General features: G+C 40.3%; 1 protein-coding gene across 2 annotated transcripts; it reads left to right on the forward strand.

Annotated features, from left to right (window-relative positions):
* The first annotated feature begins 21154 nt into the window (after window positions 1–21154).
* Window positions 21155–23939, forward strand: LOC148034276 (putative hemerythrin-like protein C869.06c). 2 transcript variants are annotated; one of them, XM_087680483.1, is made up of 3 exons: window positions 21155–22070; window positions 22597–23007; window positions 23377–23509. In XM_087680483.1, exons 1-2 carry the CDS (start codon window positions 21774–21776, stop codon window positions 22984–22986), a joined length of 687 nt encoding a protein of 228 aa, XP_087536609.1. In that variant the 5' UTR covers window positions 21155–21773; the 3' UTR covers window positions 22987–23007; window positions 23377–23509. The 2 variants fall into 2 exon arrangements, with proteins under 2 accessions (XP_087536609.1, XP_087536608.1); XM_087680482.1 differs by having other exon boundaries at window positions 21161–22070; window positions 22597–22982; window positions 23377–23939.
* Window positions 23940–72089: the final 48150 nt, after the last annotated feature.

Below are 72089 nucleotides of genomic sequence, written 5' to 3' on the forward strand. Positions count from 1 at the left end.
TTTTTAGTTTTTTTAAATTTATATTTATTTCAATTCTTTATATATTTTAGTCTAATATATTGTGACTCATAATTGTTTGTATATCTCTAAATGTTTTACAGACTACCATCGTTGGTAGGACACCTACTCTTAGAGAGGTAGGTTACCATCGAGGCCATAATCGCGCAGCGACATGGCTTCACTTTTATGAGGAGGGTCTCATCACTGAGGATCAATACAACCAAGCCATGAGGATTTGACATCCAGAGGAGGTATGTTTTTCTTACTTTCCTATCAAAAGTATAGCTAATTCTAACTTTTTCTCCACCTTGTCTATGTAAGCAACCTTGATCTTTTGTGTGTGTAGGCGAACCCGGATGTGGAGCATAGCGAGGAGGGGGATAGCGACGCTAGTAGCCATGGTGGTACTAACAAAATGTTTCCTCTTCAGATTCGTAGAGGAGCACCATACCTCCTCATGAGGCCTTCTTTTCTTGTATATGTATGATATCTCTTTGAGCCTACTGCTTGCGGCCACACTTTAGGTCACAAGCACTTAAACTTCCCTTGTAAATGATTTTGATATATAATGAATACATGGAATTTTATTTTCAATTCTCGTGCCCGTAAGATACATTTTCTTTTTCCCAAATACACAATCTGATGTATGGGAGGAGGAAAAAGAAAAACCAGAGAGCATGTGGTTGCTTTCTGGTTTTTTTTTTCCAGTTCTATTTTGCCGTCTATCAGCGCGTCTAAATTGCAAATAATTCACGTTTATACGCGCATCTATAATGCAGACTACATGCGCTTATACACGCGCTTCATAATTCAAATTTAAAAAAGAAATTAAATATATTTTTTAAAAAAATGACATTTTATGTTTTTCATTCACGTCTATCAGTGCTTGTAAAAGCACGTCTACCAGCGTGTCTATATGCGCGTGTATATGTCACTACAACAAAAAGACATCATACACGCACAGTTAGACGCGATTTTTGAATATAGAGAAAAACTTATGGGCGCGTCTATTCGCCCCTCTATCATTCCGCGTCTATAATCGCATGTATCGACGAATTTACACGCACAAATAGACGTGCAATAGACGCACATATACACGCGCATATAGACACGCTGGTAGACGCGCTTTTACAAGCACTGATAGACGCGAACGGAAAACAAAAAATATCCTTTTTTTAAAAAGGATATTTAATTTTCTTTTTTAATTTGAATAATGCAGTGCGTGTAATCTGCATTATAGACGCGCGAATAAACGTGAATTATATGCAATTTAGATGCGCTGATAGACGCGCAAAATAGAACTGGAAAAAAAAACCAGAAAGCAACCACATGCTCTCTGGGTTTTTTTTCCCCCCTCCCATATATCAGATTGTGTATTTGGGAAAAAGACAATGTATCTTACAGGCATGAGAATTGAAAGTAAAAGTCCATGTATTCATTATATAACAAAGCATTTACAAGGGAAGTATTGAGTGCTTGTGACTTAAAGTGTGGCCGCAAGCAGTAGGCTCAAAGAGATATCATACATATACAAAAAAAGAAGGCCTAATGAGGATGTATGATGCTCCTCTACGAATCTGAAGAGGAAACATCCTCGCTAGTACCACCATGGCTACTAGCGTCGCTATCCATCTCCTCGCTGTGCTCCACATCCGGGTTCGCCTACACACACAAAAGATCAGGGTTGCTTAAGGTGGAGAAAAAGTTATAATTAGTTATACTTTTAATAGGAAAGTAAGAAAAACATACCTCCTCTGGCTGTCGAATCCTCATGGCCCGGTTGTATTGGCCCTCAGTGATGAGACCCTCCTCATAAAAGTGAAGCCATGTCGCTGCGCGGTTATGGCCTCGATGGTAACCTACCTCTCTAGGGGTAGGTGTTCTACCAACGATGGTAGTCTGCAAAACATTTAGAGATATACAAAGAATTAGATGTCACAATATATTAGACTAAAATATATAAAGAATTTCAAAAAATATAAATTTAAAAAAACTAGAAATCAAAATATACTTACAAACTCTACCTCCCACGACTCTCTGCCGCCCGATCCGTAATGCGACGATCCCATGGTTTCCATTTGGATCCGTCGCGCCTCTGCGTGCTGGCGACTCTTCACTTTCTCAACTGCTTTCTTCTTGGCTTTCTTCCACTCTAGGTGGTGGCACATAGGTGGTTGGCTGTAGGCTCCACGCCCCTCCTCCAGCCTCCGCAGTGAGTCCCTGGCCTATGTCATGAGGTGGGATCTTTTGTTGTGAAGCATATCCCTCATTTTGTACGTCCCCAATCATCCGAGAATCGCTGACCCTCAGGATTTGGGTACCTCCTATGGACTGCCCTCAAGACCTCCTGCCACAAGCCGCTTTTCTGATTTTTGAAGGCAATGAAACAATCTTTATATGCCGCATGCACAATGCTCCTCATGTACGCCATTACATCCCTTCCCTCATCATCATGAAAGATGCCACCGGCATCTGTAACTCTATAGTAATGGCGTACAACCTCCTCTACATGATCTACTGGTGAGGGTGATCGCTTGGCACCTCCTAGGCAACCCCCACACAACCCTCGTCCTCCCCCTCGAATCTCCCTCCTCCCTCTTTGTCGACTGCCCTCTGCCTCACTGGACGCACGAGCTTCTGCAGATGCACGTGCTTCTGCAGATGCTTGTGCTTCAACCGATGCACGTGGAGCACGTGGAGTACCTGCAAATGGATTACCTGCATATGGAGTACCTGTATGTGGAGTACCTGCATGTGGAGTCTGGGAAGTAGTGCTAGGAAAAGATGCCAGAGGCGTCCCAGACATGACACTGAACACCTCGTCCGCTGTGGGAGAGCGGCCAAGGTGTCTGGTCATCTGTCCCATGAAGTCTTCCCTACTAGAAAAACCTCCAAAAAATGCATTGACCCCCCTGCCAAAGGAGGCCAATGTATCATTCATGCGATCCACATCTGGGTCATTGCTAGATGAACCAGGATACGACATCTGCAAAAAAAACACAGGAAAAAGACAAATTTATTTGCATACAAAAAACATATATTACCTACATTTTCAAAGAGATTTCTTTAGACATTGAGCAGAACGCTTAAGTGCTAATGCTTCTCTTAAACAAGAAAACTGATAAATACTTAAGTGAATATCCATAGAATAGAGGGCACATTGAGGCCTATATGCCTAGGTGAGGGCTCTAATTCACGAGATCCATATGTAGAACACACAAGCTTCAATCTCACTTTATGTAAAGAATGTAATGTTTGTATAAATGTGTATAAAAGTATATCATTTTCTAATTTGTCACTTTTAGATCTAACTAGACTTCTATTTAGGAGTTAATCAATACCACGCAACAAGATTCTGCTCTAGGTGATGTCATACAATAGGACCTTGCTCAAAAGTATTTATTATTGATTGTAGCCTTATAAACTTCAATATAGGAAAATTTATAAAAGACTATGACTAGGGTGTCCTAAATTGTAGCATAGCTTTCCTATTGCATACAAAAACACTACATTGCAATTTTTAAGCCTTTGATATAACATTGCAGTTCATCTTCTGTCCAGGCGTCTATTTGCGCATCTATGTCCAGCGCGTCTATTTTTGCGTCTATGTCCATGTCTACATCTCAGTGTAGACGCAGACATAGACGTGCTAGACAGAAGATGAACCACGACTATGGAAAGATGATAAAGACTTGAGGATGACCTCTATAGTACCTCAAGGAAAAGGAACGAGTAAAGTGCTAACAAAAGAAGAACTTCGTAAGTTAAATAGTTTTTGTGTGCTCAATAGTGATGTTATGAGTAAATGGGTGACACTATATAATGAAGCAAGGGCAAGAAGAAAAAGCGAAAGACAAGCATTTCGCACTAGATATGGACGTAATGTCTCATTTCTAGATCATCTAAATACGCTCCCACATCATATTGACATAGATTGGTTACATGAGAAAATGGAGAGAATGGAAAAAGAGGAGAAAATTAATATATCTCAAGAAGAGTGGGAATATGCACGAGGTTGCTTATCAAAGGTGAGACATACTATCAATTAATTTGTTTCTATAAGTTTTATTTTATATAAATAATTGACATGTTTGATCTTTTATCTTTTACTACTAGTGCACATTATTCAATGCACTTTGGTGTGAGGGTAAACATCTTCGAACTCAACGTATAGATAAAAAGATAAATACCCAAGATTGTGGTGTCCTTGCTCACTTCGAGACTGCCAATGGTATCATGGAAGGTTATTGTGGCTTGATCCAAGATATTCTGAAGCTTGACTTCAGACGATTCTTTATATATGTACTGGATGTGAAGTGGTTTAAAGAAGTGGTAACAAATGGTGAGCATTGCACAATCAGACGTCATCCAAGTGGTTTTGTAATCATTGACTCTACAAAATTTCACCAAAACAAGAATGACACATTAGTACTACCTCAACAATGCGAGCAGGTATATATACAAAGGCTAAATTTTTTATATATATACATGTGATACATATACACAATATAATAAGTACTTAAGTCAATGCGCTTTTGTTTTTCAAATACAAGTTGTGTATCATCCAATGGTAAACAATAACCGATGGTGGTATGTCATCCCTATATCTAATCATTCAAAACCAATATATGGTAATATTACCGACATGGAGATAGCAGATGACAGTCCAACAAATAATGATGATGTGCATGATGATACCATAATGGATGATATGCGTGATATAGTACAAGATGAACCTTGCGATGATGTTCAAGGAAATGCATAAGAAGACAATAATGTGATTGTCGATGATATTGATGAAGTTATTGAGCAATATAGCAACACATCTGATAGTGGGATAGACTTATTAGTTTTGTTACCTCTTGGTAACATAGACCTAGAAGTAGATAGTTTAGCAAGGGCTGATCTCATTGAAGATGAGATGGATCATTCACTGTAACATACTTAATTTTCTTATTGATTCAATATATGTGTATTCCTAATTCTATGCTTTTTATCATGCGCACACGTGCATACTCAAGAATCAATAGTCAATTTTAAAGTAAGCATTGAATTTTCGATAATAAAAAGGAAGTATCTTTTATCATCTTCAAGTATATAGAGAAATTACGAGATACATATTGGAATGCTTGCTACTAATTGTAAGGTTTCTGTCGCTTGCCGCTAATTACTTATATCAGGCTTGGCAACTGGAGGAAGTGCCATTCATTAGAGAGCAATGAAAAAGTAATTATTAACTCTATTTTTTTAATTCAATGATTCAATGTGTATTCTTAATTCTATGGTTTTTATCATGCGCACATGTGCATGCTCAAGAATCAATTTCATGTGGTTAAATAATTATTAACTTTGGTTTTTCAATTATGTGAATTGCTAATTTTAGGTGGTTAAATAATTGTGTGTCTGCTGGCGCGTCTATATTAGCGTCTATTTGCACGGATATATAGACGCAAAATTCGTGTATATTTACACGCAGGTTTACACGCATTTATAGACGCGCCCGACTTTGCGCGTCTAACGTGCACGTCTATGCCTTGTTTCTGTTGTAGTGTGTGCGTCTATTGCACGTCTATTTCTGCGTGTAAATTCGTTGATACATGTGATTATAGATGCGAAATGGTAGACATGCAAATAGACGGGCGGATAGACGCGCCCGTAAGAATTTCTCTATATTCAAAAATCGTGTCTAAATATGCATCTGAGGCCTTTTTGTTGTAGTGTAAAAGGTCGTAATAAACTGATATGGAAGGTGTTGTGGATTTTCCAATGTTGTGGTAATTCTAGTTTAAATGAATCGTCGTTGATTTTGTGTATGATCTTGAATGGTCCATAAAATCTAGGTGCTAATTTGACAATGGGGTGTTTATCTACACTTTGTAATATTCGTTTTTCAATTCGTAACCAAACATAATCATCAACTTTAAAATTCATAGCATGTCTTTTTTTGTTTGCTTGTTTTGTGTATGATTGCTGGGCTTTGGCAATCATATCTTTAACTTTATCAAAATTAGTAGCATGCATGTTAGCAATATCATCAGCAGTTTGAATTTTATTTGATAATGATGTAACAGGTGTAGACAATCGATATCCATAAATAATTTCAAATGGTTCTTTCTTTGTAGCTGTATGTGGTGTGTTATTATATGCAAACTAAAGTAAATGTAGATATGTATCCCATGTATGTGGTTTTGAAATGGTGTAAGCACGCAAAAGATCTAAAATAGGACTGTTAGTAGTTTCTGTTTGACCATTTATTTCAGGATGAAATGCAGATGAAAAATCAATCTTTGTTCCTAAGTTAGCAAACAAAGTAATCCAAAAATTATTGCAGAATCTAAAATCACGATTAGAAAAAATGACATTTGGTAAACCATGGTTAGTGAAAACAGTTTTCAAAAACAATTGAGCAGCTTGAGATGCAGTTAAGGTTTTCTTGCATGGAATAAAATATGCTTGTTTGCTGAACCTGTCTACAACAGTCCAAATCATATCATGATTAGCTTTAGTGTTAGGTAGACCAGTGATAAAATCCATTGAAATCTATTCCCATGGTCGTGATGGAATGGAATATAATGGCATTAATAAACCATATTGTTTACAATGGTGTCTTTTTACTCGTTGACAAATTAGGCATTCAGATATAAGATTAGATACATCAGTGTCAATGTGTAGCAAAAAAAAATCCTCAATCAATGTACGCAAAGTAGATATAACTCCTCTATGACCTTGATATGGGGGAAAATGAATTTCATGCAAAACAAAAGATCGAAATGGAACAGTTACACATAATCTTTTTTCTTTCAGTATAAATCCATTAGTGTAAGACAATGAATCAATAGGAATCCAATTATTTGCAACTAGTTTATTCCAATCAGCTTGAAAAGTAGGATCTTGGTGATAAGTATCTTTCATAGAAATAAGGGAATCAAATGATATCACAGAAATATTTTGAATTATCGGTCTTCTACTCAAAGCATCAGCAACAACATTCTCTTTTCCAAGTTGATATTGTATAAGGGGATAAAAACTTTGAATAAAAGAAGCCCATTTAATGTGTCGGTCAGATATTTGTGGTTGACTAAGAAGATGTCTAATGCTTTGTTGGTCAGTTTTGATCATGAATTCAGATCCCATTAAATAACGTTTCCATTGACGTAAGACTTATACTATGGCTAGCAATTCCTTGTCATAGGTAGAATATTTAAGTTCAGATGGTTTGAGTTTGCAGCTAGAGTAAGCTATGGGATGAGAATCTTGCATAAGGACTGCTCCTATTCCAGATCCACTAGCGTCAGTAACTACTAAGAAGAATGGTCTATTGAAGTCAGGTAATTGCATGAGTTAAAGCATGTTTCAACAAATCAAAGGAATTTTGTTGATTGTCAGACCAATTATACACAATACCCTTCTTTAAGAGTTTTGTCAAAGGTAATGCAAGTAATGAGAAATTCCTCACAAATGTTCTGTAAAAGCTAGCAAGACCTAGAAAAGAACGTAATTCATGCACATTTTTTGGTATCGGCAAATTAAAAATTGCTTCTATCTTTTTAGGGTCGACTTTAATACCTTCTGATGAAATAATATGTCCTAGATATTCAATTTCTATTTGGAAAAATTCACTCTTTTCTGGATTAAATATAATTGATTGTCTTTTAGTAACTTAAAAACTAAAGACAAATGTTCATAATGCTCATTCTCATTTTTACTGAAAACTAATATGTCATCAAAGAAAACAATGACACAATGCTGATGTTTCAAAAATATGCAATTCATCATACGAATGAATGTAGCTGGTGCATTAGTTAAACCAAAAGGCATAACCAGAAATTCATAGTGTCCAAATTGTGTTCTAAATGCAGTTTTGAATATATCAGATTTGTCCAATCTTACTTGATGATATCCAGATTTAAGATCTATCTTGCTGAATATGGCAGATCCTTGTAGCTTGTCCATAAGATCATCTACCCTAGGAATCGGGTATCTATTCTTAACAGTAATTTTATTTAGGACACGATAATCAATGCACATGCGATCGGTATTATTTTTCTTTTTCACTAATAAGACAGGTGCACCAAATGGAGAACTACTAGGTCTAATTAATCCTCTGTTAAGCAATTCATCTATTTGGTTCTTTGAATTTCTTTCTGTTCAATTTGGTTATGTCTATATGGTGCTTTACATGGTGGTTGTGTTCCAGGAATTAAATCTATATTATGATCTTCAGGACGTGAAGGTGGTAATCCAGGTGGTAAATAATCAACAAAAAAATCTTGGAATTGGAAAAGAAATTGCGCATGCCTAGGATGCATCTGGTTTTCTTTAGCTTGAATTTCATTCACCCATATTAAATAGGATTTGCTACTTTTACGTAATGAACGTTTAGCTTGAGTATGAGTAAGCAATGGAAAATTATTGGAAGTGTACATACCATGCAGTGTGATTTGTTTTTCTTAAAAATAAATTTTAATTGAATGCATAGAATAATCTATATCATGATTGTATTGATGACGCCAAGGCATTCCTAAGATTATGTCACTAAACTGCAAAGGTACAACTAAGAAATTTCTTCATTCAATATAATCACCAATTTTAATTTCTAAATTATGCACCTCTTGTGTTCCATTATATCTCGTACCTAGGAATGCAGCCTTAATGCAATAATGTGTAGAAACAGTATGTAAATTCAACTGTTTGACCAATTTTACAGAAATAAAGTCATGTGTGCTCCCATCATCATGTAAATTAGTCTTTTCTTTACCATGCACAAAACATTTCATTGTTAATAAGGAATGGGTAGTTGGCATACCTGGCAAAGTATCAGAAGTAGTACAATGTCGTCATCTTCTTCTGTAAAGTCTGACATCTCTTTACGTTCTTCATCTTCTATTGCTCCCAGATAATTGATATGAACAGATGGCTTTTTGGATTGACAATTGGCTGCTAGATGTCCAGGTTGATGACATTTATAACAAACTATGGGTTTTGCTTTGGATACATTATTGTAATGGCAGGAAGTTTAGGAATGTTGGGATTTGACTGTAGAGATGGCTCAGGGTTCGGATTTGTGTTTGACGGCAAGGCAGGTGGTCGTGTCCAAGATTTACGGAATGAAGATGGAAGAAAACGACTTTGATTGAATCTTCGAATATTTGAATTGAATTGTTTGAAACCAAAGTTACCATTAGTTGGGAATTGTTGTGGTTTCTTGTCTCGTCCGCGAATTTTGTCTTCAGTGTCATGGGCCAAGGAAATTGTATCTTCAAGGGTTGTTGGCTTGAGCATATTAAAGGCCAGACATAAACTTGTGTTTATGAGTTGCTTTAGGTACATCTTCGAGCATTCGTAGTTGCAATAGGACATTCCAGAAACATTCAGTATATTGTGAAATAGGTTCGCGATCCCTTTGTTGTAGAAGATCCCATTGTTTGATTGCTTTTTCGTGGAATTGGGGAGGAAGGAAATTCTGCAAAAATTTCTTTTGGAAAGTCTCCCAAGTAGTAGTCCACCATAAGGATGCTCGGTCAACTAAATGGTTAGTGACACATTTAATTTTGTCTTTCTCAGCATATGTTTCTTCATGGAAATAATCATCAAATTTATTGATAAAAGCAAGGACAGAGTCTTTCCATCGCGTGATCCATTGAAAGTACGAAATTTGAAGTTTCTTTTACTTATCTTTGTTTCTTTCTGAATAGATTGGGCTTCAAGTGTTGCATCGATGGTACGTCGTATAAGATCTTCAGATTGTGATCCATCTTGGTCAGTGGTAGGTCGTTGCAGATTGGCCAATTGAGCTTGCAAAGCTTGTCGTGCTCTTTATTCCTCTTGAAGCTGCATCATAATCAAATCCAACTTTTGCTCCATTGTTAGTTCGGGTAGATCTCCTTCAGCCATAAAATCTTCCATGGTTTGATCAGTCATCCTGCAAAATTTCAAAAGACCTCACACACTCAAAACCTTGTTAGCGGGATGAGCGTAGCTCAAAGGCGGGTTTACAAGGCTTGTATATATATTTTTTAGTTTGGCTTTTGTAGTATTTCTCCTTTACGATTGCAAAATTTGATGTCACAACCGTCTTCCAAGAAAATAGTTTTGCGTATAGTCTGTGTATAGACTGCGTGTTGATGATTGTTTGCTGTAATATGCTTCTGTCAGTTCACAGGTGTGAACAGGGGCTTCCAGAGGGTAGTAAATTGAGTCGTGTGTTGCTGAGTATGAACTGCCTTTATGATAGTTGTTGAAGATGACTTGTAGGACCTTAATGACCAGTGACTTTAGTCTTTTGGTGACTAAGCATGAATTTGGAGGACTTTAGGACGTTTTCATCAGATTCGGCGACGACGGGTAGTATATGTTGCTGCTGTTGACGGTTTAATTTCAGGATTGAAGCTTAGTAATAAGCTTCTTTTAAAGCTAATAAGCCTATTGTGAAAACTTGAGAGCTATGAATGAAATTTCTTATATGTTCTCCACGACTCCATGAAGGATCTTCCCGTGTGGTCCTCCACATGCAGAGGCCGGTCCTTCGCAATCTGAGTGTATAACAGGGGGTTCTTGACTGCTAGGAACACGCTGGTATCGACTGTTTGCCACGAGACTGACTGTAGAGCTCGATTGTTCCAGGAGCTCGGCCTTCACGCGAGATGGTAAGTGATTGGAAACTCTTGATCTCAACTTTGCTCTGATACCATTGGTGCACACATCGGACGCCGTATGCGCACGTAGTGAGCATCAGAAGGTCCCCAAGAACAAAAGAACTCTACTTTTTGCACAAAAAACAATGAAGAAAGCTTGCACGACATGAAGCAAGAGACAAATTGAGTGCAATCTCCCCCCATGCCTTGTGTGAGCGCTCCACAAAGCATGTATTTTATAGATTATTCATCTCAAGCTCAAATAATAGCCCAATTTACAATTAGCACGCTTTAGCTTTTGTGTTTGCTTTTGTGCTACTAAAGAATTAAAGCTATTGGGCGCCCAAGGAGTCAGGCAGTACCCAAATACAATGTCCAATACAAATATTTAAATCGTGCGCTCATGCGCATACAAAAATAATGAATAAATATCAAGTGCTTTAATAAATAAGCACATCAAAATATGGATGACATGCCTAAGATACACGCCCATAAAAAATTGATGATAATTTGAATACACGCTATCCTCCAATGCTTCCCAATGCCACTGTTGCTTGCTCTACACATCAACTGAAGCATTCACAATTGTTAGAAAAATAATACAATTAAACCAACAAAAGTGAATACCTAGCAGTCTTTAGCTACAAAAATAATTTGGTTAGAACTCAATCCTAACCTTAATTTATTGTGAGTGCGCACTCTAAACTCATAAAACGTTTATTAATTTAAATATGTATTTTGCGGAATCACTCGCTATGAAATCACCCACTTACACATTAAATTAACAAAATGCCCAAAAAGGATAGGCATCCCTATCGACTTTTCGCACAAAGAATCCACCTTGTGTATGAGCCCTAGTAATAAAATTTTACGGAATCCACCGCAAAACCTCACGAAATCCACTGTGGAATATGCCTCTTGGCATCATTAGGATGGTTTTGAAGCGTCTATTGATTAAGTACCGAGTCTTATGCATGAACTCCTTTATTAATTATCTATTATTGTGGAGAGTTAATAGTTCAATCATGTGCACAAAATAGTAGCTCCTCAATGTAGGGAATCTATTACTACATCTTCAAAAATATGGGTTGTGTTTGGATTGGAAAAAGTGGTTGATTTTCCATTGTTAAAGGTCTCAATATGTTAAAATTTACATAGTTTCATAGGAATATGCTCTTGATTGTTGTAGCAGATCTTTTCCATGCGAGAACAGCCTCTTGGAATTTAAAATGGAGTCATTATTGAGTTGCCTCTAATATAAATTTGAATCGGCTGCCTGATAGCCTAGTAACATAGAAGGTCTTGAACATTCTTAGTTAATGGTTTTATCTAGGGATCACACTAATTCAAACAACAATCTACTAGTCTATGGATGGTGAGTTCGTTGAATCCTTGTGATGCAGAAATAGACAAAATCCATAATATAAAATAAAAATCATCCTCTTTTCATAATAAATTCTAGTAAAATGTCATAAATACCATAAATCCATAACAACTAGAAGGGAGAGTACCTCCATTTAAGGTGCTACACTTACTTCACATTTGCTCCCACGACATTGAGTTACATTTACCAATATTGTTTAAGTCAAGCCAAGCACTAGCACAAGTAAAATTCACTTGCACGTGCCAAGTTGAGTGAAGTTCACTGGTGTGTGCGAGCTGCCAAACACAACTCGGTGTTTTTGGTGGAGGGATGCATTGATGAGATGCACATTGACCAGCGTGGCCACGAGTCATTATGTGAGGAAAGGATTATCGATGCTACTTTCATCAATCCACAGAGACCAACTCCAGGGTTGATTATCTTATGTACTGATCCAGGTTTTTTACAACCCGGATTATTACCACAAAATTTGGCCAAAGCCCCTATCAAGAGCCTACCATATCACTCTGGGTTTACTCTTCAAGCACTAGGTATGCTACATTGCTTCTCGATTACGATAACTCTAGAAAATGGGGGGAACAAGTTCTTAGGAGGCATGTCAATGTAAAGGGTAAAAGGGATGGTTATCTTAGTGAAGATGAAAATGGATTACACCTAGGAGTTGAGTGAATGCATAGATTTTTCAAAGGACTAGCCTCCAACTACACATGGGCTCCGTCTGCATCACTAAGATTTGGAATCTATCACCATCATTAGAGGACACCTCACCCTAGCACACAAGTCAATATCCACATCATGGTGTCATTTGGATCTTGCACAAAAGCTTACAAGCATGGACCCCTTTTGTCACATGCTTATATGTATTTATATACATATGGGATACTAAAGTGAAAGCAGCTTTTGGAAGCCCTTTTTTATAATCTCAATAACTCCCAAGAAAAAGCGAATTTCAAGAAAATTCTCGCGAAGGCCGATCGGTTTCGACCTGGTCTACAAAGTTGCAGAAGAAACTTTTCTCAAATTCCTCACGGATTTGAAGTTACGAAGGCACAGACTACTGGCTACATGCAATTTTATTCTCTCTTTCACCACACCAACTTTCCACTCTATCCTTCTTGTAAATATATTATAATAATGTGCTTTGGGCACCCACCTCTTGTAATCTAGCTCCATTTCTCTATGTTGTCTACCACCACCCTTGGCTTCTTGCATGATGACCAAGGTGGGGACTTGTCCCATTCACTATGCTCCATATTTTCAAAGATGCCATACATCATCTAGGATTATGTTAATCAAGAAGATTAGCTTAATCTAATCCCTCATGGAGGCTATATAAAGAGCCCATGGAGAAAGAAGAAAGAAGGAGGGGAAGAAGGACAATGACAAGTCCATGAGAGCACTCTACAATATCCTCATCTCTTTGAGGTAAGCTATGAGTAAGTTCTTTTATTATGTAGTATAATGGCAAGCTTCCTCTACCTCTTCTCCTATTATCTCCCTCTCTTCTCATCTTCTCATTCCATGTAGCATAATGGGAAGCTTCCTCTACCTCTTCTCCTCTTGTCTCCCTCTCCTCTCATCTCTCTCTCTTATATTCCAAGGTGGTGTCTAGTACATATATTCTCTCTTGTAAATTTGTGCCTTGGCTCTATTGATTCTCTTTGAGAATAGGGATGTCCTAGCCATCCTCCCTTTGGCTAGGTGGTGCCCCTCTTTAGTTCTCTTAATGAGGATTGGAGGTTGGATGGGTGAGAGGCAACCCGTTCATCATTTCAGCCCTCATTTTTGGTGCCCCCACTGAGGAGTTCTCAAGCTATGCTCTACAACTTCCATGAAGAAAGAAACATCTAAGGAGTTGTCCTCTTCTTCAACGAGTGTTTGTCAAGAAATCACTAAGGAGGAATCTTCATCAAACCCTATTCAAGGGATTCGCCGCTCAAGAGTACTGCAATGGTCTCCAAAAGAAGCTCAAGAGAAGAAGGATCTTTATCGACAAACGGCACGTATGTGGGTAAAGCAAGTTAATTACATACATCCTTCTTTGCTTCATGAGAAATCTTGCTCTCATCAAGTCTCTACGTCAAGACATTGTGTTGAGTGCTTGGTGTCTAGTGTAAAGACACTCCCTACAAAGCTTCGTCTTCAAGTGGTGAAGGCGCTTTCAAATTCGGGGATTAACAAGTTTTTGGAGGGTGAGTTACACATCAATGGTGTGCGGTATTGGCGAGAGGCTACATATGGTGATGCGCTTCAACTACTACTAGCAAGAAGACTCAAAGTAATTGAGAAGGTAGCTATCGAAGCCTATGAACTTTACAAAAGTGATGATGGTCACACAAAAGCTACGCTAATCAGTGGTGAGCAAATCCTTCGCATCTCTCGAATGGTGGGATCTAAGAGGCCATAGCTTCAACGACACGCTTCATGAAAGTTTGTAGTGTAAATTTGTAGTTAATGCATAAATGACTACTCCTACTTTCTACAACTTTCAATCGGTTCAAAACATTCGGGTGGATGTGTACATTAGTAGAAAGATACATTTTCAGCAAAGGTTGGTCTTCTATTTTGGAGCTGAGAGGTTGAGAGAGATCTTGTTGTCTCCTGATCCCATAATACTCCCTATTTTGGATTATAACATATCCTTTAATGTACACATATTCGTTCTACTCTAAGTGTATCCCATGAACCATAGGGACTTGTATGGACCTATCCGTCCACTTGCTAGACAAACCGTGCATATAATTGTTAGCACAAAGCTCAGGTTTCAAAATGCTATAAGGGTCTTATTGGGCCCTCGTCGTCTTGCTGAGATTAATGCATCTATAAATCCATTTATTCTACCCTTAATAAGATATGACTTGGGCCTAGACGTGTTCATCTTTATTTTGTATTGAGCTAGATCAACATCTTCCTATCATGGCTTTTCCAAGTTTTTTTGGACACAAAGGGGAGAAATCTTTGGACTTTTTGGATGACTTAGAAATGGCCTTTCTAGTCACAGGCCGGGATGATGAAGCAACCAAAGTACGGGCCTTTCCTTTAGTTCTAAAGGGTGATGCTCGAGTGTGGTATCAAGCTCTCTCAGAGGCTACAAAGGGTAATTGGGAGGATCTCAAGACCGCATTCATGCACAAGTACCAAGATATAGAGCCACCTGAAGATATTTGGAGACAACTCTTAGATCTTCGTCAAACTATAGCAGGGGAGTACCAAGCATATGAATGCATGTTTATAAAATTGTGGGATAAATTGACAGCATCTTTAGCCGAGGGAGAAAGAGTACCTGATTGCCTTAAGAAAGATTGTTTTCTAACCGGACTCCATCCTCTACTAAGGGAGAAGGTCAAAGGAAAGTTTCCCACATCCTATGAAGAATCAGTCACTTATGCGAGAGAGAAAGATAGAAAATTAAAGTATCAAGCCCAATTGAAGGGGGGAGTTGAGCCCATGCAGGTTTTACCAACCATGCCAAGGCCTAGAGAAATAGCAGAGGCCCCACCTGAACTAGAGATACCACAGCAAGAGCTCCTACAACGCATTACTAATCAACTCGAAAGCCTTTCATTAAATTTGGTGCAAGGAGTGCGGTCCCCTCCCCTCATAAATGAAGGCAATCGAGGTCCAAGAAGACAAGAAAGAGAGTATGTTTGCTATAATTGTGGGGAGACTGGCCATGGTATGTACTTTTGCCCTCATCCCAGGCGTTTTCCAGGAAATGGGTTCCAACCAAGGAGGGGACAACAAGTGACACCACCTAGGAAAAGGTTTGTTCCACCGAATCCAAGGCCTCCACCACCGGTTCAAGTTCTCCAGTATCCTCGACCACTTGCAGAGGTGCCGCCCTTGCCTGTTCAACCGCCAGAGAATCATGATGTTAGGATAATTAGTTTAGATGAGAGTGATGTCAAAGGGAAGGACAAAGTAGTAGAGGTTGAAGCAATGCCGGTGAAGAAAGCCCGCAGAATTGAGAAGATGGAGCCTACACCACCAAAGGAGGTTGAAAATATGGAAGAGGAGGCAGAGTCATCAGTGGCTGCAAAGACACGCAACAGTAAAAAGAGGAGGGCTCGCTCACGCCGACACATTGAGCCAGATGATTTTCCCTTGGGTAAAGGTACTAGAGCTTATGATTTGCTTGCTGATGTGAGGAATCAAGGGCCAAAAATTTCATGGCCACAATTACTACATCTATCTCCAATAGTGCGGCGACAATGGTCAAAGATGGTAAGCATTAGACCCATGAAGAATAGACATGTGAATGCAATCCAGGCTAGAAAGATGAAAGATATTGTACCTCTAGTGGAAGCCGAAATCAATGGGCAGAGAGTGTCAAAGACATATGTGGATGGAGGTGCAGAGATTTGTGTCATGACGGAAAAGTTGATGCATCGTTTGGGATTAGAGGTAAATGAAACTACTAAATTTGGGGCCAAAATGGCTAACAATGTGGTAGTAAATTGTTTGGGAGTTATAAAGAAAGTCAAGGTAAAGGTGTGTGGAGTGCAATTGGAGCTTGACATGTATGTGATGCCAGTGAAGGGGGACGACTATCCGCTCATTCTTGGGCGACCATGGCTAATGGAAATGAAAGCTAGACAAGATTGGGAGACAGGGGCTTTAGAGCTAAGGCCACAAAAGGGGCTGCATAAAAAATGGAAGAGCACTATCTACAACATGAAGGAGGGCCAACAGGAGGATCTTGTGTTAGAGACCACCGCTGATGAATGGAGTTCCAGCGAGGGTTGGTCATCTATGACAGAGGGAGAGTCTTCCAATGAGGAGGAAGAAAGCTCTCTAGAAGTGATGGGGATTACATTAAAAGGGCCATCTAGTAGTGAAATTCCGCAGCAGCTTCCAAAGGTCGAGAAGGAGGGGTTAGAAAAAATGTTGGCTAAGGATCTATCAGTTGAGGAGAAGGCAGCCTACATGGAAGTGGTGATAAAACACTCTGCACTTTTTATTTCTGATTATCAACACATCACAGGTGTGACAGCAGTACAACATCACATTAATCTAAAAGAGGGAGCACGGCCAGTGGTGCAGCGACTACGACGATTGGGAGTAGTTCAACAAAACGCTCTACTCACTGAGGTGCAACGACTTTTAAAGGCAGCCTTTATCTATCCAATAGGGGATTCAGAGTGGGTTTCACCTGTGGTGGTGATACCCAAGAAGAATGGAAAATGGAGGATTTGTGTGCATTACAAGCCGCTAAATGCCGCTACTAAGAGAGATCACTTTCCTCTTCCCTTTCAGGATGAAATACTCAACAAGGAGGCCGGGCATGAGAGATACACTGTTTGTGATGGGTATTCAGGTTATTTTCAGATCCGAATAGCTGAGGAGGATCAACAGAAGACCACCTTCATTACACCTTGGGGTTGTTTTGCTTACAAAGTAATGCCATTTGGATTAACAAATGCCCCAGCTACCTTCCAACGATTCATGAATTATGTCTTCCAGCCATATTTTGGGAAATCCATCAGGGTCTTTATTGATGATTTTTGTATTTATAGTTCTAAGGCTTTACATCTAGGAAAGGTGGATGAAGCTTTCAACCGCCTTGCACAAATGGGGGGGCAATTAAACCATGAGAAGTGTCGCATTGGCGAAAGCAGTGTAACTTTGTTAGGGCATGTCGTAAGCGAGAGGGGCATTGAAGCAGATCCAAACAAAGTCAAGGCCCTATTGGTGGTGCCATCACCATCTTCTGTGAAGCAACTAACCTCTTTCATTCAAAAGGTGCGATATATGGGGCGGTTCATTTATCTCCTCTCCCAATTAATATTTCCACTGCAACAGTTAACCCACTCCGAGGAGCTCCTGTGGAGTGACGAAAGCGAAAGGTGCTTTCACGAGGTGAAGAAGGCTCTTAGCACCCTTCCTATAATTTTACAGCCTTGTTGGAATCAAGAGTTTTTTGTCAACCCGAGTTTTGGGGACAATGCTCTAGGGGTAGCATTAATACAAAAGGATGCTAAAACTGGACTAATGAGACCGGTTTACTTTTCTAGTAGAGTAATGACAACATCAGAACGAGGGTACAAGATGGTCGAGGTGATGGTTTTGTCTCTAATGTTTGCTATAAGAAAGTTTCGTCCTTATCTTCTCCCTAGGCCATTCATAGTGATCACGACAGAAGAGCATTTTCCCTATGCCTTACAGCACATGGATGTTTCAGCTAGAATAGCTAAGTGGGTGATACAACTCTAAGAGTTTGACTACACCTTCAAGGTGGAGGATTCTACTCGAGCTTGCCTAGCTGATTTGTTGACCCATAGATGCCATCAAAAGAAGGAAAATGAGAAGGGAAAGGTAAAAGAGGAGACACCTCCTCTTGAGGAGCCGCCACGGGTGGAGAATGCCCATGCCCTCTACTTCGATGGGGCCTACAAGCGTATTAAAGACAGAGCGGCAGCAGGAATAATGGTGTTCAGTCCTGAAGGTGACAAAATTTATGGAGAAGGTATCAGCTTGGAGGATGTCCATTCTAACAATGAGGCAGAATATCAAGCCTTGCTTTTAGGTTTGAGGTGGTGTCTCTCACATGGTGTCACTCGACTTAATATTTTTGGGGACTCTATGCTAATTGTTAAGAAAATGAAAGGAATCTGGGCTTGTAAAAATGATAACTTAGCAGTGAAAATGAGAGAAGCTAAAAATCTCATGAGAAAGCTACAGAAAGCTCAAATCTATTTTGTGCCAAGGCGCACAAATGGCGACGCAGATGCTCTAGCAGCTGAAAAATTGAAAGAGGTAATGGTGGGAATCATTACAGTAAAGCTTCCCTTATTTCAGGGTAAGTTTCAATTACAAGATGTGCTTTATTTTCTCGAGCAAGGTGAGGCACCTACACATATGAGTAAAAGTGAGAAAAGGTGGCTGGCTACTAAGGCCACTAAATACCGCTTGATAAATGATGTGTTGTATTGCAAAGGAAAGGATGCAGTGCTTAGAAGGGTGCCAACAGCAAAGGAGATTATAGATGTGATTAAGAGCTTCCATGAAGGGGTTTGTGGCGGACATTTTGCTCAAGAAATAACCAGTAGGAAGATTCTCCAAGCCGGTTTTGTGTGGCCTAGTCTACATCGAGATGTGCAACATTGGTGCCGCACTTGTGACAATTGCCAAAAGACCGGACCAAGGAAGCTAGTGCATGAGGAACAAAATCCCATAACTACATATGGACCATTTGAGAAATGGGGGATTGATGCAATAGGGCCACTCCCACGAACTCAATCTGGCAAGGAATACATCATAATGGGTGTGGACTACATGACGAGGTGGGCAGAGGCTTCAGCAACTAGTAGGATCACAGCCCAAGAAGTGGGAAAATTTGTGTTTGAAAATATTTGTTGCAGGTTTGGCACACCTTTGGAAATTATCTCTGATCGGGGTCCTGGTTTTAGGGCAAACCTAGTAGGGGAGCTAATGGAAAGGCTAAAAATCAAGCACAGGCATTCTACTCCCTACTATCCACAGTGTAATGGTTTGGTCGAAAAAGTGAATGGGCTGATTTGTAAGATAATTACCAAGCAGGTACACATGTACCCCAAGCACTGGGATAAAAAATTGAATGCAGCTCTTTGGGCCTACAGGACTTCATTTAGAACCTCGCTTGGCTATACTCCATTTCACCTCGTCTATGGCCAAGAAGCTTTGCTTCCTATAGAGGTGGAACTGGCCAGTTTGCGTGTTTTAGTAGCGAGTCAAGAGAAGAATCAAGATAAGAAGTTAGAGGAAAGGATCTTGGATCTGGAGAGGCTGGAGTTAGATAGAGAGGCAGCAGTCCAACACTATTCCATACAGGCTGAAGAGAGGAGGAAGACCTTTAATAAGAAGTTGGCTAGCAAACACATAAGGGAAGGATCACTTGTGCTACGTTATGATAATCGCTTTGATAACAGAAAGGATGCTAGACTTGTGTTCAAGTGGGAAGGGCCATTCATGGTCATAAGGAGATATTCAAATGGCAGCTATAAGCTAGGTGACATGGATGGGAAGGTTCACAAGACAAGGGTAAATGGAGGGCGACTGAAGCCTTATTTTCAAAGAAATATGAACACTTTGGAGCAGTCATTCAATGAAGAGCCACCAATGAGGGGGTGCACACCTCCTTGCTCTATTGGACCATCATTCTCAAGCTAGAGGCATGAATACCTCTAGCCTAAGGGGAGGGCTAATGATCCGGGTTTTTTACAACCCGGATTATTACCACAAAATTTGGCCAAAGCCCCTATCAAGAGCCTACCATATCACTCTGGGTTTACTCTTCAAGCACTAGGTATGCTACATTGCTTCTCGATTACGATAACTCTAGAAAATGGGGGGAACAAGTTCTTAGGAGGCATGTCAATGTAAAGGGTAAAAGGGATGGTTATCTTAGTGAAGATGAAAATGGATTACACCTAGGAGTTGAGTGAATGCATAGATTTTTCAAAGGACTAGCCTCCAACTACACATGGGCTCCGTCTGCATCACTAAGATTTGGAATCTATCACCATTATTAGAGGACACCTCACCCTAGCACACAAGTCAATATCCACATCATGGTGTCATTTGGATCTTGCACAAAAGCTTACAAGCATGGACCCCTTTTGTCACATGCTTATATGTATTTATATACATATGGGATACTAAAGTGAAAGCAGCTTTTGGAAGCCCTTTTTTATAATCTCAATAACTCCCAAGAAAAAGCGAATTTCAAGAAAATTCTCGCGAAAGCCGATCGGTTTCGACTTGGTCTACAAAGTTGCAGAAGAAACTTTTCTCAAATTCCTCACGGATTTGAAGTTACGAAGGCGCAGACTACTGGCTACATGCAATTTTCTTCTCTCTTTCACCACACCAACTTTCCACTCTATCCTTCTTGTAAATATATTATAATAATGTGCTTTGGGCACCCACCTCTTGTAATCTAGCTCCATTTCTCTATGTTGTCTACCACCACCCTTGGCTTCTTGCATGATGACCAAGGTGGGGACTTGTCCCATTCACTATGCTCCATATTTTCAAAGATGCCATACATCATCTAGGATTATGTTAACCAAGAAGATTAGCTTAATCTAATCCCTCATGGAGGCTATATAAAGAGCCCATGGAGAATGAAGAAAGAAGGAGGGGAAGAAGGACAATGACAAGTCTATGAGAGTACTCTACAATATCCTCATCTCTTTGAGGTAAGCTATGAGTAAGTTCTTTTATTATGTAGTATAATGGCAAGCTTCCTCTACCTCTTCTCCTCTTGTCTCCCTCTCCTCTCATCTCTCTCTCTTATATTCCAAGGTGGTGTCTAGCACATATATTCTCTCTTGTAAATTTGTGCCTTGGCTCTATTGATTCTCTTTGAGAATAGGGATGTCCTAGCCCATCCTCCCTTTGGCTAGGTGGTGCCCCTCTTTAGTTCTCTTAATGAGGATTGGAGGTTGGATGGGTAAGAGGCAACCCGTTCATCATTTCAGCCCTCATTTTGTACTACGGCGCGGGTGAGGGAAAAGGATATCTTATCTTAAAATTATATACCTTAGATAGATACATAGGTTTAGATCTAGATATAGAAATCTGTTGTTCTGAGTTGGAAGGCTGTGGAGAGATCCTAGACAAACAGGGAAGACGTGGCCGCGTGCCAGGCACGCGTCTAGGCTCACCCAAGCCCAGCTGGTCATCCATCCCGCAGCTTTCTTAGTTCTAGGAGGTTCCGATGTCGACTAAATATTACGAAGGTAGCACTATAACAGCAATGGTTCCGTTATATCATGTCATTGCTTCACATTTACCACACGGCTGCTGCCTTCGCTCCCGAACTGCATCTTCATAGCCGGCGCTACGTTTCTGCTGGTAATATTTATAACAGTTATAACACACGAGCCACTTGCACTGCGTTCAATAGGGTTAGGTCAGTATCGCATTGCAGAGCGTACTCCAATCGCACTACCGCCGACCGGATCGATAATCCATCCACAGACAGCAGCATGCTGGGCGGTCCCACTGATCGTGTCCATCTAGTGGATGCTATCCTCCACGACCACAAGGAAATCAGAGCGTATTTCCAGGTGAAATTTATTTTTATGTGTTAAAGCAACGCTTCTTATTCACAACTGTCTATGCACGAATTTTTATATTGTCACCGGTCTGCTTACACGTAGGTTTAAGTATTGATTGTTTGCTTACTGGCTGTTAATCTGCATATTATTCATTATTCCTGGCCATCAGACTTAAGTGACTGTCGATTTTGTGCATATATTAATTGTTATAGTATTCTTGTGACTACATGTATGCTTGAGAATTAGTATTGATTTGTCAGTTACTGATTGATGATTGATATTCATTGCTGCCTGGCCGTTGGCCTGCATGTTATTTGATAATTGCTGTCTGATACTGATTGCAGTCTATGCGTGTTATTCTGATTGCAGTCTGCATGTTGTTCGATAATTGGTGTCCAAGGATTGCAATCTCCATGTTGATTGATTCTAGATGTCTTATCAGAGGATTGACACAGATGGCAGTGTGCACGTATAGATGTTAATATTGATGGATCTGCGTGCTCTGTTTTTTATGGACTCTATGGTGTCGCTGCAGCAATACACCAAGAGCACGGGGGCCAACGACAAGGAGAAATGGAGCAACCAATGGCGATGGGAGGTGGCCCGCCACTCCATAGCCGAAGAACTTGTGGCTTACCCGGCTATGGAATATCACGTGGTGGGTGGGCTGGCCATGGCAGACAAGGATCGGGCTCAGCACCGTATTGTGAAGGTGAACATCGCGGAGCTGGAGAACAAAAACCCTGGTGGGAACGACCCTTCGTTCGACCCCCTCATGAAGGAGACGCAGGAGGTTCTGGAGAGGCACATGAAGGATGAGGAAGAGCACGATCTGCCCAAGCTGCGGGATGCCATGCCCCAAGACGAGGGATTCCGCCTCGGCAGCAAGTTCCTACGCACCAAGAAATTCGTGCCTACTCAGTAAGCTCTCTAACTCTCTCTATTTGTAAGTATTTTACAGTGTATCGCATTGTAAGCAATTTCCTCTTCGAAAATTTAACCTGATTGGCTAGTTTCAAATTTATTATTGTCCCTTGATCATGGATATTTGAGCGTTCTACAATTGATATTTCGGAAATTTGAGTCTTATGACTACTAACATTAGATTCATCGACAATAGCTAGCGTAGATCTTTAGCATGATCTAACGTTCTTAGCTTTTAGCATGATCTAATGTTCTTAGCTTGATATGTAATGTGAAAGCTAACGGTCTCAGCTTGTTCTATAATGTTTGGACAGACAGGAATACCATGTCAATTTGTTTCTGCCTTGTACTTACTACTAATTAGTTGGTCGCTTGTGTTCTGCTTCTGCAGTGCACATCCAAGTGCTCCTGACAGACCTCCCTTCGAGACAGTTGTTGGGCTCCTGGCTGCGCCTATTGACAAGCTCCGTGACATGTTTGAGAAGTTTCCGAGTGAAGAAGAGCTCAAGGCTGTTAAACCGAACTAGCTGCTTTAGCAAATGGAAATCCAATGCTTTAGGTTTTTAGGTTTGTAGTTCCATTAAGAGGTTTCTTCACAAGTTTGAGGAGTTGCCTTGATATATAGCTACTAGATGGTAGTAAAAATAGGTACTTGCACCGATCCCTTATTGTCAAAATAAGTAGCTTCCTTGTATCCCATGCTTCCATCTATCACATGTAGTAAAAATAAGTAGCTTCCTTGTATCCTATGCTTTCATCTATCACATGTAGCTAAAATAAGTAACTTTAGTCTATCCCCATGTTTGTAAGGGAGTTCATAATGGAGACTACGTGATGTAGTGGAAACCAAGTAGCTGCCTTCTATCCTATGCTTCCATCTACCACATGCAGTACACAAGTAGCTTTCATCCATATCATGTTTATATGTAAGGAAAGTTCATAATGGAAACGATTTGAAATCATCTTACATGTGTATGAGGGACAAGAGAGGTGATAATGGAAATAATCTTACATGTGCCTAAGGGACAAGAGAGCCCATAATGGGCACAATGCTTTGGAATCAGACACATGATCAGAGACTTCGTAATGGAAACAAGGCTTTGGAATCAACATACGTGATTATACAAGTTGATTAATCAACTTCCATGATCCATACATGATCCGGTCGTTACGTAGAAGGGAGTTCACAATGGAACCAATGCTTTGGCCGGATCAAAATACGCGTGATTCTCCATATGCGTCTTAAGAAGATATCTGTTCGTGAAAATTCATAGGTTGTAGTGTGGAGTTCTTAGTGGGGCCAATGCTTTGGAATCAACGTTGATCTTGTAGCGTGTGAATATTCATACGCTGCGCTTCTGGTAAGAAGTGTATGTGAAGGTGGGAGTTGAAAGAGTTGGCCTGATTCATTGCTAGGTTGTAGGTTAATATTCATACCTTGCGGTTCAATAAGAAGCGTATTGAACTGCAGGAATTGAACGGTTGCCTTCAGAACTGCAAGAATAGTGTCAAGTTGAGCTGAAGCGGTTGCCTTCATTGCTAGTACATGACGAGGGAAGTGAGGAGCGACGTCAAGCTGCATGGTCGCAAAGAACTTTGCTATGTAATTTATCGAGACGCGCTCTCCAACTTGCGAGAAGCATGTCGTCAAGCTTGAGTTCCAAGTAGTTGCACTTGCGCATGCCTTCATTACTACAAAACGAAAGTAGCAGGAGCCACATCAAGCTGGTGGCAGCCTCTGGGACGACCGGCGAGCGCACTACCACGAGACTCCAGCAGTGCTCGCGAAAAACTTTTTTAGAAAGCGATGGAAAAACCCCCTTACCTTTAGATTGTCCTGGATTGTTTGAAGTTGGTCGGTTTTAAAAAAGCCTAATGCTCATATCGTTTCTTTTTCATAATGCAATATCTTCTCATAACTCTTTTTCTTAAAAAATTTATAGTTTAATCTTTAAAAACACCATATAAGAACATCACGTAATTAATTCAATGATATATTTTTAATATGATATGTAATGTTTTGGTCTTCGAATGGATTGAGGATTCTATTATTTATAAAAAGGATGATAAAAATGTTAAAGAATATAAAGTTATATATATATATATATGAATGATTACTTGCAATAGATAACATAATGCTTATATTACATAACACAATATTAAAAAAAAAAACATAATTAATTGTCAATCTTGACATACATACAAAAATTTCTTATATATATATGTGTGTATGTGTGCATTGTTGATGAATTACCCGACGCCCATCTCTTTAACCTGTACAAGAGAGATTTATTCAAGGTTGATCTAATGCCATATTGGGCGGATGATATATTCCAAGTGCTTGAATACGGACTACCTGATCGATCGATAGAAAAATCCCGACTTAGATGATTAATCCTTAAGATCCAACCCTATCAGTTGATCGTAGGCCAACTCTACAGGCTGGGGTAAGACGGATTGCTGCGCAGATGCGTATGCTAACATGAGATGCACGACGTGCTCTTAGAGATGCACGGCGACATTGCTGGAGGGCTCTTTAGCGGAGACACGACAGCACGAAAAGTGTTGCAATCCCAACTGTGGTGGACCACGCTTTTTCGCAATGCAGTCCGATTCGTCAAGCATTGTGACGAGTGCCAATGGACAAAAGTCCTGATTCGCAAGGATCAAATGGAATTGAGATATATATATACAAATAAAATAAGATGTAATATATGTGCATCAAGATTATTGTTACCATATATAAAATAGTATATAACAAAATCATATAAGTGTACAAGTACATACCAAAACCATAGAGAAGAAGAAGAGCATTATGAACATAGAATTATACATTGATATATAAAAGGCTTTATACAAAAGAAAAAATATATAATAGTAAATGTATCTCTATATATGCAAGTAAGCATAGAGAGAGGATAACTAACACAATGTAAATATGATCTAGAGTCTATCCATTTTCTTTTTTAATTTAGCATATAGCAAAGATCGAGATAATATCATTGGCCATATCAAAGATCGAGATAATATCATTGGCCATATCAAAGATCGAGATAATATCATTGGCCATATCAAATAATGTTTTATAAAGTGATAAATCATCTAAAAGTTTTTAACTTCTCTTGGAAAGAAAAGACATACTTGGATATAAGTTGAGCACACAAAAACTTTTTGAAAAAAAAAAGTAGTATCTATGCTTGTCGATAGCTTAATGCTCATCCCAAATCATTCAACCTACATATTTCATATTTCAAAAAATATTAATAATATTTATTTGCATTACAAATACATACATTAAAAAAACAAGTTAAAAAACATAATTTACCTTATAGTATCTCCAAAAATATGTCTACTCTTTGCACCTCGTCTCCACATCCCTATTGCATCTGAGAAATCAAAATCTCATAGCAAAGGACCTTATATAGATACTCTCATGATCAAAGACTCAACAGTCCTTACATTCAAGTGACTTCGTAGCTTTGATTTGATCACATTTTGTTGCTAAAACCTCTCACAAGAGGCTGTATCACAACATTGTAATAATGCAATGTTAGTCAATCTCAATAACATAGGATATTTCTCATCGTGGGATTTCTAGTATGGCAACCCATGTATCTTTTAAGCTCGATCCATTCATGCCATTCAAATGGGGCTTGAAGCTTAAAGTATTGATATTTCCTCTGTGTTTCATATTTCCCAACTAATGGGTCATACGTCTCACCATTAGAACTAATATTTTCTTCTCCATAAAATTCAACTGATTTCTCTATTTCTGGATTTCCAAACTCCCTAAAGGCTTCCTTCTTTGATGAAAAAGAGCATGGTGCAAGTGCTTTAAAACATCCTATGATCTCATTATCACAAAAGAGTTGATTTAAGTTTTCTATAATAGATTTTAGGAATAACTTTTAAAATATGATGCATGCATCTAAATCAGATCCATCAAATTTTCTTGAAATCTTAATACTCCTATAATAATTACCTTGAATGGAAGCTCTAAGAGCATGCAATTGATTGTGTGGTGGTCCATAACTGGGTATGATGTGAAAGTCACATCTATCATGTGTTGATGCATTTACATCAACAATAGGATCATTAAAAAAAAAACATTTCTAATCCTCTGATTTGAGTATTTATAAAGCTAGCTATGGCCATCCACAAAATCACTTTGAAAAACTCTACTTAACATGCCTAATCTATCAAAGACATTGGATAAAAAATGTAAATTATACATGAACTCTAAGTTTGCTAATTTATGAAAAAGTCATATTTTCTAGTTGAGTATATGCTAATATTGCCTCATAAGAATCACACTCTTTTTTTACAACAATTAGTCTACTAAGCCATCTTACCTTGTGAATACGACTTAAATGTAAAACTGCGCAATTGAACTCTTTTTGTAAATTCTCCAATGCTTTAGTTCTATAAGCACTTTTTGAGAAAATAGAAGAAATTGAATTCATGCATGAATCGATACTTTGTGCAATTTCAAAAACATTTGATTGTATCAACTAAACATAAGCTCATCCTACGGTGTCGCACGAAAATCGTGCACGGTTCGTGAATGTCGCTCATTGTAGGGACACTAAGTGAGATGAGAATAATGGATCAAGAGTACTCAAATTCAAATTAAATCATGGAGTGAAAGAATGGTTAGAATTCTCACTCGAACAATTTCATGTGATGCAATTGTGAAAGCTCTAGTCAACTTTTAATATAGTGCTTCGGAATAGTTCAAAAGGAGTTTCAAAAGCTTAGATGAGGATTTGGTGAATATGGATTTACGAGGTCATCTCACATGAGGCAATACAAGATATTAGGTTGGTAAAGAATGCTTTGAAAGAAAAGTAGGAAATAATGACATCTTGTACCTTGAATCACTGTTCAACTATTTGATTGTTGCCGCTTTATGTGTCAAGACAGTGATGTGAGAGTCACTTGGAGGATATCCTATGGCCTGGGACAGCTTATCCATGGTGGACAGTAGTCATTTGAGTGTCTGGTGCTGGTCCAATGTAGTTTTAGGGGTACTTCAACCATTTGCCAACAAGTAAACAACCACATATGTCGACTACAAGTTTGATTGGCTTCTCATGCTCGGCTATGGCTTATGTTTGTTGTTGTTTCTTCTCAATTTCTGCAACTCAGTACATACGAAGTACTCTTGCTCTTTCTCTCTCTTGCTGATGTTATTGTTGATGAAGATAACAAAGATTCGCAAGACGATAGCCCATGCATTATCTCTATCGAGCTCTCTTGCTATATGACTGCTGCCAAACTCAACGAGATCTCCGGGGAATGGAGGACGGATTTGATGACTTGAGATGGAGGTCCTCGTCTTCTTGTCCGTTTGGCTTCATCACGGCCTCTCTTCTCCTTCTTACCCATGGCTACTTAATAATCGAATTAGACGATGGGGAAGGCGTCGAGAATCCTAGCCTAGGGAAGATAAATCTTATCAGTAGTGCCTTCGATGGCAAGTGCTGACGATTCATTCACCACAGGAGCTTCAACTCCAGTCTAATAGATGCCATGTAGAGGTGGTTAAGACCCTCCAAAGCACCAGTAAAGATCAACGCTCGCGCCATGGCTATTATGGGCCAGAATTACGAAGAGGAGAGAGCAAGGGCTGAGGAAGAAGAAGGTAATGGCGTTTTCTAGAGCAACGCCTGTCACAGTAGCTTCCGTGTCCTTCGTCCACATACTTCATTGTCGTTTCTCCTCCCCAGCTACATTGTTTGTTGCGTTCCGTCCCTCGTCACCTTCAGTCTTCTGTGTCACTGCACTCGGCTCTCCTTCGTCACATCTTCTGCCGGCATGATGATCTCCTTTTTCACATTCTCTCAGACACAGCAGCCGTCGCCGAGGACTTGAAGCTAACTTTTACCGTCGTCCGAAGTCACAGAGCTGGTCGATGCCATTGTCTTTCCCTCCTCCTCACTTTTATAACCATCTTCCACCTTGAATTATCCTAGCTTTAGAGAAGCTTTCAGAACAGCGTCAATTTTAATCGCCAGTGATGACGTTTTGTTGCGTTTTGTTTTGAGCGCCATTAATGAAATTGTTTCCAAAAAGCTTATGACATCAAAGATTTCATCATCGTGCCTTTTCAAAGTGTGGAGTTCTTTCAGCCTTGCAATTTCAGCACGGTGCTTAATTTGCTCACCTATCTCATCAAGTTCATGGTAACTGCTCTTGCTAGGCTTCAATCCATGTAGTGTTCGTTGTGCATGGGTCCATTGTGCCTCCCTTTCTGTGGATTCCTAGTGAGCCATTACCATGAGATTTTCCCCGAGCTCTCCCTGTCTCTCTGATTTCAAATCAAGAAGATGGTCTTCCCTACCCTTTTATTCAATAATGTCATCAGCTGCTTCAGTTCTAGTTTCTTTTGAACAATTTCTCTTGCAAATTTTGTAATGATTGTGACTACGCTTCTTCTTTAGATCATCTTTACAAATTATAGCTGCTTGCAAAGCCTTTATTTCATCTTTGAGAGATAATTCACAAGGATTGATGATAAATCAATCGGTGACTTCAAGGCTACAGCACCAGTTGTTGTGGGCTCTCAATACGTTCATCCAATAGAAGAGTTATTCAGCCCATGCTTCCTCAAAGGCATAGTTGAAGATTTCATCCAATCTTGATGTTAATAATTTGTAGCAGTAATTCCGACTTACGAGCATTTTTTCTATAACTTCCCAGTTTACATGGCCCCCTTGAGCTTGTATAAAACTTTCTCAAGAAGATAACACCAGGATGTATACAAAGAATGCAAATGTCGGATGTAGCAATACTTTCCTTAAATGTCCATGATATAAGTGAATAACCTTTAACTTTCAAACCGATTTCACTTTTAAAGTGACTTACTATCTATGTTGGCAATATCCGAATTACAAATCACATGGGAAATGACCAAAGGGAAGGACCAACTTTGCAATCTTTTCGTCAACTCCTTGAATCTTCAAAACGGAAACCTTCATATGAACCAAATTTTCATGAATTGTGCCCTATTAAAAAAACATGCATTGAAAAATAACTTCATGCCTAATCACTCATGCAGTTTGCAAATTAGAATCAATGCTTATGCAATCAATTAAGCAATGCTCTCACAAAAAAATAATGAATGCATTGAAGAGAATATGCCTAGCTTACCTATATGTGCTCGTGTGTCATGCAAACACTAAAGACACACACAACGGAAAATAGACTTGTAATGACGCTGACTTAAGAGTCCAAAATCTTGGAGGAAAATTCCACCCTCAGGTTTGCAGTAGTAGACGCGCAGCATCATAACATCTGCCCCCTCCAAACCTGCACATCCTCCAAAAGGGCCACAACTACCCATCTGTGGCTATCCATCCTCATCACCCCGCCAAGCGCAATGGTCAAAGAAATCTCTTCGTCTTCTGCAAAAGTATCTTCAATGTCCACATCTTCATCTTCATCCTCTCATGGCTCAAGTCCTTCATAAATCGCATCATCCAACTCCTCAACTACATAGGTTGCATTATCTCTTCTTTTAAATAGTTTGATTCTCTTCCCTGGAATAAAACCATTGTCTGGAAACCTTCCGGATAGCACTATACTAATTGTCTAGACTATTGTCATAGACCAACTCCCAATATCCCTCTTTAATCTCTTTAGGCCTCAATCTCTGTTTGCTATCAAAGTGGTCTTTTTTGTGAATTCTGGTATCTTATAGATGTGAAAATAAACGCACACATTTTTCATTTCTCATAAAGTCCCTAAATATGATCAAGCATCTTAACAGCTAGTATTTTTTAGAATACATTACCAACTTTACTTCTTTGTGGTCTAATATAGCTTACCCAATTGTACTTCTTTGTGCATCTTGGTGCATTGTTCTTTGGATGTGCACATTCAATTCTAATACTATAACAATCAAAGCTAATTATATGCTACAATGAATGATCAATCTCATCTTCAATGAGATCGGCCCTTGCTAGACTATCTACCTCTAGGTCTATATTACCAAAAGGCAATGAAACAAATAATTCTATCCCACTATCAGATGTATTGCTATGCTTAATTTCTTTACCATCATCTGTAACCATATTGTTATCCTCTTCTGCGCTTCCTTGAATATCCTCGCGGGGATGATCTTGCACTGCATCATATATATCATTGATCATGGCATGCATCATGTACATCATCATTGATTGTTGGATTGTCATCAACTATCTCTATGTTGGTAGCATTGCCATATATTGGTTTTGAATAATTAGATATGGGGATGACGTGCCACCATCGGTTATTGTTTACCATTGGGTGATACACAACCTGCATTTAAAAAATAAAAAGTAAGCAACTTAGATATTTATTGTATTTTGAGAATGTATCAACACTACAAGGATATCAGGCCATAGCGATGACAAATAGCGACGCAAATAGCGATGGTACCCCAAGCAAAAAAACGCATGCTGAAACCCAAGCACGTTGTATTTCGCGCATTAACCAAAGAGAGCGAGAGGGAGAGCGACCGTCTTGCTGAGAGGGAGAGAGAGAGAGAGAGAAAGAAGGCTTCTCACCACCACTGCCGCCACCGCTGCCATTCGCGAAGAAGAGGAGGAGGTGTACGGCGAGCAAAGAGGAGCCGCCGTCGCGAAGAGGAGCCGCCAAACCCTTCTTCCAGTCTTTACGGTGAGTGCATTCTCTCTCTCTTTTACTTGTTTTTAATATAATTTGTGTATATTGAAAGAGGGAGAGGAAATGAGAGAGAAAGAGAGGGAGAGGGAGAGGGAGGAAATGGGAGAGAGAGGGGGAGGGGGAGGAAATGAGAGAGGGAGAGGGAGAGGGAGAGAGAGAGGGAGGAAATGAGAGAGGGAGAGGGAGGGAGAGAGAAAGAAAGAGAGGGAGAGGGAGAGGGAGAGGGGGAGGAAATGGGAAAAGAAGAGGGAGGGAGACATTAAACATAATAAGAAAATGAGAAAGAGGGAGAGGGAGAGGGAGGAAATAGGAGAGGGAGAGGAAGGAAATGAGAGAGGGAGAGGGAGGTAGACATTAAACATAATAGGAAAATGAGAGAGAGGAAGAGGGAGGAAATAGGAGAGGGAGAGGGAGAGGGAGGGAGAGAGAGAGAGCGAGAGGGAGGGAGAGGGGGAGGAAATGGGAAAGGAAGAGGGAGGGAGAGGGAGAGGAAATGAGAGAGGGGGAGGGAGACATTAAACATAATAGGGAAATGAGAGAGGGAGAGGAGAGAGAAAAAATGAGAGGAGAGAGAAAAAGAGAGAAAAGATGTTAAACATAATAGGGAAAGAGAGAAAGAGAGGGTGAGGGAGGGAGAGGAAGAGAGAAAAGGAAATGAGAGAGGGAGAGGAGAGAGAATGAGAGATAAAAAGATAGAAAAATCATTAAACCTAATAGGGAAAGAGAGAAAGAGAGAGGAAATGAGAGAGGGACAGAAAAAGAGAAAAGGAAATGAGAGAGGGAGAGGAGAGAGAAAAAAATGAGAGAGGGAGAGGAGAGAGAAAAAGAGAAAAAAATCATTAAACCTAATAGGGAAAGAGAGAAAGAGAGGGTGAGGGTGAGGGAGGGAGAGGAAATGAGAGAGGGAGAGAGAGAGAAAATGAAATAAGACCTTACAATAAGCTCATTCTAGGCTCATAGGGGTTAGGCCGATCCTCAAAAACCTAAGGGATATATGGCTAGAGAACCCTAGCACACTACTTGTGCCTCCTAGCATAATGTTCTTTCTACAAAGAGACCTTTATACATGGGGCTTGTCCTAGCCTCCACCACCCAAGTATACAACGAAGGCAATCAGCCTATTAGTTAGAAAAAAAATTCATTTTTTATAACATAAATCCAAAATAAACTTTGGATATTCCATAAAAATCAATCTCTTCTTAAAAAGACAAATACAAAAAACTAAAATAGCATCATTCATATGCTTTGCAAAACTAAAATAGCATCACCACAAGATCTCTTAGGAAACTCATCTTCAACTATCAATTTGAATTAAAAAATATAATATAAAATCAATTGCAAGAAAGGACACTCTTTTATTATTAATCCTCTTTCTGCCTTAGAATAGTCTTAGGAACAAATTTCTGCTCTAACAAGCATATATTTGACCATAATAACTATTTTAAGGTTTATTCCATGAGGAGTAGTAGTATATATGTAACCATCAAGGTAGAGATCATGTTTTGGTATCTGTGGAGATCCCAATCTCATGCCCTCATAGAGATTGTAGTGTGCAATAGTGTGGAGAGAAGGTGGGTGAGTTGTAAATCGTAAAGGAGAATTCTATTGATGATGGAGAGAAGATGAGGTGAATCGCCAATTCTATTCTTAGTGAGTGAAATCTACCCATAGTATGGCATCCATGACCAATTAAAATCAATAAGACTTTGAAATCCTACCTCGATTATTATAACTATTGTTTTGTGGTGGATTTTCTTGCCATAGTTCAATGTCAATTTGTGCTTGTGTTTTCCATGGTGTGTTGACTATGGGTGTCAAATGCTCCAGTCGGATCTCTCTCTCTTTCTCCTCTCTCTTCTCTCAACCCTTCTCTCTCCCTCAATTTTCCCTCTTTCTCTCTTCCTATACTCTCCCAAAATCCTTCTATCTCCCCCTATCTCTTTTCTCTCTCTATCTCTCTTTCTATTTCTACCTCTCTCACTGCTCTCCTCTTCTTCTCTAACTTTACTCTCTCCCTAACTCTTGTCTCTCTCTTCATCTCTATATAAGTAGTCATAGTCCTGGTTGTGGTCATGGTCGTGGTCGTGGTCGTAGTCATAGTCATGGTCGTAGTCGTAGTCATAGTCGTAGTCGTCGTGGTCGTGGTCGTGGTCGTGGTCGTGGTCGTGGTCGTGGTCGTGGTCATGGCCGTGGCCGTGGTCATTGTAGTCGTAGTCGTAGTCGTGGTCATAGTCATGGTCGTGATCGTGATCGTAGTCGTAGTCGTAGTCATAGTCGTGGTTGTGGTCGTAGTCGTAACATAGAAAAAGAGAGAGAGATGGAAGGAGAGGAGAATAATTTAAGAAAGAAAAAGAGAGAGAGAGATGGAAGGAGAGGAGAACAATTTAAGAAAGAAAAAAAGAATGATAACAAAAACAAATTGTTTGTCGTAACATAGATAAAATGGAAAACGATGAAGGTCTTGTTGTTCAAGATCGCGAGGCGTATCTTAATCAGCATGTCCCATGTTCTTGCTCTCAATGCAAGCTGTCAATTAGACGAAAACGTCGATTGTCTATAGAGCATGTATGATGATTGAGCGAGTTTCAATCTGAGATCATTGATCATGTGATTGTGGATTTTTAGCAAACGGTAAGAAAAGTTAATATCAATCATGCATTGTACTCACAAGCTAGTTGAATACCATATACGATAAGATTGGGTCTGGCTGGCAAATTTGCTATCCAGGGAGGTGATGTCTCGTCCCAAGAAGGAGTGCACCCTTTGCGGCCAATTAAAAGAGTTCATGGGTGTGCGATGGATGGAGTGCATAAGCCAATCCACCACTTGCAAGGCACTGCCCAATCTATACCATCAATGCCAGAGGAGACAGGCAGCCTTCCAAACCTACCTACAATCTTGGAACCTAAGATGGAGGCAATGATTGATGTATTGATTCCCATGGATACCGAGACTTTTGATCTGCTTAGAGAGGAAGCATTCATACCATTATATGATGGGTGCCGAGTATCTTGCCTGAAGACACTGCTTGCACTCTTAAGTGTGCAAGCAAAATACGGCTGGAGCGATGCGAGTGTGACCGAGTTGTTCAGGTACCTTGTACATACGCTTCGTTGATTTCTTTTTGGCACTATTATTAAAAAAAATTGTGCTTTTTCAAGGTGTTTTATGATTTTTTTAAGGTTATTGAAATATCATCTTCAATGAGATTAGCCCTTGCTAAACTATCTACTTCTAGGTCTATGTTACCAAGAGGTAACGAAACAAATAAGTCTATGCCACTATCAGATGTGTTGCTATATTGTTCAATAACTTCATCAATATCATCGACAATCACATTATTGTCTTCTTCTGCATTTCCTTGAACATCCTCGCGAGGTTCATCTTGTACTATATCATGCATATCATCCATTATGGTGTCATCATGCACATCATCATTAATTGTTGGATTGTCATCTGCTATCTCCATGTCAGTAATATTACCATATATTTGTTTTGAACGATTAGATATACGGATAACATACCACCATCGGTTATTGTTTACCATTGGATGACACACAACTTGTATTTGAAAAACAAAAGCAAAAAACTTAAGTACTAATTATATTATGTATATATATCACATCTATACATATACAAAAATTAGCCTTTGCATATTACCTACTCGCATTGTTGAGGTAGTACTAATGTGTCATTCTTGTTTTAGTGAAATTTTGTAGAGTCAATGATTACAAAACCACTTGGATGACGTCTGATTGTGCAATGCTCACCATTTGTTACCACTTGTTTAAACCACTTCACATCCAATACATATATAAAGAATCGTCTGAAGTCAAGCTTCAGAATATCTTGGATCACGCCACAATAACCTTCCATGGTACCATTGGCATCCTCGAAGTGAGCAACGACACCACAATCTTGGGTATTTCTCTTTTCATCTATACGTTGAGTTCGAAGATGTTTACCCTCACACCAAAGTGCATTGAATAATGTGCACTACCACTAGTAAAAGATAAAAGATCAAACATGTCAATTATTTATATAAAATAAAACTTATAGAAACAAATTAATTGATAGTATGTCTCACCTTTGATAAGAAACCTGGTGCGTATTCCCACTCTTCTTGAGATATATTAATTTCCTCCTCTTTTTTAATTCTCTCCATTTCCTCATGTAACCAATCTATATCAATATGACGTGGGAGCGTATTTAGATGATCTGGAAATGAGACATTACGTCCATATCTAGTGCGAAGTTCTTGTCTTTCGCTTTTTCTTCTTGCCCTTGCTTCATTATATAGTGTCACCCATTTGCTCATTACATCACTATTGAGCACACAAAAACTATTTAACTTACGAAGTTCTTCTTTTGTTAGCACTTTACTCATTCCTTTTCCTTGAGGTACTATAGAGGTCGTCCTCAAGTCTTCATAATCTTTCCATAGTCGTGGTTGAGAGGGATCCACTTCAGCAAGATATTCAGAGATATAAACAAGGGATGATTGCACTAACCAACCCTCAGCCATGCTTCCCTCAGGCCGTGCTTTTTGCCTCACAAAATCTTTCAAGGTTTTCATGAAGCGCTCAAGAAAAAACATCAACCTTACATGAACTGCCCGACAAAGTGCGATCTCATCAATCGAATGTACGAGTAAATTTAATTGAGTAGTTAAAATGGATCGAGGAAAAATTTCATCCACCAAACAAACCACCTCAACAGATAATACTCGAGCATCTTGCAATGTGTTTGGATCAATTTCCTTCGAGCTCACGTATCTGTCAAGATGTATGATGTGCTTGTTTATTTTTGTGTAGAAATTCAAAGATATATAATGAAAAAATACAATGTATATACACCTCACAAGCTCTCCCATATTGTAAATGATATCACGTACATCTTTGGATACACAATGGGATATGCTAGTAGGAAGTACGAACTGAATGTAAAAAATATTCATAGATCAAATGATTAGTTGAGGAAAAAGTCATCATACCCCAAAGTTTACACATAGTTACTCCACTAATTACTATATTCATGGTTAGAGATATCCTTACTTGAATCATTTTGTGCCAATCGTGGGACTTCAAACTAGATAGTTGCTCCATACCTCTTTTCTTTTTCTTTATCAAGGCTCCCTTGAGACATCTCATACATCCTCTGGGTGTTCGAAAGCTATATATTTGTTCCTTCACTATTTTTTCCTCGTTCTTTGACAACATCCAAGGTGCATGGGGTAGCTCAATATTTCCTCTGGGTCCAATGCGTGGCCAAGCTCGTCTCATGCGACCAATGTTACGTATATCCTCCCTTACATTAACTGAATCACGAGCCCCTATCAAGTGATCCCATAATATAGATACAATATTTTTGAATATGTGCATGGGGTCCAAAAGGTGATTGATCTTGAGTTCAATCCAGTACGGAAGACAAAAAAATATAGAGAACCTAACAAACAAACAATATATTATGTAAACCTACATATATTTTTAAAAGTGAGTTAAAAAACCACCAACATATATTTCTGTCTGATTTCAAAATAGAACAATTAATATTATGATTCATAAGCCAAACTGAATTGATACCTACTTCAATAACGCATCCAAACTGACATTACTCCATCCATAAATTGTTTGCAAGTTAAGTATCTCGAGGGATGCACGAAGAACGAAGTACGTACAACCTTCATACAACGGAGTAGATGATGCTACATCTAGTGGATCATCTAGCTTCGTAGAGTGACCTTCTTCCTGAACCGATTGCGAAAATAGATGGTGTACCATGTTGTCCAAAATCTCATCCTCTATGACTTGATGGGGCATTTCATCAAGGCTACTATCATGGTCGTCAGTCTCTACTCTTCTTGAAGACTCTGCCTCCTCGTGTCGACGTTTTGCAGCCTCTCGACACTCGGGAGGGAGCATCTGAGGATGTGACACCGCATCCTGCTCAACCACAAAAGGGAGTTTCATGTACGTTGATATATAATTCCCGTAACATAGACTAGCAATCTTAGTGGTAAAAAAAAACAATGAATACCGGTGATTTTTCTTGGTCCCATTCTCCATACAAGCTGAGGTGTGACATTGCAATTCAACATGCTCGAAAAATACACCCTCGACAACGATCACACATGCATTTAATTTTTCGTCGTAGCCATGCATCTCGATTATGAAGACATAATGTTTCATCCTCACTTGAGGATGTGCTCATTGACTCATCAGCATGCACCGCACTAGGTGATGATGATGACATGATTAAACCTAATTCATGACAACATCAAAATATTTGTCATTCATATGTTTACATAAAAACTTAAAGCTAGCGTATTAATTATTCTAAGATCTCAATTTCAAATACACAAAAATCATTATAAATACATTAAAACTTATGATAAGAATTCACTATCAAAACTTATCTTAAAAACAAAAATTCATGATAAAGCCTAAATGCGCGTCTATATCCGCGTTTACCTACGCGTCTATATTAGCGTCTATTTCTGTGTCTATGTTCGCGTCTATACTCGCGTCTACATGAAAAATAGACACGCATATACACGCAAAAATAGATGCACACATCAAAATTCAAACCATACTTAAATCATTTCTTTTCAAATTGCGCATTTCCTTTCTTGTGTTTTTTGCGGTTCTGAAGCTTGAGTTTAGCCGACATGTAGTCTCTTCATGCCTCACCTCCTCATGACTCACCTCTTCTTTCATTTCAATCACACAAGACGGGAAAAAGAAAAGCCAAGGAGAGGAAGAAAGAGAGAACAAGAGAGAGGAGAATAAGAAGAAGCAGCAAGCAAGCAAGCAAGCATCAAGGGAGGGTAACTTACCAAGGAGAGGAAGAAGGAGAAGGAAGAAGCGCCACCACTCGCCACACCAAACACCCAAGGTGAGTCTCTCTCTCTCTCTCTCTCTCTCTCTCTCTCTCTCTCTCTCTCTCTCTCTCTCTCTTTGTTTCTCTCTTCCTCTCTCTGCTCTGTCTGTGTATTTAGGATTTGTGATTCCATTATGTATTGCATTTTGTAAATCATCAATGGTGGCCGTCGGCTTAAAATCAGCCGACCGAGCGCGTCTGATAGCGCGTCTACATTTCGGTGTAGACGCAGATATAGACGCGAAAAATATTTCCTCTCATAGCTTTTGAGGGCGCATCTTAGAGCGCGTGTGCTCTGCAGTGTACACGCGATGATACACGCGCTGGACAGAAGGTTGACCTATAGTCTACACGCGATTATACACGTGCATTGACTTGGAATGTGCATCTGAGAGTGCGTCTGTGCTGCATCTTAGATGCGCAGATAGACGCGGTGGACAGAAGGTTCACTCTGGAGCGCGTCTAACCTGAAATTTAGACGCGGGGATACACGCGTCAGGTCTCCCAGTTCTGATAGTAAACAATATATTTTTGCAATGATGAATGTGACCAATCCCATGTTTGTGTTTATCAGTTTTCTTGTTTATGAGAAGCATTAGCACTTAAGTTTTATGCTCAATGTCTAAAGAAATCTCTTTGAAAATGTAGGTAATATATGATTTTTTGTATGCAAATAAATTTGTCTTTTTCCTATGTTTTTTTTGCAGATGTCGTATCCTGGTTCATCTAGCAATGACCCGGATTTGGATCGCATGAATGATGCATTGGCCTCCTTTGGCAGGGGGATCAATACATTTTTTGGAGGTTTTCCTAGTAGGGAAGACTTCATGGGAGAGATGACCAGACACCTTGGCCGCTCTCCCACAGTGGACGAGGTGTTCAGTGTCATGTCTGGGATGCCTCTAACATCTTTGCCTGGCACTACTTTCCAGACTCCACATGTAGGTACTCCACATGCAGGTACTCCATATGCAGGCACTCCATATGCTCCACGTGCATCGGCTGAAGCACAAGCATTTGCAGAAGCAAGTGCATCTGCAGAAGCTCGTGCGTCTAGCGAGGCAGAGGGTAGTTGACAAAGAGGGAGGAGGGAGAGTCGAGGGGGAGGACGAGGCTTGTGTGGGGGTTGCTTAGGAGGTGGCGAGTGATCACCCTCACCAGTAGATCACGTAGAGGAGGTTGTACGCCAGTACTATAGAGTTACAGATGCTGGTGGCATCTTTCATGATGATAAGGGATCGAAGGGATGTAATGGCGTACATGAGGAGTATCGTGCATGCGATGTATAAAGATTATTTCATTGCCTTCAAAAATCAGAAAAGTGGCTTGTGGCAGGAGGTATTGAGGGCAATCCATAGGAGGTACCCAAATCCTGAGGGTCAGCGATTCTCGGATGATTGGGGACACACAAAAGTGAGGGATATGCTTCACAACAAAAGATCCCATCTCATGACACGGGCCAGGGACTCACTGCGGAGGCAGGAGGAGGGGCGTGGAGCCTATAGCCAACCACCTATGTGCCACCGCATAGAGTGGAAGAAAGCCAAGAAGAAAGCAACAGAGAAAGTGAAGAGTCGCCAGCATGCAGAGATGCTACAGATCCAAATGGAAACAATGGGATCGTCGCATTATGGATCGGGCAGCAAAGAGTCGTGGGAGGCAGAGTTTGTAAGTATATTTTGATTTCTAGTTTTTTAAAATTTATATTTCTTTGAATTTTTTATATATTTTATTCTAATATATTGTGACTTATAATTGTTTGTATATATCTAAATGTTTTGCAGACTACCATCATTGATAGGACACGTACTCCTAGAGAGGTAGGTTACCATCGAGGCCATAATCGCGCAACCACATGGATTCACTTCTATGAGGAGGGTCTCATCACTGAGGACCAATACAAACTGGGCCATGAGGATTCGACAGCCAGAGGAGGTATGTTTTTCTTACTTTCCTATTAAAAGTATAGCTAATTATAACTTTTTCTCCACCTTGTCTATGTAAGCAACCCTTATCTTTTGTGTGTGTAGGTGAACCCGGATGTGGAGCATAGCGAGGAGGGGGATAGCGATGCTAGTAGCTATGGTGGTACTAGCGAAGATGTTTCCTCTTCATATTCGTAGAGGAGCACCATACCTCCTCATGAGGCCTTCTCTTCTTGTATATATATGATCCATCTTTGAGCCTACTGCTTGCGGCCACGCTTTAGGTCGCAAGCACTTAAACTTTCCTTGTAAATGCTTTTGATATATAATGAATACATGGACTTTTATTTTCAATTCTCATGCCCATAAGATACATTGTCTTTTTCCCAAATGCACAATCTGATGTATGGGAGGGGAAAAAAAAAGCAGCCACATGCTCTCTAGTTTTTTTTTTCCAGTTCTGTTTTGCGCGTCTATCCGCGTGTCTAAATTGCAGATAATTCGTGTTTATACGCGCGTCTATAGTGCAGACTACACGCGCTTATACACGCGCTTCATTATTCAAATTTAAAAAAAATAATTAAATATCTTTTTTTTAAAATGACATTTTTTGTTTTCCGTTTGCGTCTACCAGTGCTTGTAAAAACGCGTCTACCAACGTGTCTATATGTGCGTGTATATGTGCGTCTATGAGGCCTTTTTGTTGTAGTATTGGACGACCTCCAACACGTATGAATGCCGCAAACTGGTACGAGCTGAAAATGATCCACACGGAGTCACATCCAAATGGAATGTGGCGGTTCTTAGTTTTCTACGAGTTGCCATATTGGACCCACTTACAGGTCAACCACTTATTGGATCCCATGCATATTTTCAAGAATGTGGGCAGCTTGCTATGGGACCACATCACAAGAAAGAGAGATACTATAGGGGCACGAATGGATTTGAAGGAGGTAGGCAAGATGGAGGCGCTTTGGGCGCAGTTGAGTGCTGATGGTCGCGTGCAGCTACCTCGCGCTCCTTGGGTTTTGTCCACTAAAGAAGAGTGCATTGTGAAGTAAGTAGTCAAGTCTATCCACACTCGATGGGTATGATGCGTTCTCTCAGGTATGCATTTTCTAAAGATGACAATTTACAGGGCTAAGATCCCATGATTGGCATAAGATATGTTAGGTTTGTACTATGAATGGATGGTAATTGGCGTGTGCATTTTGCTATTTGGAGTGTAGCTATTGTTAAGAATACTTTCTCATTTGTGGAAGTTTGTACTACCGATCATGATAGGAGAATGCCTTACTCCAAAAATACGCGGGGCCATTTACAGGTTGTTGACTTTGGTGCAATGGATCTCACAGAAGGAAGACGTCCTCTATTTAATCCGCGAGGCAGGGAGAAGTGGAGACGGTCTGCCTCTTTGAGAAATACCTGCCTACAAGCATGCTCACGATACAAATCCACCTTCTTGTGCATCTTGTAGATGAAGTGGAGATTGTTGGACCTATCCATATACGATGGATGTTCTTCTTGGAGCGCTTCATGAAAACTGTGAAAGGCTTTGTGTGACAACGATCTCGGACAGAAGGTAGAATGGATGAAGGTTGGTTTGTGTCTAAGGCGCTAGTGCATATTTCACAATGGCTACCAATGGTGGATCGAGACAACAAAATTCTATGGTCGCTGAAGGATGATGATAGACTAACCGGAGATGTGGTGGTTGGAAATGGGGTAGAAAAAAGAATGGATGCTGCAATGGAGGAGAAGGTGAATCGTTTTTGTATGTTGCATCATGCCTCTATGGAGACGTGGCTCGTCAAGTACTAGATCACTAGGCAAGATCGAGAGGAAGCGTGATCTGAATTTTGACGTAGTACGCATCATCGACCGATTAGATATCCCGAGGGCATGGAGGAGATGCCGCAGTTCATGTCAATGCGATGGTTGCATGAAGCTTTGACCGCAGCGTCTCGTGAAGGGATAGATGTCTCAATGGAGGAGTGGAAATTCTCGAGGGGATGTAGTCCAAAGGTGATGAGGTATTTAGGATTTATCGTATCTATATTTTATATGCGAGAAATAATTTGAGTATTTCAATGTATAGTACAAAATATATAGTGCAGCGTGGTCACGCAGACGGCATTTTCGCGTGGAGCGTATTGACAAAATGTGCTCCACAATGGACTGTGGTATCATGGCAAGGTTCGAGCAGGAGAGCCGGTGACGAGCAATGGATCCAAACACGGTTATAGATGAGATGGAGTATTTTGGAAACTTGCAAAGTATTATTACTGTGGATTACCGTAGCTTCTCCATGATACTATTCGATGTGCAGGAAAAAAAATGGACGGATTTGAGCGACACCTTTGTGTTTCCGGCCCATTGTGAACAGGCGCATGAATTCATTTGTTTGTTAATTGTATTACGACATGGTACATGTCACAATAGTTTAATATCTCTTGTATATGTTTGTGAACATGTAATCTTCTATCCAAATCCTCAACAACCTCGATGATGGTATGTTATACCTTCAGCTCCCCGAAGTGCGAAAGTATATGATCAAAGCGATGTTCCGAGCATAAATGAGGACAATATGTAAATAGAGGGGTTGATATTGCAAGGGGTGGAGACCACTAAAAGCTTAGAGCCAACATCGGCTAATAATGATGGAAATATAGGAGTCCAAGAATTCTTTGAAAACGAGGTGGACTTATCATTTTGTGGTGACATGTCTATCGACCTTCCAGTGTATGCGGAGTTGTGTCAGGAGATAGACATGGGACCATAGGATACTTCATACCACTACAACAAAAAGGCCTCATAGACGCACATTTAGACGCAATTTTTGAATATAGAAAAATTCTTACGGGCGCGTCTATCCACCCGTCTATTTGCGCGTCTATCATTTCGTGTCTATAATCGTATGTATCAACGAATTTACACGCACAAATAGACGCGCAATAGATGCACATGTACACGCGCATATAGACATGCTGGTAGACGCACTTTTACAAGCACTGGTAGACGCAAACGGAAAACAAAAAATATCATTTTAAAAAAAAGATATTTAATTTCTTTTTTAAAGTTGAATTATAAAGCGTGTGTATAAGGGCGTGTAGTCTGCACTATAGACTGCTCTCTGGGTTTTTTTCCCCCTCCCATACATCAGATTGTGCATTTGGAAAAAAGACAATATATCTTACGGGCACGAGAATTGAAAATAAAAGTCCATGTATTCATTATATATCAAAAGTATTTACAAAGGAAGTTTAAGTGCTTGCGACCTAAAGCGTGGCCGCAAGCAGCAGGCTCAAAGAGATATCCTACATATACAAGAAAAGAAGGCCTCATGAGGAGGTATGGTGCTTCTCTACGAATTTGAAGAGGAAACATCTTCGCTAGTACCACCATGGCTACTAGCGTCGCTATCCCCCTCCTCGCTATGCTCCACATCCCGGTTCGCCTACACACACAAAAGATCAGGGTTGCTTACATAGACAAGGTGGAGAAAAAGTTATAATTAGCTATACTTTTAATAGGAAAGTAAGAAAAATATACCTCCTCTAGCTGTCAAATCCTCATGGCCCGGTTGTATTGGTCCTCAGTGATGAGACCCTCCTCATAGAAGTGAAGCCATGTCGCTGCGCGGTTATGGCCTCGATGGTAACCTACCTCTCTAGGAGTAGGTATCCTACCAACGTTGGTAGTCTGCAAAACATTTAGATATATACAAACAATTATGAGTCACAATATATTAGAATAAAATATATAAAGAATTGAAAGAAATATAAATTAAAAAAAAACTAGAAATCAAAATATACTTACAAATTCTGCCTCCCACGACTCTCTTCCACCCGATCCGTAATGCAACGATCCCATTGTTTCCATTTGGATCCGTCGCGCCTCTGCGTGCTGGCGACTCTTCACTTTCTCTGCTGCTTTCTTCTTGGCTTTCTTCCACTCTATGTGGTGGCACATAGGTGGTTGGCTATCAGCTCCACGCCCCTCCTCCAGCCTCCGCAGTGAGTCCTAGCCCGTGTCATGAGGTGGGATCTTTTGTTGTGAAGCATATCCCTCACTTTTGTACGTCCCCAATCATCCGAGAATCGCTGACCCTCAGGATTTGAGTACCTCCTATGGACTGCCCTCAACACCTCCTGCCACAAGCTGCTTTTCTGAATTTTGAAGGCAATGAAACAATCTTTATACGTCGCATGCATGACGCTCCTCATGTATGCCATTACATCCCTTCCCTCATCATCATGAAAGATGCCACCAGCATCTGTAACTCTATAGTATTGGCGTACAACCTCCTCTACGTGATCTACTGGTGAGGGTGATCGCTCGCCACCTCCTAAGCAACCCCCACACAAGCCTCGTCCTCCCCCTCGACTCTCCCTCCTCCCTCTCTGTCGACTATCCTCTGCCTCGCTAGACGCACGAGCTTCTGCACATGCACTTGCTTCTACAAATGCTTGTGCTTTATCCGATGCACGTGGAGCACGTGGAGTACCTGCATATGGAGTATCTGCATGTGGAGTACCTACATGTGGAGTCTGGGAAGTAGTGCCAGGCAAAGACGTCAGAGGCGTCCCAGACATGACACTGAACACCTCGTCCGCTGTGGGAGAGCGGCCAAGGTGTCTGGTCATCTCTCCCATGAAGTCTTCCCTACTAGGAAAACCTCCAAAAAATGTATTGACCCCCTACCAAAGGAGGCTAATGTATCATTCATGCAATCCAAATCCGGGTCATTGCTAGATGAACCAGGATACGACATCTACAAAAAAAACACAGGAAAAAGACAAATTTATTTACATACAAAAAATCATATATTACCTACATTTTCAAAGAGATTTCTTTAGACATTGAGCATAAAACTTAAGTGCTAATGCTTCTCATAAACAAGAAAACTGATAAACACAAACATGGGATTTGTCACATTTATCATTGCAAAAATATATTGTTTACTGTCAGAACTGGGAGACCTGACGCGTGTATCCCCACGTCTAAATTTCAGGTTAGACGCGCTCTCAGACGCGCTCCAAAGTGAACCTTCTGTCCACCACGTCTATCTGCACATCTAAGATGCAGCACAGACGCACTGTCAGATACACATTCCAGGTCAATGCATGTGTATAATAACGTGTAGACTGTAGGTCAACCTTCTGTCCAGCACGTGTATCATCGCATGTATACTACAGAGAACACGCGCTCTAAGATGCGCCCTCAGAAGCTATGAGAGGAAATATTTTTCGCGTTTATATTTGTGTCTACACTGAAATGTAGACGCGCTATCAGACGCGCTCGGTCGGCTGATTTTAGGCCGATGACCACCATTGATGATTTACAAAATGCAATACATAATGGAATCACAAATCCTAAATACACAGACAGAGCAGAGAGAGGAAGAGAGAAACAAAGAGAGAGAGAGAGAGAGAGAGAGAGAGAGAGAGAGAGTCACCTTGGGTGTTTGGTGTGGCGGGTGGTGGCGCTTCTTCCTTCTCCTTCTTCCTCTCCTTGGTAAGTTACCCTCCCTTGATGCTTGCTTGCTTGCTTGCTGCTTCTTCTTGTTCTTCTCTCTCTTGTTCTCTCTTTCTTCCTCTCCTTAGCTTTCCTTTTTCCCTTCTTGTGTGTTTGAAATGAAAGAAGAGGTGAGTCATGAGGAGGTGAGGCATGAAGAGACTAGGTGAGGCATAAAGAGACTGCACGTCGGCTAAACTCAAGCTTCAAAACCACAAAAAACGCAGGAAAGGAAATGCGCAGTTTGAAAAGAAATGATTTAAGTATGGTTTGAATTTTTACGTGTGCGTCTATTTTTGCGTGTATATGCACGTCTATTGTTCAGGTAGACGTGAGTATAGACGCGAAAATAGACGTAAATATAGACACATAGGTAAACGCAGATATAGACGTGCATTTAGGCTTTATCATAATTTTTTGTTTTTAAGATAAGTTTTGATAGTGTATTCTTATCATAAGTTTTAATGTATTTATGATGATTTTTGTGTATTTAAAATTAAGATCTTATGTAAACATATGAATGATAAATATTTTGATGTTGTCATGAATTAGGTTTAATCATGTCGACGTCGTCATCACCTAGTGCGGTGCAAGCTGATGAGTCAATGAGCGCATCCTCAAGTGAGGATGAAACATTGCATCTTCATAATCGAGATGCATGGCTACGACGAAAAATTAAATGCATGTGTGATCGTCGTTGTCGCAGGTGTATTTTTTGAGCATGTCGAATTGCAATGTCACACCTTAGCTTGTATGGAGAATGGGACCGAGAAAAATCACCAGTATTCATTGTTTTTTTTTACCACTAAGATTGCATGTCTATGTTACGGGAATTATATATCAACGTACATGAAACTCCCTTTTGTGATTGAGCAGGATGCGGTGCCACATCCTCAGATGCTCCCTCCCGGGTGTCGAGAGGCTGCAAAACGTCGATGGGAGGAGGCAGAGTCTTCAAGAAGAGTAGAGACTGACGACCATGATAGTAGCCCTCATGAAATGCCCCATCAAGTCGTAGAGGATGAGATTTTGGACAACATGGTACACCATCTATTTTCGCAACCAGTTCAGGGAGAAGATCACTCTACGAAGCCAGATGATCCACTACATGTAGCATCATCTACTCCATTGTATGAAGGTTGTACGTACTCCATTCTTCGTGCGTCCCTCGAGATACTTAACTTGCAAACAATTTATGGATGGAGTAATGTCAGTTTGGATGCGTTATTGAAGTAGGTATCAATTTAGTTTGGCTTATGAACTATAATATTAATTGTTCTATTTTGAAATCAGACAGAAATATATATTGGTGGTTTTTTAACTCACTTTTAAAAATATATATAGATTATTATCACAAATGCTTTCAAAAGGAAACAAATTACCAACTAAGAGAGAGCAAGCAAGACATTACTTTGACATCTCTGGGAGGCCTCAATTATGTCAAGATCCATGCATGTGTCAATGATTGTGTCTTATTTTGTGGGATTCATGAGTTCGCACGAGAGTGTCCTGCTTGTGGCGAATCAAGATACGAAGTGGAGATGAAGTCAATGGATGTGTCTCGTAAGGTTTTGCAACATTTTTCGATTGTTCCACGTATAAAACTTATGTTTAAGTGTAAGTCTATTGGAAAGCTCATGTCATGGCATGCTAGTCATCGTTCAAGTGATGGAAAATGAAGGATCCCTGCAAACACACAGACATGGCAACATATAGATAATTTGTGGCCCGTTTTCAAAGAAGAGCCAAGAAATTTGAGATTTGGTTTAGGTATGGATGGAATCAATCCATTTGGCATCAAAAGCACATCATACAGTGTATGGCCAATGGTATTGGTGAACTATAATATTCCTCCATCCATGGCAATTAAAAAGGGACATGTAATGTTGTCCCTTCTGATTCTTGGAAAGCACAAGGTAAAAAACATGGACATTTACTTAGAGCCTTTGATTGAAGAGTTAGAAATGTTATGGGAAGGTATTGAGGTGTAAGATAGTACAAGTGCATCTACATCCTCTAGAGATTTCACATTGAAGGCCATGTTGTTGTGGACCATGCACGACTTTCCAGGATACGAAGAGTGTTTAGGTACATGTATATAACTCTATATTTGAAATTCAAGACTTGAATCAATTGCATTTTATCAATTCACTTGTTTTTTCAGGTTTAACCATGTCAGGATATCATGCATGTCCTATTTGTGGTCCCTCTCTAGTTTTCTCTAGGCCGGCACGTTTAAAGAAGGTTATCTACGACAATCATCATCGATTTCTTCCTATTGACCATCCCAAATATGTTCTCCCTATTAATGGAATGACTCCATAATCTCTAACCATTCAAGATTGGAAGGAGAGATGGATTAATGCCGACAGCCACCCTCCACTCGGCATGAGTTGATAAGAAGTGCATTTCTCTCGATTGACTTTAAAGTATTTAGCATGATGAATTGTTTACATAATATTGTTTGTTTGTTAGGTTCTCTATATTTTTTTGTCTTCCGTACTGGACTAAACTCAAGATCAATCAACTGTTGGACCCCATGCACATATTCAAAAATGTTGTATCTACATTATGGGATCACTTGATAGGGGCTCGCGATTCAGTTAATGTAAGGGAGGATTTACGTAACATTGGTCGCATGAGACGAGCCTGGCCACGCATTGGACCCAGAGGAAAGATTGAGCTACCCCATGCACCTTGGATGTTGTCAAAGAATGAGGGAAAAATAGTGAAGGAACAAATATATAGCTTTCGAATACCCACAAGATGTATGAGATGTCTCAAGGGAGCCTTGATAAAGAAAAAGAAAAGAGGTGTGGAGCAACTATCTGGTTTGAAGTCCCACGATTGGCACAAAATGATTCAAGTAAGGGTATCTCTAACCATGAATATAGTAATTAGTGGAGTAACTATGTGTAAACGTTGGGGTATGATGATTTTTTTCTCAACTAATCATTTGATCTATGAATATTGTTTACATTCAGTTTGTACTTCCTACTTGCATATCCCATTGTGTATCCAAAGATGTACGTGATATCATTTACAAGATGGGAGAGCTTGTGAGGTGTATATACATTGTATTTTTTCATTATATATCTTTGAATTTCTACACAAAAATAAACAAGCACATCATACATCTTGACAGATACGTGAGCTCGAAGTAAATTGATCCAAACACATTGCAAGATGCTCGAGTATTATCTGTTGAGGTGGTTTATTTGGTGGAGGAAATTTTTCCTCGATCCATTTTAACTACTCAATTACATTTACTCATACATTTGATTGATGAGATCGCACTTTGTGGGGTAGTTCATGTAAGGTGGATGTTTTTTCTTGGGCGCTTTATGAAAACCTTGAAAGATTTTGTGAGGCAAAAAGCACGGCCTGAGGGAAGCATGGTTGAGGGTTGGTTAGTGCAATCATCCCTTGTTTATATCTCTGAATATCTTGCTGAAGTGAATCCCTCTCAACCATGACTATGGAAAGATGATGAAGACTTGAGGATGACCTCTATAGTACCTCAAGGAAAAGGAATGAGTAAAGTGCTAACAAAAGAAGAACTTCGTAAGTTAAATAGTTTTTGTGTGCTCAATAGTGATGTAATGAACAAATGGGTGACACTATATAATGAAGCAAGGGCAAGAAGAAAAAGCGAAAGACAAGAATTTCGCACTAGATATGGACGTAATGTCTCATTTCCAGATCATCTAAATGCACTCCCACGTCATATTGATATAGATTGGTTACATGAGGAAATGGAGAGAATGGAAAACGAGGAGGAAATTAATATATCTCAAGAAGAGTGGGAATACGCACGAGGTTGCTTATCAAAGGTGAGACATACTATCAATTAATTTGTTTCTATAAGTTTTATTTTATATAAATAATTGACATGTTTGATCTTTTATCTTTTACTACTAGTGCACATTATTCAATGCACTTTGGTGTGAGGGTAAACATCTTCGAACTCAACGTATAGATGAAAAGAGAAATACCCAAGATTGTGGTGTCCTTGCTCACTTCGAGGATACCAATGATACCATGGAAGGTTATTGTGGCTTGATCCAAGATATTCTGAAGCTTGACTTCAGATGATTCTTTATATATGTAGTGGATGTGAAGTGGTTTAAACAAGTGGTAACAAATGGTGAGCATTGCACAATCAGACGTCATCCAAGTGGTTTTGTAATCATTGACTCTACAAAATTTCACCAAAACAAGAATGACACATTAGTACTACCTCAAGAATGCGAGCGGGTATATATACAAAGACTAATTTTTGTATATGTATACATGTGATACATATACACAATATAATAAGTACTTAAGTTTTTTGCTTTTGTTTTTCAAATACTGGTTGTGTATCATCCAATGGTAAACAATAACCGATGGTAGTATGTCATCCCTATATCTAATCGTACAAAACCAATATATGGTAATATTACCGACATGGAGATAGCATATGACAATCTAACAATTAATGATTATGTGCATGATGACACCATAATGGATGATATGCGTGATATAGTACAAGATGAACCTCGCGAGGATGTTCAAGGAAACACAGAAGAGGACAATAATGTGTTTGTCGATGATATTGATGAAGTTATTGAGCAATATAGCAACACATCTGATAGTGGGATAGACTTATTTGTTTCGTTACCTCTTGGTAACATAGACCTAGAAGTAGATAGTTTAGCAAGGGTTGATCTCATTGAAGATGAGATGGATCATTCACTGTAACATACTTAATTTGCTTATTGATTCAATGTGTATTCCTAATTCTATGGTTTTTATAATGCGCACACGTGTATACTCAAGAATCAATAGTCAAGTTTAAAGCTAAATTGAATTTTCCATAATAAAAAGGAAGTATCTTTTATCGATCATCTTCAAGTACGTAGAGAAATTACGAGATACATATTGCAATGCTTGCTAATAATTGTAAGGTTTCTGTCGCTTGCCGCTAATTACTTATATCAGGCTTGTCAACTGCTGGAGGAACTGCCATTCATTAGAGAGCAATGAAAAATTAATTATTAACTCTATTTTTTTAATTCAATGATTCAATGTGTATTCTTAATTCTATGGTTTTTATCATGCGCACACGTGCATGCTCAAGAATCAATTTCAGGTGGTTAAATAATTATTAACTTTGGTTTTTTAATTATGTGAATTGCTAATTTTAGGTGGTTAAATAATTGTGCATCTGCTGGCGCGTCTATATTAGCGTCTATTTGTGTGGATATATAGACCCACGCACTTATAGATGCTGTGATAGATGCGCCCGACTTTGCGCGTCTAACATGCGCGTCTATGCCTCGTTTCTGTTGTAGTGTACTTGGAGCATCCACTTACTCAATTCGTTGACTAATCGCTTATAAAGATACATAAGATATACATTTTAAGTGAGATTATTTTTTTAGGATTTATATTACCGTGCTTTGTATGATTTAAATTGATTATGCTAACATCATTTTTTGTCTGTGCAGGTGACATTTTTAGGATGAGTCGAGGGATGAGCGATGAGGAGTTACAAGATATCTTCACGCGCATGTCTCTAGATCAAATTGCAAGATTCAGAGACATGGCAGACCAGGAGTTGTCTCGGACATCGTCAGGCCGCTCTACTAGATTAACTTCTCCGCAATTGGATGCTTGAGCTTTGAGCAGACGAGGTTGACGCTCCAGACTTGGGCCAAAGGGAGTGAGTGCTTTAGGGTCAGAGGAATGCTGTAGAGATACGGAGGCAGTGAGCCTGTGGTCGGCACGGGATACAGGTGCAACTCCTTGCTCTCGTGGCGTTTCCAGGGAGCGTGGCTCAGGTGGATGCTTTGAAGGCACGGATGCAGTGTCTCTGTCTTGTCATTCAGCTGGAGTTACATCACCTCCAGGATTTGTCACACTTGTGGGGACATCTACTCGGCTTTTGCTCAGCCGTCTGCAGCAGGTGGCACCCCTATGGGGGCCACTCCGATAGATATTACCCCAGTCGGTACACTAGATGCATAAGGGACTCATGGATATGCCCAGGAGCATGGATGCAGGTGGAAAAGGACCCATCTTAGGCATATCCCAGGGGGATATGCCTATCTTGTCGATGATAGGTCAGGAGCCATTATCATGAATGATGGGGAGGAGGGTGATGGCTCACATGAGAGAGTTGTGCCAAGAAGTTTTTTGGCACAACGTCTTAGATCATTGGAAAAACATACCGGAGGGGAGCAAGGACTACATAGTAGCATCCTTGCATGAGGAGTTTCCAGTTCCAACCTCAGTAGATAGATTTTCTACGGGCTGGATGATGGACTGCATGCGTACATATATGTCACACAAACAATCGAATGCACGCAAGGCACTGAAGAGTGGGGCTGCAAAGCCCGAGTGGCTAGACATGGACGAATGGCGCCGACTAAGGGAGGAGGCTACAAATTCTCGAGAATGTTGGAGTCAGCAGCGTGAGGCGACGAGGGCATGACTAGAGACCGGAGTGGTCCATCATCTTGGAAGTGGCGGCCATAGGACATATGTAGAGAACTTTATAAGTTTTTCTTCTGTTTAGCTTGCTTATTTTTTTGCAATATTGTTTGTTTCTAACAGTTAGTATTTTGTTTTCTTTGCAGCACTCCATTACAAATCGCGATCCGACCAGCCTTGAGACTCGATATGCAGAGAGGCATGGTCCCACTGCATTGATCGACCGATTGTATAGACGCGGTGGCCCTGTAAGTCACTCATCTTTCTTGTCTGTAGTTACCATGTTTAATTAGAATGCATTATTGTATGGTGGATTGATGTGTTGTTGTTTCTTTTTTTGCAAAGTCCATTTGATGCTCCTTTGCGGCGGGACGAGCTTCCGGATGGCAAGGATATGTAGCTCGCCCTTGGATCCCTGGAGCTCACACATCTTTATTTTTTGGTCGCCTGATCTATGTAGACATTTTCTATGTAGTAGTGATATCTTGTCATGATTGTACCAGTCGCTTTCATTATGCGATCATGTATTTATTTCATGTATCAATGTTATGATTTCAGTATACTTTGTTTTTGTTTACATGAGCATTGTACACAATGCAGAAACTATTTTGTATGGTCTAAATAATACACACAGTGCTATATGTCTGCCTTGCCACAAATTTTGTTTTTTCCTGTTACCGTCGCTATTAGCATCGCAAATTTACTGTACGCGTCATTATTGGCGTCATTATTAGCATCGCAGAGCATCGGTATCAGCGTCGTTATTTGCGTCGGTATCAACGTCGCTGATATTGATGCAAATAACGACGCTGATACCCACTGTTCTATGGCATTGCCAATAACGATGCTTTTTACAATGACGGGGGCAAATTTTGTTATTTACATTTTCGTCGCTTTTAACGTCGGTATAAGGCCTATATCTTGTAGTGCAAGAAGTAATATATATGAAAATAAATAGCTTCTAATATACCTACTCGCATTGTTGAGGTAGGACGAATGCGTCATTCTTGCCTTGGTAAAATTTTGTAGAGTCAATCACTACAAAACCACTTGGATGACGTCTAATTGTGCAATGCTCACCTGTTGTTACTACTTCTTTAAACCACTTCACATCTAGTACATATATAGAAAATCGCCTAACTTCAAGCTTCAAAATATCTTAGATCAAGCGATAATAATCTTCCATGGTGCCATTGGTATCCTGGAAGTTTGCAAGGATACCACAATCCTGGGTATTTCTCTTATCATCTATACGTTGAGTTCGAAAATGTTTGCCTTCACACCAAATAGCATTGAACAATGTACACTAGTAGTACATTGTTGAGATCATATTAATGATTTATTTAAAGATAAAATATGTGAAATTATTATATCATATATCACTAAAGATAATTTAACTATAAGTATGTCTCACCTTTGATAAGCAACCTCGTGTGTATTCCCACTCCTCTTGCGATATATCCATCGCCTCCTCTTTTTCCATCTTCTCCATTTCTTCATATAGCCAATCTATATCGATATGACATGGAAGCACACTTAAATGTTCTGGATATGGGACATTACGTCTACGTCTAGCATGAAATGCTTGCCTTTTGCTTACTCTTCTTGCCCTTGCTTCTTTATATAGTGTCACCCATTTTCTCATTACTTCACAGTTAAGCACACAAAATACATTTAACTTACGAAGTTTCTCTTTCATAAGCACTTTGCTTCTTCCTTTTCCTTGAGGTATTATAGAGGTCATCCTCAAATCTTCATCATCTTTCCATAGTCGTGGTAAAGAGGAATCCACTTTAGTAAGATATTCAGAGATTTGTACAAGGGATGATTGCACTAACCAACCCTCAGCCATGCTTCCCTCGGGCCATGAATTTCACCTTACAAAATCTTTTAGGGTTTTCATGAAGCCCTCTAGAAAAAACATCCACCTTGCAAGAACTACCCCACAAATTGCGATCTCATCAATTAGATGTACGAATACGTGTACTTGAGTAGTCAAAATGGAGCGAGGAAAAGTTTCCTCCACAAAAAAAACCACCTCAATGGACAATACTCGAGCCTCTTGCAACGTAATTTGGATCGATTTCCTTCAAACTCACAAATCTACCAACATGTAATTGAGAACGATGATTAGTTTTGTCCATAAATTCAAGCAGGTTTACTACGTGATGTACGTAATATGTAAACTAAAAAATAAGTATAATGTATACATACCTCGCGAGCTCACCCATCTTGTAAATGATATCACACACATCTTTCGAAACACAATGGGATATGCTAGTAGGAAGGATGAACTGTATGTAAATATTCATACATTGTTAATTAGTCTACATAGTTACTCCACTAATTAATATATTTATGGCTATGAAAATCCTTACCTGAATCATTTTGTGCCAATCGTAAGACTTCAAACCGGATAGTTGCTCCACACCTCTTTTCTTTTTCTTTATGAAGGCTCCCTTGAGGCATCCCATATATCCTGTGGGAGTTCGAAAGCTACATATCTGCTGCTTCACGATCTTTTCTTCGATCTTCGACAACATCCAAGATGCACGCGATAACTCGATCTTTCCTCTGGGTCCGATGCGTGGCCAAGCTCGTCTCATACGTCCAATGCTACATAAATCCTCCCTTACATTGACAGAATCACGAGCCCCGATTAAGTGATCCCATAATGTAGAGGCAACATTCTTAAATATATGCATGGGGTCCAACAGGTGATTGATCTTGAGTTCAGTCCAATATGAGAGATAAAAAAATATAGAGAATCTAAGGCACAAACAATATATTATTTCTCGTTCTCATAATGGAGTGTATTTTAAAGACAAACAAAAGAAGTAAACTAGTTACCGACTCATCCCAAGTGGAGGATGATCATTGGCATGTGTCCAAGTGTCCTTCCAATCTTGAATGGTGAGAGATTGTGGAGTTCTTCCATTAGTATGGGGGTGCATATTTGGGGTGGTCAATAGGAAGAAAATGATGATGATTGTCATAGATAACCTTCTTCAAGCATGTCGGTCTATAAGAAACCAGAGAGGGACCACAAATTGGACATGTATGATATCCTGATGTAGTTAAACCTGTAGAAACAAGTAGGTTAATGATGACATATATTTGATTAAGGGTAAGAATGACTAAAATAGAGTATGCAACTACCTGAACACTCTCCATAGCCTGGAAAGTCATGCATGGTCCACAACAACATGCCCTTTAAAGTGAAATCTCTAGAGGACAATGATACACTCACATCTTGCACCTCAATACCTCTCCATAGCATTTCTAGCTCCTCGATGAAAGGCTCTAAGTAAATGTCTATGTTTTTTACTTTGTGTTTTCCAGGAATCAAAAGTGACAACATTACATGTCCTTTTTTAATTGCCATGGACGGAGGGATATTATAGTTTACCAATACCACTGTATGAGGCGCTTTTGATGCCAAATGGATTTATTCCATCTAATCCTAGACCGAATCTCAAATGTCTGGGCTCTTCTTTAAAAATAGGCGACAAATTGTCTACGTGTTGCCAAGCTGGTGTGTTTGAAGGAATTCTCCACTTTCCATCACTTGAATGGTGACTAGCATGCCATGACATGAGTCTCGCAATAGATTCACACTCAAACATAAGTTGAATACATGGAATAATAGGAAAATTTTGCAAAACCTTACGAGGCACATCCATTGATTTCATCTCTTGGTTGTATCTTGGTTCACCACAAATAGGACACTGTCGTGCAGATGCATGATCCCCACGAAACAAGATGCAAGCATTGACACATGCATGGATTTTAATGTAATCGAGACCTCCAAGAGATGTCAAGAAATGCCTTGCTTGCTCCCTTCTAGTTGGTAATTTATTTCCATTTGGAGCATTTGTGACAATAACCTGCATATGTTATGCAAACAGAGTTAACAAACCGCGAATATTGTCTAGAAGCATTTATGAATTAATATCAAATGATACATACTTCAATAATGCATTCAAGTTAGCATTACTCCATCCATAAATGGTTTGTAAGTTCAGTATCTCGAGAGATGCACATAGAATGGAGTAGGTGCAACCTTTGTATAATGGAGTTTTCGATGCTATGTGTAGTGGATCATCTGTCTCTCGAGTGGCCTTCCCCCCGAACCTCATGGAAAAATAAATCGTGCACCATGTTGTCCAAAATCTCTTCCTCCAAAACTTGATGGGGCATTTGAAGAGGATTGCTATCGTCGTCATCAGTCTCTACTCTTCTTGAGGACTCTTTCTCCTCGCGTCGACACTTCGTAGCCTCTCGATGCCCTGGAGGGACCATTTGAGGATGTGGTACTGCATCCTACTCAATTAAAAAAAGGAGGTTTTGTTTAATGGTGAAGACGCAACATAGACCAATAATATTTGTGAAAATAAAGTAGTAAAAATTACTGGGTCTTTTTTTTTGTCCCACTCTCCGTACATGCTGAGGTGTGACATTGTGATTCGACATGCTCGAAAAAAACATCCTCAACAACGATCACACATACATTTGATTTTCTGTCTTAGCCAAGCGTCTCAATTGTGAAGACACAATATCTCGTCCTCACTGGAGGATGTACTATTTGTTGACTCAGCATGTCCCATACTAGTAGAAGATGATGACATAATTACACATGAATCATAAGGACATATATGATTTCATTTGGCATATATGTCATATTCCCTAAGTATTTTGATACTTACAACATGGAGACAAACATTTTGATATTGAAAGACTAGGAAAGTCATGTTGATCCAAAAACAACCATAAGCTAGCATTTTAATAAGTTTAATTGTAATCGTGTCTATCAACGTGTGTAATATCTTTTATCTGCACATATAGATGCACAATTACAAACACTTACACACGCGCCAAACGAATATTATTTTTTTGTAAAAAAAGTTGTGCCTTTCTTTTTAAACTAGTGCTTTCCTGCGTTTTGTACGTGTTTTCTGCAGTTCGAGCTCGATATCACTAATCATGTCTATCTATCACTTCATGAAGATAAGGAGGGAAGGAAATAAGAGTAAAAAGAGGAGGAAGAAAGAGGCAGAGTGTAAAGAACAAGAGCCAAACAACAAGAAAGAGAAGAAGAATCAAGCAACCTACCAAGGGAAGGAAAGAGGACAAGAAGATTGCAACCTAGCAGCCACCCGTCGAAACAAGCAAAGAAGGTGAGTTCTTCTTGTCTCTCTCAATCTTCTTTGCTTTCTCTTTGTCTGTTTGTCTCTCTCTCTCTCTCTTTACATGCTTCAGATGATCTATGGAGGTTTTTTGCACATTTTTTATAACAGTTTTGGAAAATATGGTTCGACTAATTTGTGCGTCTGTAGACACGTCTAGCTCTGACAGTCTAGACACGTTTTAAGACATGCATATAGACGCACTAACAGACGTGGGTATAGATACAGGTGATGCGGGTAGTAATGGATTTTTGCTTGTGTAGATGTGGAATCCTGGATCTTCCAACAGCACTAATCCTGATTCGGAACGCATGAGCAACACGTTAGTGGAGTTTTCTAGAGGTGTTAGTAGTTTTTTTAGAGGTTTTCCGAACAAGGAACAATTCATGGGGGAGATGACTAGTTTTTTGGTTGCCCTCCCACTATAGAGGAGGTTTTTAGTGTCATGTTTGGGACACCTATCACATCTTTTCCTAGCACTGCGGCACAAATACCAAACCTTGGCACACCAAACCTTGGTACACCTCTACAGGTACTCCACGCACTATGCATATACACAGATCAACTGATGCACAGGGATCAACTGAAGTACATGGATCAGTCGAAGTATGTGCATTTGTAGAAGCACATGCATTGAGTGAGGTAGATGGTAGTGCCTGTCGAGGGAGGAGGGAGAGTCATGCGGGAGGACGAGGAGGTCGAGGGCTTTGTGGGGGTTACCTAGGAGGTGGCTCTCAATCACCCTCACCGGGAAATGTGACAGATGTTGGTGGTATCTTGCATAGCCCTCAGGGAAGGGAAGTAATAGCCTACTTGAGGAGTGTCGTGCATGCCACATACAAAGATTGTATGATTCCCTTCACGCATCAAAAAAGTGGTTTGGGGCAAGAGGTGCTAAGGGCAGTACATAGAAGGTATCCTAAGCTTGCGAATCCACGATTCTCAGATGATTAGGGACAGTCAAAGGTGAGAGACACGCTTCATAACAAGAGGTCTCACCTTATGACAGGCGCCAAGGAGTCACCACGGAGACAAGAGCAAGGGCGCCCTGGATATGGCCAACCACCCAATTGCCACTACAGGGAGTGGAAAGAGGCCAAGAAGAGATTAGCAGAGAAAAGGACAAGTCGCAAGCCTGCAGAGGCGCGACGTATTTCTTTTTTAAAATTAAATTTTGTAATTTGTTTCAATTCATTATGTAGTGTGTTCTAATATGTTGTATGTTGAATTTTTTTTGTAGTATCGTATCATTGGTAGGATGCCTACTCCTAGAGAGGTAGGCTACCATCGAGGTCATAACCGGGCGTCGATTGGCATCATTCCTACAAGGAGGGACTGATCACGGAGGAGCAATACAATCGTGATATGAGGATTCCACATCCAGAAGAGGTATGTTTTATTTTTTACATGAAAAGTATAGGTAACTCTAATTTATTATTTGTAATGGTATTTATATACCTTAATCCTTTGTGTAGGCGAACCCTGATGCAATCGAGGATAGCGAAGGGGGGACTAGCAGTAGCGGTGGAGGCAGTGGCACTAGTACCGACACCGACACCGACACCGACATCGGCACCGATGGTGGTAGCGATGATGATGCCTCTTCTAAGGAGATGTAGAGGAGCCCCGTGCATGCATGCCTCCCCTTGGCCTTGTAGTTTTTATTTTTGATATATATTACTTTCAGCTAGTGCTTGAGACCATGACCATGCTTGAGGCCACAAGCACTAGAACTCGTCATGTAAAAACATTTCATCTTTATATATGAAATTTCGTACTCTACATTGTTTTGTTTTCAGTACAAAAATCTTCGAAATATGTACAAATGTTTCAGCATAGTACGCTCATCATGTGTTAGTATCAATATATAGACTTTGGCTCTCCACATTCTTTTACTTTCAGTATAATAATCTTTCTTTGTTTTCCCTAAGCATACAATTTGATGGGGGAAAAAAGCAGAGAGTATGTGGCATGTTCTCTGGTTTTTTTTTCATACTCTATTTTGTGCGTCTATCCACACGTCTAAATTACAGGAAAAATGCGCGTCTATAATCGTCAAAAAATTGCAGAGTACACGTCTTTTCAGACGTGCAGTTATACACCTCTATAGACGTAGAATATGAATATATCTACTTTTTTATAAATATGATTATATATTTACAGAGTGTGTCAATAGGCGTGTCTATATTTGTGTCTATTTTCACGTCTATATGCGCGTGTAGTTTTCACTATAAGCGTGCTTGTAGACGCGAAATTTTAGACGCACTAGTAGACACGGTAATAAATACACCCAAATTTTTTTAACACAATTCAAATATTGCGTCTACAAGCGCATCTATGGAGCCTTTTTGTTGTAGTGTCTACAATAACTTTCCCAATGCATCCATACCTGTAAAAAACATCCTCCAATAGAAACTTACAAACCACTGAAGTAGACTTTGTCTGTAATGCTCTTCCTTCCACTTGATTTGTGAGATCTTCTCATTCCAAAACAATATAGCGCATCTGCCATAAACCAACAGGCATAGTAATCAAATCAAGAACCCACTTGTAATGAGTACATAGCGGGTAGGTAGGATGAAGCTCATCTCTATGCCTCACTAAAGAGAACAACTAACAATCAAGGCATGTCTCAACAAATTGTGAGATATCTCTATACATGCCTTTCCACCAATAACGCTCTTCAATCTTCTCATAGGTCGCCCAAACAGCTCGATGCCTAGCCCAAAGACTTTCATGGAATTCTTTCATGATAGGCACCTCTGAAGCTCTATCACAAACAACTTCCACTGACTGTCCTCCTTGCTTTCATGGATGCTTCCAAAGTAGCCCACTTCGCAAGAAGAAACCATAATCTTTTCTTCTAATCTTTTTAAAGTCTGCATCAATGCACCCATCCTGTCTAGACATAGTACTCAAATAATGACCAATCTACAAATACTCTCCTGTATACAAAGACTCATCAAAGCTTTCCAAAGCAGTTACATGACAAATATGGTCAACATGCATGGTTGAAACATTAGCCCCATCATCAATATCATCAATGCAAGAAAAATCCATATCATCATACCTTGCTCACAAAAGCATATCAACTACTCGGTTGTCTTTACCTGCTATGTGCTTGAACTCAAGATTCATGGATTTTATGTACCCAATCCACCTAAGCATGGCAATATCTGGAGTAGAACAACTTGTGATCATACCTAAAAGAGGCAAACAACCAGTCTCGACCACCACAACAGCTCCAATGAAGTACTCTTTGTCATTTTTGAGAGCCATGACAACTTCCAAGAGCTCTCTTTTAACTTGTGGATACCTTCGTTGTCGCTCGTTTAGGACTTTCCCCCCAACCGAATAGCATACCTATTCCCATCTGCATCATCTTTGAGAGCCGTGACAACTTCCAAGAGCTCTCTTTTAACTTGTGGATACCTTCGTTGTCGCTCGTTTAGGACTTTCGCCCCAACCGAATAGCATACCTATTCCCATTCTCTATCCAATGCTGATAGGACTAGTATCAATAGTAAGAACAATAGGTCTCCCACACTCATAATCTACCTTTCAAAGAGTCAAAGCAACGCTCAATAATTTCTTCAATTTTTGCATGGCTTTAGTATGTCCTATTTCCCAAGAAAAACGTTGCCCTTTCCTCAAGAGTTGATAAAGATCATGTGCAATATGAGCAAAGTGAGGAATCCGAATAAGATAAAACACACAAGCTCCAAGAAACCTACAAACCTCCGAAGTAGAAGAACAAGTCTCCACAATCTTTTCTATGGCATCAACCTTTGCAGGAGAAGGCTTCCTGCCATAATATCCACACATATGAACAACAATCAAAACTTCTCAGGCACTAAAAATAGACTTCAACCTTGACAAGTTCTTATTCACTTCTTCCACTTTGCAAATAATCATCTCAACATTTCTAATATGTAAAGCCACAAAGAATCTGCATCCATGGTCATCTAAAGAATCATCTTTACCTTCTTCCAAACAACCCTTGATTGGTAAGCCATCAATGAAAGGCATAGTAAGCTAAGGAATAAAATCTCATAGAACCTTGTTCATCCCATTCATCATATGAGCAACGGAATTAGTAGCTCCTTGTGGAAGCGTACACATTCGGACAAGGCCTAGAGGTGTCTTCATCGTAGTCAAATCTTTGCTCTCAAGGGAAAGCTGAAACTGATCATATCTGGAATAAAGATCACCAAGTGAATGTAAAATATACACGGCCCCTTTTAACTCCCTTACACCGCAACTCGATGCAATGTGCCTCAAGTTGCTACCAGCTTAACCACTTTGTCTAACCCAAAGATTAGACCCACAACAGTCACCTTTTTGCCATCCGGTCACATAGACCTCATCTGATATACAAGTCAGGACTCAACCAATGTCCCCGGGCTCACATTTGGCTTCTCCTCATAATGGGGGCCTTACAACTTTGAGCACCATGGATCATTGGTAGCACCTAATGAGGGTGGGGCATTGATCATATCTAACACCCCTTCTCAATGTCCACCCATAGGTGAACTATCTCCTTGGCCCAATGCCGAGTCTCTGAAGATGAACTTGAAGCAGATCCTTCGTAAGTGCTTTGGTGAAGATATCTGCTCCATTCTCCTCTGTTGGACAGTAGACCAGTTCCACTATCCCATCCTCCATCAAATCACGCACATAGTGATACTGGATCTCTATATGTTTGGTGCATGCATGAAACACTGGATTTTTGACGATGGCGATGCAACTCTGATTGTCACATCTCAGCACAGTTGGTTCTTCATCCTGCACTCCCATATGCCATAGAATCCTTCTCAACCATACGGCCTCACATGCAGCAAAACAAGTTGCCTTGTACTCTGCTTCGGTAGAAGACAATGCCACTGTTGGTTGCTTCTTACTAATCCAAGAGAAAATTCCTGAACCCAAAGAGAAACAATAACCAGAAACTGACTTCCTGGAATCAATGTCTCCTGCCCAATCTGAGTCACAGTTCCCCACAAGAGAAGTTCCGAAACTGTATGTGATACCATAGTCAAGAGTTTTCTTCATGTATCTGAGCACCCACATCCCAGCCTTCCAATGACTCTCATGAGGTTTGTTTGAGAACCTGCTCAAAACACCAACAACAAAACTGATATCTGGTCTGGTGTACACAAGTAGATCAGACTGCCGACCAACCTCCTATACCTCCCAATGTCTGCTAATGCTGATGTATCCTCGACAGATAACTTTGCATTCACCTCCATAGGTGTAGCTATCTCCTTGCACTCGGTCATGCCAAATGCCTTCAAGATCTCCCATGCATACTTCTTCTGAGAGATGAAGATCTTTCCTGGCTCTTGCCAGACTTCAATCCCCAAACAATAGTGCAGCAAGCCTAAGTCTGTCATTTCAAACTCAGAGCTCAAAGCCTTTCGAGTTTGGTTGATCATATCTTCATAGTCACCTGTAATAAGAAGGTCGTCCACATATAGGACAATCACTACAAACTTTTTACCATCCCTGTAAACATACAAGTTAGCATCTGAGGCACATCTTTTGAAGTTTAGGTTTAAAAAGAACCTATCTATCCGCTGGTACCATGCTCTGGGGGCTTGTTTCAGCCCATACAATGCCTTCTTCAATTTACACACTTTGTTCTCAGAATTGGGGGCCTCAAACCCTGGTGGCTGAGCCACGTACACCTCCTCCTTGAGGTCACCATTTAAGAACGCTGACTTAACATCCATTTGGTACACTAGCCACTTCTTGTGGGCAGCCACTGCAAGTACTGTGCGAATAGTGGTCATTCTGGCAGTTGGGGCAAATGATTCTTGAAAATCAAACCCTTCAACTTGTGAAAATCCTTGGGCAACCAGTCTAGCTTTGTACTTTTCTAAGGTACCATCAGCCTTGTACTTTACCTTTCAGATCCACTTGGTGCCAATAACCTTCCGCTTTGCTGGTCGATCCACTAGCTCCCAAGTGTCATTCTTCATTATGCTGTCATACTCCGCCTGCATAGCATCCTTCCATGATGGATCTGCAAGTGCTTCTTCTAAGTCAGTTGGCTCCTTTACTTCTCTCATAATCTCAACTATCAAGGCCATATTGACTATGTGAGCAGAAGCCCTCCTTTGCTCCTCTATTCTCTGAGACCTTCTTGGTCCGTCTGCCTTCTCCTCAATAGATGCAGGCATAGGATTATTGTGGTCATAGAGCTGCTTCACCCAGCGCGGCAATGGCTTTTCCAGTGGGGTGATGTCAGGTAGGTGAACTTTTTCCTCATCATCTGAAAATGATGCTTTCTCCTCCTTAAGGATAGGGATAGCTCTCGCGACAGGTTCATAATGGACTACTTCTTCGCTTGATGATAAAGTGGAAGAACTTGCCTTCTCCTCCTCCACTGTATGCGGCTCCTCCTTGAACACCACATCACGGCTCGCGATGATCTTCTTTGCCTCTTGGTCATATAATTTGTAAGCCTTCTACTCATCACTATAACCCAAGAAGATACATTTTCTCCTTTTTGGTTGTAACTTGTTTCTCTTCTCATCTGGAACATGTGCATAACATTCACATCCAAAAATTCTAAAATGTGAGACAGATGGTTTCTTACCAGTGTAAGCCTCATGAGGTGTTTTTCCGTTGAGAGCCTTTGTATAGCTCCGATTTAGAATGTAGACTGCAGTATTAACAGCTTCAGCCCAAAAATGGTTAGGCAATCCCTTGCCCTTTAGCATGCATCTTGCCATCTCCACAATGATGCGATTCCTGCATTCCACAACACCGTTCTGCTGAGGTGTGTGAGATGTCATCAATTGACGCTTGATCCTTTTGCTCTTGCAAAAGCCTTCAAACTCCTTTGAGTTGAACTCACCACCACCATCTCTTCTAAATTTCTTCACACTTTTCCCTGTTTCATTCTCAACAAGTATTAGCCATTCTTTAAACTTACCAAAAGCTTGAGCCTTATCACGAAGGAAGTACACCCACATCTTCCTACTGTAGTCGTCGACAATCAACATAAAATAAGAAGATCCCCCCAAGGCCTATGTAGGCATCTTACCACACAAGTCAGCATGCACCAACTCTAGAGGAGCCTGTGCTCTATTCTTGCTTTCTTGTGGAAATGCCTTTCTTTGTTGCTTGCCCATCATACAAGCTTCACATGGTTCCTTCAATTCAATTATTGTAGGTAGGTGAGCAACCATACCTTGCTTTTGCATCTCCTTCAATACTGCAAATCCGATGTGTCCAAACCTTTCATGCCAAAGCTTACTTGTGCCCACTCCAGCAGTGGCTGTACAGCTCATACAGGTTGTTCCTTCTTTCTCCTTTGCCAACAATTGTGCCAGCACTATCAATAATTTCTGCACCTGTCTTCTTGAACCTCACTTCATGACCAAGATCAGTTATAGCAGCAACTGATAAGAGATTTCTCCTGATTTCGGGAACATACAACACATTTGGAAGCTTTTTGACTTCACCATTTGCAGCAACAAAAGAAATAGTACATGTGCCCGCAGCAGGGCATTTAGCATCATTTCCAACCGTCACAGTGATGGATTCTTGTAGAGGCTGCATAGAACTGTATATACCTTTCTTGTTGGTCATGTGACGGGAGGCCCCACTATCCAACACCCAAGAGTCAGTGGTAGATTCTTCTTGCGCCAAGGAGCACACTTCCTCAATGGTCGCCATGAATAATTCCAACTCTACTTCAGCCGTATTGGCTGTCTCTTTCCCTTTACTTTTAAGGGTACCATTCTTTTCATCTGCCTTCTTGACACGACAATCTGCAATTGCATGTCCTTTCTTCTTACAGTAGAAGCACTCTCCTTGAAACTTCTTCTTGCCGCCCTTCTTCTTTTTGTCACCATCATTTTTGGTGGAGGAAACACCTTTGCCTTTTGCATTGGCAGAGAATGCAGCATCTCCATTATTGCTTCCTTCTCGAGCTTTCAGCCTCAACTCCTCCTCCATTAATAATGCACAAAACTCCTCAAAAGTCAAAGCTTGAGGTCTCACCTGAGTATTAAGGGCAGTTACTAGTCCATCAAACTTTTGTGGACAAATCCGAAGACACCTCCGAGCTAGCTCTTGTATCCTAGCGCCAGCCATCTGGTCGCACAGATTCTTAATCCGAGTGATGAATGCTTCAACCATCTCTCCTTCAGCAAACTTCTCCGCTACTAGTTGATTCTCCAAGTTTTGAATCCTTGTTTGGTTTCGCGTTTCGTACTGACTCCTTAGTACATTCCAAGCCTCTGACGCTTTGGTTGTATGCTGAACCAGAGTCAAAACACTGTCAGAACAGCTTGTAACTAGGGCACACAATGCATATGCATTCCTCCGTTTCCAAGCTCGTAGAAGATCTGCATTCGGAGGAATCATCACACTAGGATTTGATGGGTCGGGGGTAGGCTGTGGTTCTGTGTCAGTCCCCAGCATAGTCTCCAGAAGCTCATAAGAATCAAGGATAGTTGTAATTTTGAACTTCCACAAGGTGTAGTTTGTACCATCTAACTTGCCTTCGCTGAAGGTTGGTGGACGAATCCTCAGTGTTTGAATAGCCGGTACAGCAGCACCACCTCCTGCACCGCTTCCTGATGCGCCAGAACCGCTTTCCGGAGTCGACATCGTTTCTCTTTGCTATTGAAGCCTTTGCCTCTTGCACGCTCTCCGATCTCTAGAGCCCCCTGATCTCTGATACCATGTAAAATATACACAGCGCAGCGAATAGAATCCGAGAAAGAGATAGAGAGTACACAATAGATAAGAGGAGAATCAGTAAATTCTTTAACTCCAAACAACTGATACAAAGATGGATCTGTCCACCCGTGCGCTTCCACTGTGTGAAGCTTAGATGGCGATCTAGACAGAAGATAGGTGAAGAGCTTAAGGCTAGCTGGAACAACAACTCTGACTGGGTGAAAGATGAGTGAGAGATGGCTGCGAAGGGGTTTAGCTTTTATAGCCCGCGAAGGTCGTTAGGTCGGCCTGCTGACCGGACCTACCATATGAGCCTCCACTGGTCGGCCAGGGAATATTCCCTTTACCATCGGGCCGGGGGCGCTGACCCCGGACCCCCGCCAGGGGGGCCGCTGGCCCCCCTGGGACCCCCCAGCTAGGGGCCGCTTCCGTGGCCCCTGGACCCCACAATAGGGGCCCCTTTTAACTCCCTTCAACTCGATGCAATGCGCCTCGAGTTGCTACCAGCTTAACCACTCTGTCTAACCCAAAGATTAGACCCACAACAGTCACCTTTTTGCCATCCGATCACATAGACCTCATCTGATATACAAGTCAGGACTCAACCAATGTCTGGGCTCACATTTGGCTTCTCCTCATAATGGGGGCCTTACAACTTTGAGCACCATGGATCATTGGTAGCACCTAATGAGGGTGGGGCATTGATCATATCTAATAGCAAATAGATAGCACGTCTAGCAAAAGCCTCAGCAAACTCATCCACAATAGGTCCTGCACCAACATTTTGAATAGTGACCTTGTTTACTAGCTGTAGGTCATGTATGAATCTGAGTGTCCCATTCTTCTTTGGAACTCTAAACCATTTGTTAGAATATGGAGCTGAAGATGACTCTAGAATTCCCATCCTAATCCGCTCATCCAAGAGCTCTACCAGTTTGGGCAAGTGAGCCCTTGGCACAAGAATAGGCCATAAATTCCAAGGGACATGTGGAATGGTAAAAATAATCATAGGTGTCACAACCCTATGATCAACGCATTCAATCTCATGTGGAAAGAAAGCAAAATATTTTTTCATGCATGCATAACATCTCTTCAAAACATCTTACCTCTTCTAGAAGGAAAAAATCTTCAGTCCCAATCTTCATCTCTTTCAATGTCTTAGCTGAAAACTTATGTAAAATACTTGTAGGATCTCGCAAAGGAGGTTGCATAGTAGCTCTCCCAATCATCTCACCATTGTCCAAAGGTAGTGGTCCTGCAACTGGTCCAATCTTCTTGTCAACTATCTTATATTTTTTCTAAACTCTGCTTCATATTGCTACAATCTGCAAATTTCACCCTTCGATGAGAATACCCTAGAAAACACAATTTTTGTTGTGTATAAATAGCAACAACCAAATATTTTTGCTAAAATATGTTAGCATGGAATACTTTTTGCTAAGTATCCTCAGCACCCAAATTCTTTTAAAGCATGGAATCAACAATCTCACAATACATCGCTAGAGAATGAACTTGTAAGATATATAACAATTCTTGATTGTTAGAATTTAGCAATACCAAAAGTTCTTCCATGGTATCCAAGCATGAAAGACCATTATAGAGACCATCTATACGGTCCTCTTCTTGCAAAACACTTGCAACCATCAATTCGTTTTCTTTTCTTTCTACATACTGCCTGGCAGCTCTAGGCATGTCTGAAATATACTGAAAACACAAAGTACTTTCAGTGGATACATATGAGGAAAAACTGTCATTGCCAGGAGGTGAGAGCTTTCCCTAGCTCGTACCACCATCATCTCGCAAGACAGTGGTACCCAACAAAAATCTGGCTCTCTTGCTAGAAGAGGGGAATCCCTCAAAGAGTCCTTATTTCTATGATGATCAATACAAACGGTCATGAATTGGACGGCTCTCTTCCCATCCTTCCTTTGGATCCGTGCATAGGCAGACCCATCATCCAAAACTTGTCTCCATCTGAGACTCAACAATAAATGGCTACCCCAAAATCATAGGATAAGAACAAGATTTCTGTACAAAGAAAAGACTCACCCACATCTCCAATAGAATTCGTTAGATTTGGACAAGCAGCATATAGATCTCCTGCAGTGTTGTTGGCCGCACGCATGCACCAACCATGATCCACATCAACTGGCCATCTACCAGTATCATATAAACCTCGCACAATTACATTAATCTCGAAACCATGATCTAAAATAGCAACACAAGAAGTCTCAATCTCATCAAGTTTGACGACAGTTTCCGTATTCGCACGAACCCAATGACTTTGAGAGAAATGGCTACGAGGCACCAATCTAGGTGCATCTATGCTCTCATCATATTGTACTACGAGCTGAAGCGAAGGATGAAGAGACTTCTTGGATTGCATACATGGAGTTCCATCTATAGGCTCCTCAATGGCCTCTTCTTCAGAATCAATCTCCTCAATCTATAATCCATAGAGGATAGCCTCGGCAACAGCTAAAGCCTCTCGATGGATCAAATCCTGCGTTGGCTCTTCAATAATTTGGGCGCTTTCTTTTTATGATGTGAATGATAACATCATAAAACTCTCTCTTGGCAATACCCAAAATTAAGAATTCAATCCTCAAGTACCTTTTTCAAGTCTATGGAAGTCTCAATGTCGAATAGTAGCTTGAATCTAGATTGCTTCTTCGGCTTCGAATCCTTTAACTTTAGGGTATTTTGGTCTTCTTAGACTTTTGGCTTTTGTACATCAGCCATACTCTGCTCCGGTCGTGAAGAAGAAGGCTGAAGCAATGGCTCACTCCTCCTAGTTGTCTTCTTTGATCCTTCATGTTGATCATTATCTCTTTTCTGCTTTTCTTCAACTCATGGTCTGGACTATTGCACCATATACAACGGCGTACTTGATCACTTCTGGAAGAATTCATAGGAGTAGAAGAGGATGGGACAAAAGTTAGAGCTCATTTAAGTGGTTGTTGATCTCTTCTGGCCATCTTTATTTGAAGATCCTTCAAGTTCTTTGAAATTTCTTCCACCATATCTTCGATAGTTGGTTTGGCAAATGGCCTAAGAACTACCGCAGGAATAGGCATAGTCATAGAAGTAGGCATAGATATAGGATGTAAAGTAGGAGAGGAAGTGGAAGGAGCAGCAAGAGAAGTAGGAGTGGAGATAGAAGATGACATCGTTAGGGGAGTTTGCATACCGTTTTGTAGGTGAGCCTTCCATCTTCGCCTCTTCGTCAATGTGGAAACCGCATCAACAACATCTTGCCAATCCGTCTTCAATCCCATAGGCTACGTACAGCCTTCAAGAAGCTCTCCCAACTCGTCCTGAAGTGCAAGATCAACTACCTGCAAGAATAACTCTATTTTCTCTAAGTTTAAGGCTCTTTGCTCAAGTGCATCCAACTAGTTGTAACGTTCTTCAAACTCACGTAGTGACTCAGAAGCAACAAGACTTTTGTTGGGCTGATAGATCCATTCTCTGAACATCTTCTGCATAGCCATACTATAATCCTCCATAAAATATTCATCTTTGAGCACCTTCTTAAAGACATTCGAGTTTGAGTCTTGCACAAATAAATCAGTCACTCTAACCTACAAAGGAAGTGTGACAAGTCATAGGAAATAGTTACTCCAATTGGTAGGAATTCCAAAGAAGTGCATCTGTCTTTCAAAAGTTTTAAGATAAGTTGTGACATTTCGACAATCAAATAATTTGCGTTCACTTACCACGGCCTTGATCGCTTTGGTTGCTCCATGCGTATGCTCTTGTTCTTGATACAATATTCGTTGTTGATCCAATTGTTGCTGATGTAATTGCTGTTGCTCCAGCATAGATAATTGCATTTGCTAATTTTGCATCATAATAGCCGAAGATAGAGATTGCAATAAATTCTTCATCTCATCGGTCAAAAACGAAGAAGCACTCGATGATGAAGTGGGTGGAGTATTCGAAGAGTCTCCCATCTCGACAATCAGAAGCGACGCTTTCACGTCGGGTTCACAAGGTGTCACATGGAAATCACGCATGCGGTTCTGACTGTCGCTCATTGCAGGGACGCTAAGTGAGATGAGAATAATGGATCAAGAGTACTCAAATTCAGATTAAATCATGGAGTGAAGCAATGGTTAGGACTCTCATTCGAACAATTTCATGTGATGCAATTGTGAAAGCTTTAGTCAACTTTTATTATAGTGCTTCGGAATAGTTCAAAATGATTTTCAAGAGCTTAGATGAGGATTTGGCGAATACGGATTTACAAGGTCACCTCACATGAGGCACTACAAGAGATTAGGTTGGTAAAGGATGCTTTGAAAGCAAAGTAGGAAATAGTGACATCTTATACCTTGAATCAATGTTCAACTATTTTGATTGTTGCCGCTTTATGTGTCAAGACATAGATGTGAGAATCACTTGGAGGATATCTTATGGCCTGGAACAGCTTATCCAAGGTGGATAGTAGTCATTTGAGTGTTTGGTGCTGGTCCACTGTAGTTTTAGGGGTACTTCAACCACAGGCCAGCAAGTAAACAACTACGTATGTTAGCTACAAGTTTGCTTGGCTTCTTATTCACGGCTGTGACTTATGTTTGATGTTGTTTCTTCTCAATTTCTGCAGCTTAGCACAGACGAAGTGCTCTTGCTCTTTTTCTCTCTTGATGATATTAGTGTTGATGAAGATAACAAAGATTCGCAAGATGGCAGGCCATGCAGTATCTCTATCGAGCTCTCTTGATGTCTGACTGATGTTGAACTCAATGAGATCTGCGGGGAATGGAGGATGGATTCGACGACTTGAGATGGAGGTCCTCATCTTCTCGTCCGTTTGGCTTCGTCGCGGCCTCTCTTCTCCTTCTTACCCACAGCTGCTTAATAATGGAAGTAGACGACGGGGAAGGCATCGAGAATCCTAGCTTGGGGAAGACAAAGCTTATCAGCAGTTCCTTCGATAGCGAGTGCTGACGATTGATTCACCACAGGAGCTTCAACTCCAGTCTAACAAATGCCATGTAGAGGTGATGAAGAGCCTCCAAACCACTGGTAAAGATCAACAGCTTGCACAATGGCTATTATGAGCCAGAATTACGAAGAGGAGAGAGCAAGGGCTGAGGAAGAAGAAGGTAATGGTGTTTTCTATAGCAATGCCTATCATGGTAGCTACATCCTTCTTCCACATCCTTCTTCCACATCCTTCATTGTTGTTTCTCCTCCCCAGCTACATCGTTTGTTGCGTTTTGTCCCTCGTCACCTTTAGTCTTCTATGTCACTGCACTCGGCTCTCCTTCATCATGTCTTCTGCTAGCATGATGATCTCCTTTGTCACCTTCTCTCAAACACAGTAGCCTTCGCCGAGAACTTGAAGCTAGCTTTTACCATCCTCTGAAGTCATAGAGCTCCTCGAGGCCATCATCTTTCCCCCCTCCTCGCTTTTATAACCATCTTCCACCTTGAATTATCCCAGCTTTAGAAAAGCTTTCCGAAAAGCGTCGATTTTAATTGTCAATGATGACATTTTTTGTGTTTTGTTTTGAGCGCCATTAATGAAATCATTTCCAAAAAGCTTATGACATCAAAGATTTCATCATCGTGCCTTTTCAAAGTGTGGAGTCCTTTCAGTCTTACAATTTCAGCACGGCGCTTACTTTGCTCAACTATCTCATTAAGTTCATGGTAACTGCTCTTGCTAGGCTCCAATCCATGCAGTGTTCGCTATGCATGGGTCCATTGTGCCTCCCTTTCCCTTGATTCCTAGTGAGCCATTACCA

Source organism: Lygodium microphyllum, chromosome 6 (genome assembly GCF_053477565.2).
Source record: "Lygodium microphyllum isolate KBCC chromosome 6, Lygodium_microphyllum_v1.1.10, whole genome shotgun sequence".
NCBI lineage: Eukaryota > Viridiplantae > Streptophyta > Polypodiopsida > Schizaeales > Lygodiaceae > Lygodium > Lygodium microphyllum.

Excerpts from the sequence above, each read along its gene's own strand:
- LOC148034276 (XM_087680482.1), top strand. The coding sequence starts at position 21,774 with ATGTCATTGCTTCACATTTACCACACGGCTGCTGCCTTCGCTCCCGAA. Across the intron at positions 22,071-22,596 it reads AAATCAGAGCGTATTTCCAG|CAATACACCAAGAGCACGGG; the intron begins GTGAAATTTATT and ends GTGTCGCTGCAG. Across the intron at positions 22,983-23,376 it reads AAGAAATTCGTGCCTACTCA|TGCACATCCAAGTGCTCCTG; the intron begins GTAAGCTCTCTA and ends CTGCTTCTGCAG.